Below are 71,388 nucleotides of genomic sequence, written 5' to 3' on the forward strand. Positions count from 1 at the left end.
ACATTGAGTTCAAAACAATGCTTAGCTTTGAGGAAGGAGAATCAGATGGGGAGGAATACAGGGAGAAACTCAGTTGTATCTTTAATATTTACTTTAAAGTAAAATAAAAAAACTGAAGCAAACAAGGCAATATGCTAATATTTGCTAAAGTTGACGTGGATATCATTAATGCTGCTCACCAAATGTTTCTAGATCTCTGTTTTTCAGGTCTCTGGTAGGATTTCACTCCCCATCCATTTTGAAATTAGGGGTGACTCAGAGACTTACTTTGGCCAATGAACTGGAGTGGAAGGGACTTAGTGTCTGGCTTTATGAGTTAGTTCACAAAAGCTTTGGTCATCACGACAGTGCAGGGACAAAGCTTCTCTCCTCCCCTCCCTGAGCAGCCATGCTATCCCCAGGTGATCCGAGGAGGACAAGTAGATGAGTGAGAAATGAATCTTGGTGGCTTTCCGCCTCTGAGATTTGGGGATGTTTGTTACCACAGAACAGCCAAGCTCATTCTGTCTGATACAACTAGGAAGTGGGTCCACAGGGGTCCTCTGTATTAGTCTGTGGTTTTATCCACATGTTAAAATATTACAAATACAATTTTAAAAGTTTTAAAAATGGACTGGATTTATTATATTTCTCAGTTCATGGCACATTATCTTTACTAGTCTGTGCAAGGCCCCTCTCATTTTTATCAGCTCTTATTTTCTTGATGAGTACTTTAGACTTGGGATGGAAGCAAAGTTGAACTACAGGAGCATCTTCATCAGAGGAATGAACGATGAGTTCCCACTCCCAGCATGAGTCCAGGTTTCCTCCAGCGCTGCCTGCCAGCCCTTAGCTTTTGGGAGCCAGAAACCGAATTAGAAAGTCTTAGCTCTTTTCCCAAGAAATGTAAACAAGGAATTGTGATAAGTGCAATGGCCCCAACTATTGCTGACTCTCTGTAGGGCTTTCAGAAAAACTGTTTCACCCTTTGCTCCCCAACTCTCTGGTGTGTCTGAAAGCAGTAGGCTTGTCCCCAGGGAGTCCCTTCCTTGCCCCTTGAGAGCCAGCACCTGCCCTCCATTCCCATGGACCAGCGACTGTTTTCCCAGGTTCAAGTCACCCTTGTAAGAAATGCTAATAAAACTATCCCACACCTCTTGGACTCCAGCTTCCTTTACTGGGCTGCTTGCAAACCCCTCAGGGAGTAAAAACCGCAGAAAGAGGTGGGGGGAGGGGCAGAGGGCTGGGAGAAGGAAGAGAAACTCTGTGCGCTTGCCAGTTCTGTTCCATAGTGTGCAGCGAAACACAAGCGGTGCCTGAAGTCACCGTGAAACGCGATGCCTTTGAGAAGTTCCGTGGAAAGAATGACATCATGACCAACCACTCCCCCCACCCCACCTTTTTTCCAGTGGGAGTGAGAAATAAATAGACTGACATATTTTCCAGTCAGGGAGCGATTCTGGAGAGCAAGTTTACCTTGGCACAGGCACTCAGGTGGGGCTGTGAGAAACCTTATCTGTGCTTGCCCAGTAAACAAGGAGCCTTCAATCTCCCTGGACCCTTGGCCACTGAGCAGGTGACCGCAGGAGGCAGGTGAGCAGGGTGAGCTGAGGGCTGGCCAGAGCCACTCCAGAGCCAGCCTTGCCCTGGAGCAGGTGCTGTTGGGTAAACATCAAGGAGATTTGATTGACAGACTCATTTGCCGGCTTGGTTGCCAAGAGAAATGCCATTAAGTCCACTGGATTCATAGGTAAAATTGACCGCATTAATTGGAGGATTCTCAAACTGTAATGTGCATATGGGGGTCTCTTTCAAATGCAGCTTCTGATTCAGAAGAGTGGGGTAGGGGAGAGAAATTGCATTTCTAATAAGCTGCCTTGTGATGACGACGTAGGTTAAGGACCACGCTGTGAGCTAGCAAAACCTTAACGTTCAGCTGACAGTGCCCGTTTTACACAGTTGGAATATTTAGCGCATAAGGGGCTCCGTCTGCCTCTGGGACACGAGGTGTTTTCTGTCATCTAGCTCTTTTACTCTTCACACCAACCCTGCAAGGTGGCCATTATTGTCCCTGCGCTCTCCTTTGGCAGGCAAGGAAGTTGAAACTAAGAGAGGTTAATTTGTGCTATATATGTGTCATTTCCAACAGATTTTATTACCACCTTTCCTTCCCTTCTCAGTGATCTGAAATAACCCAAAGACAAAGGATAACGGTTGGGCTGGGCATTGTCTGCTTGCGGCGGTTGGCCCTCTTGATACCCGAGGAAGAGTAATTCCTTTCGTACAGAACCATCAGGTCCAAGCACAGGAATTCAGGAATCCTAGAATCAACAGGACTTGACCTAATAAGTCCTGCTCTCAATAGCGATAGTTGCTCAGAAAAGTGGAAAAGTCTGGTTTCCAAACCCTTCGAGTGCTGATGTGTTCACCCCTAGGACTTGTCGTTTGAGGTTCTTAATTCCAGGAGGAGATGCCTTGATGAGTCAGCTTGGAAAGAATGCCTCCTGAGGGCCATTCAGGACTGCAGGAGGGAAAAAAATGCCCCAGCTTGTGGAAATACCAAAGTGAGGGTAATTATAACCAACTGACCCACCTGGAAATAAATAATTAAATGCGTCCAAGAACCAGGATATGCCCTTGCAAAACCCAGACAGCTTCCAAGTATGAACTTGCATCATGTCTGGATCTCAGGGAGCAAGGTGGCCTAACTCGCTGCTCTCGGCTGTACACAGTACACACGGCCAAGTGGGAAAAATGGAAGACTCTCCGCTGAGACCCATGGGAGACCTGAATTGTGGTGACCGTCAACAAGTTGGCTGCTCCCAGGCCCCATTAGCATTTGAACCTCATCCACATGGTTCCAAGGTACGACCATGCTTTGCACAGCAGGATGGGGAAGGTTCAGGCCCTCCTGGAGTCCCATCACAACTCCACCCCTGAAAGTCGTTATGCAGAACATACTCAGAGCGGCAAGTTGCAGGACAAATTGAAGGCCTGCCAAGAAGTCATCTGTAATAGGTTTTTTACATATTACACAGTCAAGAAAGTTTTTGACCGAGTTTATGGAAACCACCTAAAATAGAGCAAAGTTAAAAAAAAAAAAAAAAGAAGAAAGAATATGAGGAGGAGGGAAAATGAAAGGTAAAAGGGAACAAAGTTTGGTTTGGTATCTTCTCAAATACTATAGGGTCCATGCACTTGGACTAAGGTATCTTCAAATCACGCCCTGACTTCCTAACCTAAAAAACCGAAACAGCAAGAAAAGCACATATAGCACTCACTGTGCCTATGATGTAAAAAAAGGAAGCAGTTGCTTCTATCCCTGATGTGGAGGCTCCCCATGGGGTCTCATAGGGACAATCAGAAGACACGGTGGAATGTCATGAAGAGTGTCCTCAACACCAGCTCTATGGGAAACCTCGTAAGGTTATTTCATGGGGATGTTTCCTATAATGCTCCAAAGCATGCTGATAGATATGCCAATGCCTAGACCATCGAGAGAGATTATAGAAGACTCTAGAATGATCCTGCTGAGCTGGCTAAACCCCAGGATAAAAACCAGAGGCAAGGAACTGCTTTGGGAATCTGCCAATTTCTAAGGATACCCTTCGCACCCTGAGTCTCTGGGAATATGAATTTAATCTTCTCCTCAGTGCTTTGGGGAATGAATCCCTAGCACTTTCCACAAAACTGAAGACACTGAAAGGCAAGACAGAGGACACAACATGTAGCCCATTCACAGGCTGGGAGCAATGATCTTCCTGCCATGATACATTGAGCACAGAGCAATCTCCTCTCTTGGGACAAGCATTGGTGCAGGAGCCAGAGGACCAAGTGTTGGTCTTGAGTTCACTACTCACTGACTGTCAGAACTGAGAAAAGGCAACTAACCCCCCTTTCTGGGCCTTAGTTTTGTTGCCTGCATATCTGCAAAATGGAGACGATGAACTAGTCTCTACTCTGTCCCTTCCCTGAGGATTCTACGAGCTGCGGTCCTCGGCAATGCATGGCAAACCGAAGAGAGGAAATAAAGGATTGTCATGAACTTTGGGGTCTGTGATAGAAATAAAAAGATGTCACCAAGATCCCCTTTCTAGGGAGGACCTGCTGTCCAGCTGTGGTGAGTCTGGTCAGGAAACTACCTCCAGCTGTCAGCTCCATCAAGGTCGGCCTCTGTTGAAGAGAGCCACCTCTCCCAAGGTCATACCGTCCTCCAGGACAGCCCACAGTTAAGACAGAGAGAGGCAGGGGAACAAAAGTCCAGGCATTTTGTTGCAATGCAGGACACTCTGACAGGTAACTTTTGCTCCAAAGTTCCACATAGACTTGGCTGAGAATTGCTGACCCTGCTTCTCAATTAGACTTCTTTCTAGGCCCAAGCCTGCTCCTCCCCGTTCCGTTCATTGAGGTTGGTTCCAAACCTGCCTCTGCCTCTGCCTCTGAAGAACCCAACCTGCAGCAGGGCCCAGCAGCCCCAGCACAGAGACTCATCGGGCACATGCCCCCTGAACAGAAGCCTTAGCAATCGCGGACCCAAGAGCAGGAGAAGCCTCTAGCCCAGATGGTGTGACAGCACTTGGAGCCCCCGCTGCCACTCCACAGGCAGTCATCACATGGAAGCGCCAGCCGTCTAAGACAGACATGACCAGCTTCTTCCCACACCAGCCCCTGGCGTTTGCTTTCCCTGTGGATGGTGCCACTTTTCCAATCACCCAAGCTCACGAGCGGCAAGCCTTTTCCAGTTCCCTCTCCCTCCTGCTCCTGCATCCAAACACCTACTAAGTTCTGAAGCCTCCATCTCTGCATGGCCTCTCACCATCAACCGCACCTCCCAGCACACCACCTCCTTCTCAGGCCTTCACAGCAGCCCCCTTGCTGACCTCCCTCTCTCCTGTTCACCCCCTCCTTTCCTGCTATGAGGTTATCTCCGTGAGCACGGAGACGCCCCCCGCTGCGGTCGGTTGCTGCACAGAAGGAAGAGAATGCCAGCACGTTGGAATCACACCAGTCCCTCACACCTGTTTCCCCTGAAGTCACTGGGAGGTGTTCGTTGCTGCTTGTGACAAATACCCAAACACAAACAAAGGAGGTACAACAATGTAAATTGGACGAGAGGTTTCTGTTTCTGTTTGGATTGAGGTCAGGGTTACTTCCAGAAACCTCAGGGTTACTTCCAGAAACCAAAGTGTTTGTCCAACGGCCATGATGCCCCTGGCATGCAAGTGCATGTGCTTGTGTGGGCATGCGGAGGTCCCAAGAACAAAAGAGCCGGGTGACTTCCTGGCAGCTGATACCAGGGTATTTCTTAATGTTCCTTGTTGAACAAATAGCATTAAGATGCCTGTGTCCCCATATGTGGAAGGGCGGGCTGTGAGGGTGGCAGGCTGTGTGCCTGCCTGTGCGGCTGGTGTAACCACCCTGCATTGCCATGGGAATGCGGCCACTCACGCACCTGTGTGCTTCAGGCCCAGGTGTGGGCAAGTGCGAGACCTGTTGCAAATACTCCAAGAAATGCGCCGGAAAGAGGGAGCGAAGGGATATCAATCATTGTATTTGCCATGATTCTCTTCTAAGACAACTGGCTTGGCCTCTCTTCTCAGCAACAGAGTGAGATCACTGATGTGGCTTTCACTTTCCCTTCTTTACTGTTCATCTTCAAGCAGACCCAACAGAGTATAATTGGGTACTTACTGTGGCTTTCTGCTAAGGCAGACGGGCTCTTGCCACCGTGGCTCCCTTACTGAGCAACGAGCTGAGGGGAGGGAATATCAGGCCTGTTTTATAGACGAGTAAGCTCAGGCCAGACAACTGAAGAAACCTATTGGTTCTCTTATTAAGAATGTCAGGCAATATCATATCTGGTGTGGGATTCATCAATTTTTATATTTTCTTCTTCTTAAATGGAGACATGAGTAAGCATCCTGGAAGCTTCAGGGTCCTGGCAGGGAGGCAATGACATGCGAAGGACCCCGTGCATTTTTGTGAAGGGGACCCTGTCCAGTGGGGAACTGGGAGCAGAGTGTGTCAGGGCTTTCACTGGTGCGCTCTCCTACCACCCCGCAAATAAAAAAGAGCAGGTGGCTAGAAGTGGGGAACACCACCCCCCCTGCATGCATAACCTCTAGAAAGATTCGAGCCCACAGGGTCCTCTAGCTTTTTTCAACAGTGACATCAGAGGCATTAAAGAATGACATTAGGAAACAGCCTCCGGAGAATTGCCTCCCCTCTCCCTGGTTTCCTTGCTAAGAGGAGGCCTGGATGAGAAGGAATAAGACAGCCAGGTGCTAGCAGAGAGGGCAGTGGGGTGTGGAAGGCAAGGATCCCACAGTCGATCAGGCTTCAGAAGTCGGGGCAGGAGATGTGGGAAACCAGGTGCCCCACTGTCCTCAGTAGGTGGCAAGCAGTCATGTCACTGACTCTCCAAGCCCCAAATATGCCACACGTCAGTTCACGAGGCTTAGAAACCACTCATGGACGTCTCTGATGCCCGGAGGCCCCATTAAGCCTGTGAAAAGGAATTTGTCACCACTGTGACCTGTCATCTGCTGTGCTCAGGCTGGTGCAGGACTTGGCAGTGGGGGCAAGGCCACCTCTGCTGGTGCACACCTGGACTTCCTGGGCCGGCCTGGGCCTGGGCAAGGGCACTGGGTGCCCGGGGCCCACTTATAGAACTTCCCTTTGTTCTGAAGCTCTGCCCTTTCTTAGTAAGAAGAGAGGAAGAAAAAGATCTGCTGAGACCTCCCATTGGTCACTGGAGTTAATTTACTAAAATGCTGTTGTCATATTAGAACTGAGGTCAAAGATTCTAATCAGAGTCCCTCCGTAGGGCTGTGACCAATAGGGAAAGTCATTTTATATGTGTGTCCACCGATTGCACCCACCCCTGCCCCTCGAGGGGTTCACTTCCTTCTCCATCTTGCCCCGGCTTCACACATTAACCATTAACCTTTACCTCCTCGACCACAGAGATTTTACCCCACTTGCCCCGCCTGAAATGCCACTATTGGGCAGAGGCTTGGGAGGTATTGCGAGCATGTCATTCTTACAATAGTGTGAATTTATTTGTCAGATCAAGTTCGCTTGCCTGGCAGCTGCCTGAGATTAGGGAGCTGAAGGATGAACATTTTAATGGAAAAGAAAAGGATGGTTTTGGAGTTTGTGAAGCTGTTATGAAGGGAGCATGGGTTTTTGGTTTTGTTTTGTTTTGTTTTGTTTTAGATCAGTGGGTGCCTGGGGCAGATCAAAGAGAGGTGTGAAACAAGAGGGAAGAGAAAGGGGAAGTCTCAGGAGAAACATTTCACATAAACCCAATTTGACCTACTTAACACTTCTGCTTAAGGCCCCACCTAACTGCAGGCCAAATGCTAATATTCACTCCAATAATGTGGAGGGAAGGGAAACTGGCTTGGTTTGGCTAATAGAAGTGACATAAGTTTTTTCCTGCTAGAAATTCTGTGCACAGTGTTCCGCAGAGCGCAGGGCCCTTTCCTAACAAATAAGGATTTCATTTAGCACGCAGACTTGAAGTCATGGCGACTCCAGTCCTCAATCTAAGATCTAGAGTCTTCTGACCACACCTGGTTCCCAAGTGCATCCCTGGCACTTTCTCCACCCTGTGCCTTGGTTTATGGTGCTCTTGTTGTGTGGATGGCCCTTCTCTGGCTCCTACTCATCTTTTAAGGCCCGCTCAGTGGCATCCTTCCCCTTTAGCCTCTCCTGATACTATTCCTTTGTTCCACAACTATTTTTCGAGTGCCTACCCTGTGCCAGGCACTCTTCCAGGTGGTGAAAGTACAGCAGTGAAGAAAACAGACTCAATCCTTACTCTTCCAGAGCTTACAATCTGGCGGTCAGCACCCATCTCCCCAAAACAAGAGTAACCGTACCACCTCTCTGCCCACGTGCCCCTAATGCAGCAGTTATCATACAGCTGGCCTTACAGGGGGCTGTCCATTCTCCCCAGTGACAGACACCATGCAAGCAACTCCTGATTTCTTTAGAATAGCAACCCCAAAGCAGCAAATCTGGTAGGAAGGGCGGAGGCTTGAGGTCTTCCATGCGAACTGCATTTACATAGCAAGTAGGCTGTTTTCACTCAGCTTGATGATTATGTAGGGATCACTACAGCAGTTTAGGAAATTTGTCTTAAAGCTCTGCTGGCCTATCACTTAAACTGTGCACTTATTTGGCATGGTCTGGGGGTGATGGAGATGGGAGAGAGCTGAAGTTCTCCTAAATCGATTCCTTGGAAGCACCTCCATCTGGCACATACTAGGTGCTTAATACCTGTTGGTAGAATTGTTGAAAGGGCACAAAGGTGTAATATGGACCCAGCTATCTGATCCCAAGGCTGGGCACTGTGTGGGTGTGAAGCACACCTGGGACTCCAGCGAGCTGGTGGGAGCTCGGGTTACGGACCTGGCAGAGGCATTCAGAAGGAGCTGCTCCTCTGTGCGAAATTCACCGCTTGCTCCCCTAAGGAGGGGCAGTGGGTGTGCAACCAGCCCCTGGAGGAAACTAGCGACATCCTGTATATTTGAAAAGAAAACTGAAAGTGCTTTTCTTCACAAGAAACTATTGTAAGTGTTTTCCTCTTTTTGCATGCCCCCTCCCCCCTGTACAGTGGAGTTTCTCTGGTCCAGAGTTGTGGGTGAAATGGCATGGGGCGGGGGGGCGGGGGGGACAGAGAGGTATGAAGGAAATGCGGGGGGCTCCGTGGCCAGAGCTCTTTGTCTAATCTTCTAATCTGGGGAAGATATCAGCCTGCAGGAGCCCCCCCGAAGGAGCCCTCTGCTATATGATATGTGTCCTGGTGATAGTAACCTCTTTTCTGGCTGTTAAAGTGCATTCCTGTGTAGCTGTGGAGAGAGAGAAAGCATGCTAGAGTCAGAGCTAGGACAGGAATGTGAGTATTTCCTTAATTGGACACGAGAGCCTTGAACTGGTTCCAGTTCTAGTGTTTTCTTTTAAGAGCCTGGGCCCTAAAGATTCCATGGAGTTTTCTTTCTCTGAAAAATCCCTTTAGTTCAAAGGCCCCTTGATAGAAATAACGAAAAAGCGGGGGCTCCATCCCTTTGATATTTGGGAGGGCAAGAGTTCGTGAGCTGCCAGATCCCAGGGTTCTGGGTAGAAAGAAGGAGGCCCCTGCTGAGATGGCACATGGCGAGGGTACCCAGGCTCTATATTGGGCTGCAGCCCTGATGACAGGCTGCAAAGCACTTTCCTCTTGAGCATTTATAGAAGCAATTCCTCTCAGCCTTATTAGCACCCTGAGAGCTAAAAAGAGAGGTCTATTGCCTGCTTTATTGCTTTAGGAATCTGAGACACAGAGGTCACGCAACTTGCCTGAGGACTTCCTCTAGCCAAAGAAAGGCTAGAGGATTTTGTCTGGTGGGTCTGGGTTGCTTTGCGCAGCGGACCGCTAATTCCCTAACAGCCAAGGTGAGGAAGCACACCCACACTCTCTGGCCTCGCCCGTTCGTCATGTGTTCAGAACCCAGTGGACACTTGCGGGGAGGAGTCGGGGGGAGTGCTGGGACGCTGGCACCGCAGCAGTGCCCGGCAGACCTGGAAGTTCACTGCTTGCCTCTGTCCCCCCAAAGCTGGGAACTTCAGTCAAGGGCTCTAGGGGAAAATGGGCTGATCTGTGGTGGAAATGAGTGAAAAGCTAAAGCAGATGCAGTCAACTCTGCTGAACCCCCTCTTTTCCCCAAACACCTTAAAAACAAGCCATGTGTGTGCTCAGTGCTTTCCAGCTCACCAAGTGTTTTCATAACATTATCTCATTTCAGCCTCACATCAACCCACACACATTCTTGCCTTTCAGATTTCTGTGTACTCAAACAAGTTTCACCAAAAATTTGGCTAGAAACTCCCCTTCTCCATTTTTTTTTTTTTTTTTGTCTTAAACCTCAGGCCTTCGACTGATACCTTCAAGAAGCTCCCAGATTCCCCGGGGTGGAATATTTGTTTATTTTGAGAGCTGTGCCCCACTGAAGGGCACCAGTAGTCCTGGACTTTGCTATTGGAACCAACACTTTTGTATTTAGTTTATAGTTTAGCTATTAAACAAATAAAACCACAGAGGCCAGGATAAGTGTAGTATGGTGGGGAAAGCATAGGTGTTGGAACCAATAAACCCTAGAATCAAATACTGGTTCAGCCGTTTGAGAGCCACGTGGCCCTGCCCAAGTCACTTAGCCTCTCAGAGCCCCTCTTTCTTCATCTGTAGAACGGGGCGATGGTGACTATATCTTAAAGTTGTCGTGAGGCATAAATGTGCTAACAGATATAAGTGTATCTCAGCAAACAGTGAAATTCCTTAGAGCTAACCAAAGGACCATCTTCACCAGGCCTAAGCAAATTGAATGCAATACTGTCTTTTTGCAAATAAGAAGGGAGAAAAGGTGTGGCAATATGTTGCTAAATGAATTTAAATGAATGTACACAATGAATAATTAGCTACATGTCCTGTATACAGAGATACACAGGCACCTGAGGTAACTCTAATAAGATATGAAGCTCAGTACCTTTATTCTTTAAAAACATTTTTTTATTGATTTTTTTTTTTTTTTTTAGAGAGAGGAGGGGAGAGAGGGACAGAGAGAGAGAGAGAGAGAAAGAGAGATTGTCTTTCCACTTATTTATGATTGGCTGATTTCTGACTGGGAACCAAACCCACAACCCACAACCTTGGCTTTATCGGGACAACACTTTAACCAGTTGAGCTACCCTGCCAAGGCACCTTTATTCTTTTGTTAATCCCTACTTTAGGAGAGGGAGGAAAGGAGCTGGAAAACTGGATTTCTGTAATGTTAGAAAACAAAGCAGTTCTGATTATACTTAGATTTTTATTGGAACAGAATTGCAATTCAACCCTTTAGTTCCTAGGACAAAGGTGGGAGGTGGGAGGGAGTGCAGAGAGCTCTGACTGGGTATTTAGTTCACTAATCTGCACATAGCAGCTGCTCATTAAATATTGGTGGTGAACTGAGGTGGTTTAGAGTCCAGATCATGTTTTTGACTTCTACTGCTGACTTCTTGGCAAGGGCATTACAAGACCTAGGGTTGTAGTGGAAAGAACATTTGACCATCCGTCTGAAGGCCAGCGTTCAGGTTCCATCTACACCACTTAATAGCCTGGTGACCTTGGACCTGCCATTTAATCTCTTAGGTGTCTTCTCACCTGTAAAATGAGGAAACTGGAGTAGGTGATTTGGAAGGTCTCTTTCAGCTCTAGGTTTCTGGGGCTCTAAGTAACTTCATTCTCTTGTGTTTCTTTTTTCTTCATTTATTCAAAGGCAATGGGGAGAGAAACCTCAGGATACTAAGAAGAAATGATCAGTCTGTAGGACACATACCCCCGTGTCTTTAGTGATCTGAAGAAAATGCAGTAAGTCAGTACTATGTAACAGAGTAGCTGTGTGATCTTTTGCAAATCCCCCAATTTATATCAGCCTCAGTTTGCATATTGTAAACTGAGGGCTGTAAGCTGTGCTATGTTACTCTTCTGTTCTTTTGAAAGCTGAGTTTATGGAAACACTTTGAAAAACCACAGGGCACTATATGAAGTATTATGATTGAGGAATGGCATACTTGTTATAGTTGTATCCAAGTTCAGCCCCATACCTCCCATATTTTCAAATGAATGAATGTGCCACTGTAGTCCCAGAAGGGAAACAGAAAGTACAGATTTGGGGTCACAACTCAAGGCTTACTTACTACTTCAACTCATTGATGGAGGTGAAATTTAGTTAAAATGGGTATTAATGCAACATTTCCCTTAGAGTAGGCCCCAAGTAAGTACCTCAATGTTCTCCAATGTAGGTATTTTTCCAGAGGCCAGATATCTGCTGGTGGAGGTCTTATTTTCCACCATCTGCTCCAAAATAAGGCCATTTTGACACTTTAGGGATATGTGGTGGGGGTGGGGGGGAGGCGGTAAGGGTGGGAGAGTCGCTTTCTGAGTTTTGAAAGTTTCACAAAGCAATAATCACAAATATATAAAACGGTGCTGTTCGTATGTAAAAGTGGTAAGGCAAGTCCTTTCATCCAGGTCTTGCCAGGGATTGCTACTGGGGAGAAATGGCAGGTTGGTCCTGCTTACCTAAGACCTAGCTCAGGGCCCCAAAAGTCCCAGCCTACAAACCAGCTCTCCAAGTATTGGCTTTTCCTTTGGTTAAGTAAATGACAATGTCACACCCAGCCTTTGAGAAACTTCCCCACCCTATGCAAAAGGCATAAACATGCAGCCCCCTAACAGTAACCCCACACCTGGAGCATCCCCCACCAGCTCCTGTCTGTAGAAGCATTGCCCACCATCAGGACCAGAATGGAGGTGGTACTTGGCAGCACAAGTCAATGTCTGATTTATCTTGTTAGGCAGGGATGGAGAGAAGAAGCTCCTGAATTTCGCTGTTTGGAGGGAGCAACTGGGGGCTTGTCTTGAAGCTGCATTTTCCTAGAAAGTACACTGTTTTTACTCAGGTGGTATAGCTGAATGATCAAAAATAGCAAAATTGTTTTTGATTATATTTATCAATTCTTGTTAATATACACAGTCAATAATCATTATCAATTCTTATCAATTCTTTTTATTTGGGTTGCCTTGAGAGAGCTGATGAAAATTATGAGGGCCTCTTCCACCCTCCCCATTGATCCTATCATCCTGTACTTGAGATAGGATTATGTATTTCCCCTTCTAAGCACATATAAATGGATTTCAATACATTCACTACCTTTCAAAGAGCTGACTGACTTTAAAGCACATTTAATTCCGCCAAGTTTTTTATACGCCCCCCTCCTCCTACGCATACATCCTCTATCCCCAGTAAAATGGTTCATAGGGCTTTTTTACAGGTGTTTCTGGAGTAGAGGTGTGAAGCAATACACTCCAGCCACAGAGGGGCAGACTCCCATCCTGGCTCTGGGGGCTGCTTAGGCTGACCGCCTGGACAGACTACGGGAGTTGCAATTCCTGGGCAGTGTATAGGGGGTTCCGCTGAAGCTCTTTGTTTCTTCTCCTTGGATCGTATCCAAGGAAACCAAGGTTGCTGGGCTGTGCTTGAGCGGCGCCCACCCGCACCCCTGCCCCGCGCCGCCGGGTTGTGTGTGTGAGTGAGTGTGTGTGTGTCCAATGGAAGAACCCTAAGGCGACACCGTTTCCTTTCTTACACAGACAAAACTCTCCATGGACCTCCTGGCGTAGCAAACTAGCCCCTAGCAGGCTAAGGCGACCCCCGCGGGTTCTCGGTCCCTCCAGCTCCTCGTCCCCTCCCATCTTCCCAACGTCTCTTTTAAGCGGTGCTCTAATATCCACGCAGCTTGCAAGGGATAGGAGGGGACGCGCCTGGGGCGCAGTGATCGAGGTGCCGCGGGCGAGGATGCCAGGGAGAGGCCTAGTTTCGGGGATGAACGTTGAAGCAGGGTCCCCAGGTGTGGGCTGGGGACGGCGACTGGGTGCAAAGGAGAACGCTGCCTCCAGGCAGCCAGGGTCGGGGGGATGCTGCTCTCCGCCGGCGCAGCGCAGACGCAAAGCTGTCCAGTCCAGAAAGGGTCCAGCGCCTTCCTCAGGCCCACGGTCCTCTGCCCCCCAGTCCCCAGGGGTGCTTGCTGGGAGGGGTCGCCAACGCCGGCCACTTTGTAAGCGCTAAGCAGCGTTGACATTGAACTCCAGCCCCGATGTGTGAGCGCGCGCGCGTGCCCACCTGCGTGTCTGCGTGTGTGAGTCGTGGGCAGGGGGCCGGGCTGGAAGCTGCAGCAAACCACGGCCCTCAAGTAGCAGAGCCGAGCGCGCCCCCGAGCTGCAGCTCGCAGAATCTGCGAGCGCTGAAGCCATTCATGATTTTAGTGACGTTATTCCAGGAGTGGGCGACGGGGGGCGGGGCCTCCCGGGGCCGAGCCCCGCCCCCGCCCTTATAAATAGGGCTTCCCGGGCTCTTTGTGGGGCCGCGAGCTCTGTGGAGATCCCAGAGCTCCGTCTGCTTTGCCGACGCAGCTGACTTTGGGGCTGTCTCCGGAAGGCGGACCGGCGAACGCCCAGTGCCGGTATTCGACCGCTTGCTCCCTGCCTGCCGAGCCTGTCTGCGCCCGTGACATCCTTACTCGGGGCGCAGTGACCGTTTTTAAATCCCAAGGGCGTGGGTCAGCCTCCCCTAGGACTTCATGTCTGTATATTTCCCCATTCACTGGTGAGTATCCTGCGCCCTCAGCGGGCATCTGTCTTGCGGCTGTGGCTGCGAGGCCCGGGCGCCTGTTCGTGACGGCTCGGGTGCAAAGAAAGCAGGCGGCGCGGGTGCCGGGCACTAACCCACCTCCAAAGCCCGTGCAAGAGTCAACGTCAAGGTTGCAAAGATGGGGGTGGGGGAAGGTGGTGCTGAGAACATCCAGACAAAGGAAGTGAACTGAAAGACCTCACTTAAAGGACGTCTGGGAAGGTGTAATATATGGTGATGATGGTGTGAGGGGAGAATCAGAGGTCACACTTGAACCCCGCTAATAAAACTCCCTGTGCGGAGGGCTGCAGGAGGCGCGAGCCCCGCCTGGCGCTGGGGGCTGCTGCTTTCCTCGGGCCCCTCCCCTTTTTCTTTTTGTTTGCTTGCAAGTCTGGGCGTTGAGGCCGGCGGCAGCGGGGCTGAGCTGGTGCAGGGACGGCATTTGCAGAGCCGAGAGGGGTTGCGGGCAATGCTCTCCCACACATAGCCTGTCCGAAGCCACAAGCAGCAGCCAAGCGCACGTTGCACCTTCCCGATGCCTTCCCTTTCCATAAGCCCTTAAAAACCAACGTGCTTTTGTGGGGGCCTGGGCTGGGGAGGAGCCGCCCTCGCGGGCCCCAGCTAGAAGGAGTCTGGGCCGGGCATGGGGTGGCGAGGGTTTACAGCCGACTAGGGATCAGGACTGGGAAGGATGCGCTTTGGCACCCCTCCGGTTGCGGAGCGAGGCCCCAGGCCGCTGAGACTTGATCGCCGGCTGCTGCTTCCTTCCTGCTCTGTAAAGGAGGAGGAGCGGCCGGGGTGGGGTGGGGGGTTAGCGCTGGAGGCTCCGGAGCGCGCTCTCAGGTGCGGGCGCGGAGAGCCCGGCCGGCCCCGCAGGCTCTAGCTTGGCGCGGTCCTGCTTAGCCCAGGCACCGGAAAGTTCATGCTTCTCGCTTCAACTTCCCGGGTCCACGCGAGCAGCGAGCGCCCCTACACCAGGCGAAGAGCCAGGCGAGAGCCCTGTGCGCGCTCGCTCTTCTGGTCCAATACTTTGGGGGTTGGGGTGAGGGGTTTGGCGGCAGCCTTTCCATGGACCCAGGAGGTAACTTGCCTTTGGAGCCCCAGCTCCTGACTTGAAACTTGCTCCAAAACCCAGCATCTTCTCTTAGGCCCTCCTCCTTTGGGGCCAACCTTTCCCACCACCTTCGCGGTGTGTGAGCAGCCAGGTGCCATACGGGTGAGACTGAAGGCGGGTTCCTGGAGGCTTTGTGCCGCTGGTCACTCAAAACTTGCCAAGGCTCTAACCCCTTAGACCCCATCGGGGTTATTATCCCCTGAGAAATTAAGAATTGGGGTTATTTTGTAGTTGATTAGTGCTTCATAGTTTGCAATACTCACCCCATCCCTCAGATTATCCCTTTAGTGTAACTGCGAGATATGCCTTATTAGCATCATGGTAGCAACAAATAAGGCACCTGTGGCCCAGAGAAGTTATGACTTGTTGGAGATCACACAGCTCTTGAGTGGCAGAAATAGGACCATAAACTATTCCTTCTGTTTCCAAATTCAGTGCCATTTCTATTCTATAGTAACCATAAAATGAAAAAGAGTTTGGTACTCCTGTTTTTTTAGTCATAGTCTCTCTAAACCTATTCAACTTTTTAATTATTTAAAACCATGTGTAAAGGCCTGAAAATATTGGGTGTTGTGACTTCGGTATGTACCACTCGGCCTCATGCTGTCGGGACTCTGTATGTGCCCATGGTTTATGTGAGGATAATGGAACGTTTGTATCCTGCTTACAGAGTACAAAGCACTTTCACATGTCTGCCATTGGTGGGCCAGCTTGGCCCCTCTGGAAATTTCCTTTGCAATCAGAGTCCGGGCATCCTTAAGGCTTTTAATCCAGGGGATGTTTTTCAAGCTGTGAGTTTGCAGCTGCTGTGGCTGGGACTAGAAAAGGGGGTTGGATGGCAGATGTGAAGCTTGCAGAAAGCTGACCCCTTGGGGCTTTAAATGGGGCATTTTGCAAAAAGAAACACCACAGAGACAGAGAAAAATTTAGGAAGGCAGTATTATTAGACTTGGTTTCCCTGAGGTTGACCTGTTGTTATTATGTAATAATAATATGCTGTTCCCCTGGAGAAGGGTTGAATTGTTTTTAATAGACAGGTGGACTCAGCTACCTACCGTTTTGTTTTGTTTTCTAGTTCTGCCACTTAAAAGAAAATCCAGAGTCCGTCTGTGCCAGTGGGGAATAGTACAGGAGAGGAGGGGAGAGGAGGTTTGCCAGAGCAGCTTTCAGATAATGGGCTTTGTTGCTCGAGCCTGAGAGCCCCGATGCTCTGCACTGGAAGGCACTTCCTTAGGGTGTGAGTTTGTTTTTCTGCGAGTTCTGTTTTGAACACCTCTCATCCTGCCTCCAGACAATCCCCTGATCTAACAGCAGAGTGCACCAAGAGTAGGAATGTGCAAGTGTGTGTGTTTGTTGACTTTGGGTCTGGGTCTCTTGGCAGCCCTAACTATCTGAGATCAGCCGAGATGACTGAGGTGATGATGAGCACCCCATCCATGGAGGAGATTGGCCTCAACCCCCGAAAGGATGGCCTTTCCTATCAGGTGAGTTGCGTTCAATATTGGGTTCCTTCTAGCTCTTCAGAGACCAGTGGCTTTTGCTGGGTCTGGTGGCAGACTTGATTCTGCATCCCAGTGCCACTTATAAGAGCTGTGTGACCTTGGGAAAGTCCTCCAATGGCAGTAAGCCTCAGTTTCTTCATCTTTAAAAGGAGCAATAATATACTTTACCTCATAAGAACTGTGAGGATTCAACATGACAAGAGGTAAGGCTTTCATAGTCCCTGGGACACAGTAAGGGTTCAGTAAAGATGAGCCGATGCTATTGGTCAGTCATCCTGGTGGCTATGGGCTCTCCCATTCCTGGTAGCTAGGGAGGAAATAATTTGTATAGTCAGTTCAGAGAGAACTTCCCCTCCCAGCCATGCCTTGGGCAGTGGGAACATAGCTATGAGGGGCCACTAATGGGTAAGGGTGAGCTGGTGGAGGAATAGCTGTGTCAAATGCTGCTTTCTTCCTCAGGTTGATGGTTGACCAACCGATGCTAACAGAGTTAATGTTCAAACTACTTAGAGTTGAGGAGAGCTTTCCCCAAAGAGAGGCTATCTCAGGGCGCCGCTGCTGGAGTCTAGCTTAGAAATTATCCTGTGTGGTGGATTAAAAATACATAAAGGACCAAAAAAGTGACCTAAGTAAGACCTTTGGATTCTCAGCACAGTGATCTTTCTGGTCTGCCACGTTGCTCCTCCACGGCCCCCAGACGGCTTCAGAACACCTTCAGTTCCCTGTGGGGCAGAACTCCAAGGAGAGTACCTAGGTTGTTACATTTGGGAGAGGAAGGAGTCTATTTTTAAGGGAAGACCTTGGGGTTAGGGGAATTGTGTAGGGTACCGGGCCTGGGGAAGAAAACTGGGGGTGTGATGGGCCCATTCAGCAGATATTAACTGAATGTCCGCTGTGGGCCACACACTGTACAGGTGATCCTCATTCACTCTCGACCATAGCTCTGAACAGGGAATTCCAGCTCTGTCCCGTGGATGAGGAAACAGGCTCAGACTGAGTAGGTGACTTGGGTCTCGAACTCCAAAGCCTTGCTCTTCTGAAGGATCATGTGTCTGTACCTTGGGTTGGTTCTTGGCTAGAATCCAGTTTTGCTCTGGCTAGTCGTTCCTTAGACCAATTCCAGGGCATTTGTTTTGTAAAGGAAGAAACAAATGGAAACCAGGTGGGTGCCATGGAGGGAGGTGATCAAAAACTGCCTAAATGAAAGCTCAGCTTGGGTAAAGTAGATTGGCAGGTGACAGCAGAGTCACCCACAGACATGGTTGGAGATTCAAGAAGGCCCCTTTGTTTTGTGTCACTGTGGTCGACTCTCTTCTGCTGGCTGGAAATAAATATTCAGGTGACCTGAGGGGGCATGGGGGGAGAAGGGGATACCCTTTCCTGGTAGTTTTATACCCTCCACGCCCAGAGTGGGTCTGAGCGAGACAATTCAAGGCCACATAGCTGGTGGGAGGGCAGAAGTTTCCTGGCTCACCAGCTCGGGTGTTTTCAAATACCAGTTTCCAAGCCACTGAATCAGACTGAATCTCTTTGTGGTTACAGGTGAGGTTTTCTTTCAGTTCTGAGTTTTAGATTTCCATCACAGAACCTTTCCAAACACAGTGGTCAGTATGTGTTGTGTGCACTTTTTATATTCTCCTTTTGACTATGTCCCAGGATAAAGAGCCAAGTCCTTCAGGGCACTTTTCTCAACCTTCTAAGTCCTTCAGGCCATTCTGCTGGGTCTGAGGGAGAGGGCAGGTGACGTTGAAGGACAGGGCTGTCACACTGGGTGAGGAAGGCTGAGTTGGGGCCACAACGGCAGGAGGAAAATCAAATCACCTCTGGACTCCTGAAATGTCTTGGTGCTGCCTGAGGAATGGACCCTCAAATCTTCTCTGTGGTGCTGGACTGGGAGGGCCACCACCCAGTTCTCACAGCCCCTCAGGAAACTTGTCCCTGCTGCCTGGGTGGGGACTACTTTCTAGTTTCAAAATACCTGGAACTTCTAAGTCTGTCACAAGATTTCAAAAGGTCTTCTGGTTGCCTGATGAAGAGAAAGGAGAGAGGTGGTAATCTTGAACCAGGCAGCATTTATTGGCTACTTGATCTGTGTAACGTGCTGTGCTGGGCGCTTGCACAGAGGGTTCAGGGCTCACGTGGGAAGCCAGCAGGTACATAACAAATGGAACTCAGGCATTCTGGTGGAGCAATGCAGACCCCACGGTCAGTCCAGGTGTGGGTGGCAATGAAAAGGCTTGGATTGAGGTCAGACTGGGGCTGGTCTTAAGTGAAGATTAGGACTTTGAGAAGACAGCTCTGCCTCTAATAACTTTGTTTCATCTCCAGATACCCCTTGGCTTGCCCCGGTTGATATCAGGTGCGAGCTCTGCAGAGAGCTGGCTTGACAGTTGCCGTATGATGGATATGCTCTGAACCCCGCTCAAAGCTAGTGCCTTCAAATTAAACACATTCCCACCAGAGCTCTGGGGATTGGCTGGGACTGCACTTGGCCGCAGCCTGTCCGCTGTGCATGCTCAGGCTGGGCTCAGATCTGGGGGCGGAAGATCTCAGAGCTCTGTTCTTGGCATTCTGCCTGAGGGTAATAATAGTATGTGGCTTTTCACTGAGACCTGCTTTTCCAAGGAACTGAAAGTGGGAAGGAGACATCAATCCCGACTTGGCAGATGAAATAGACTCTCAGGCTTGTGATTTGACCTTGAATCAAGGTCATAAAATAAATAGGCATATTAGGCTTTGTCAGTTACTCTCCCACCTTCCAGCCTTACCGAGAACGCAGCTTTTCTGATTTCTCTGCCCCAGATATGACCTCTTTCAACACCTGTGGCGTATTGTGCTTTGAAATCATGCTGCACTGCGTTTTGAGGATATATGGGTCCGCCTTACCTTCTTGCTGCCCACGTCTCTGAGGGCAGGAGATGACTTCTTACCCTCTTGGTGCCCATAAGCCTTTCCCAACCCAAGGTGCCTGCTGGCTCAGGGCCTTCACAGAGCAGGTGCTAAGAGGCTGGTGATTTCAGTGACATCCAGTCTCCTGCTTCTAAAGCTGGCCACCTTCATTTCTGCTTCAAGATCTGTAAAGGGCCTTATCAGTCTCATGCCTGTCATGGCTTCACACAGATGCCTTTTTATCGCCCGAAAGATTCAGGCAAGCCCTACCTCTCGTGCTTAGGAAGTTAGTGCTATTTTGTGAGCGTGTATAAAAAAGTTGACAGAGCCGATGCCTTGTTTTGTCTTAACATTTATTTAGAGAGTTAGTGCAATATGAGAAATTCATATCTGCATACTCACTTGGCATGAATTTTAACACCCACTGGGTGGGTGAGTAAATGGTTACTAGAAAGTCTGAGTACATTTCAGGCTGGCTGTGGGTGGCAGCCAGCTCACCCGGGCTGAGTGGGAGGGTCTCATTGAAGACATTTATGTCCCTGATGGCTGCAGCTCCCTCCCCACACTGCATCTGTGGGCCTCCTGCTGTCCCTCCCTGGGACAGAATGTCTGCCATGCAAGGCTGTCTTCCCTTTCCTAATCCAAGGAGCCAGGTCTGAGGCTGCCTTGCAGGCCCTCCCTTGGCTCTGTGGGCTGTGTGCGTGGGGCACTTTGGAATGCCTCTCTGACTGGGTCTCCTTCCCTGCTGCCCCTAGTTGGCCTGGGTCCCGAGTAGGGAAGGCTCCCGGGCATTTGCTTGAGGCCACTGATGCTGCCACAGCCCAAGTTCCCCAGCGCAGCATGCTGAGGCTTCTGCAGTTTTACTGCCCTTGCTACGCCCTGGACTGAGATATGGCTCCTCAGTTTGCCCCTAAAACTGTCCCTTCTAAAGCATCCGAACCAAGAGCTGATAACTTCGTCTTTCTCCAGGTTTTTTAAAATTCCTCTCTGATCAGTACACACATCCCTTACCGCTGCCCTTTGGATTCCTTCCACTGTTCTTGGTCACATGCTCCTGTCATCTGATGTCCATCCCCCAGTCAGACGGGCAGCTGGCTCTCCTTCTCAGGGAAGCAGGGGTTGGGGGTGCGTGCTGTAAACCAGAAGGAGCAGGGTCTTCACGGGCCACCATGCCACTGTGCCCTGTGCCTTCCCTTTGATCCACAGAGCTCAGAGCTTCCCTGCGTCTTCCCCTGCATTTCCCAAAACAGGAGGGAGGGATAGCCTGTATTTTATATGTAGGGAGGAGGGACATCAGCAGTGACCCCTTCCTGCCACAACGCTGTCATTTGTTTCCAGCAGCCCCGAGAGCCTCAGTTCTAGCTCTGCATTAGGGCAGATCTAAAGCACTGTGCTGGCTGAGAACTAGCGTCTCCCTGGACAGAATTTCCCAACCTCTTCTATCTCCCTGGCCCAATAATCGCTGACTCCTTTCTCTCCCCTTCCTCACTCTTTATCAGAAGCAGCGACTCCTCTCTCAAAGCACAGGCTTCGTTTTAATCACTCAAGTCAGGCGGCAGTTCAGAAACACCGTCTTCCCTCACATCTACGCCGAGCCTTCCTTTTTGAAGACCCCCTGAGCCTGGCTTTCCCTGAGCCGTTCCCTCCTCTGTAAATATATGCATTGAAGTGTGTAATGGGTTGAGCTTCTCTGAGTTAAGCCCCCAGAGAGCTTCCTGGTTTGCGTCCCTGCTCACGAGGTTGTTCTGGGCATAACTCATCAACCACCTTTGTCTCTTCTTCCTTGTGCCCCTCGTCCCATTGGTTACCCCCAGCTGTGGTACCCCACATGTCTGCTGAGCAGCCGCGTGGAAGTCCCATGGTCACCAGGAAATCATCTTTCACAACATCAGACTTAAAAGGCCCCAGTTGTCCCTGGAGAGATATAAAGCTAAAATTCCAAAACACTTGGCAGGAGACGCCCAGCCATGGACACAACATGTTACTGGAATCACAGCGAGTTTTCTTTCTCCTGTCCCTCCCCCACCCTACCCTGCCTTCTCCTTGGTACAAATCATAGTTACGTGATGCAGAACAGGCAGTTAGGGCCACACGAGTTAGAAGCACAAGGAGTCTGTTTCTTTGAGTGGCATTGGGCCTGTGTCTGCAGTCTGCCTCTTTTTGAGTCAATATATACTCTGTTCAGATCAAGTCCACTTTGTGTGAGGGATCCAGCACCTTCCTTCCTAGGACCAAATCCTAGACACAAACATTGTGTTCTCTGTTTTGGAATGCCCCTGGGTTAGGGCCTGCAGAGGGCTGGAATTATTCCCATGGGGGAATCCCCCCCGCACGCACGCCGTGGTCACAACAGGGAGTCTGTAGCCCGTCCAGGGAGAGAACAAGCTTTCTTCACTTTTCCTAGCCAACACGTTGCACACTAGAACCATACAACCGGCCTTCCCTCAAAGGGCCTGTGTTAGGCCTGACGCCTCTCAAGTGCTGGTGTGTTCATCACTTCTAGAGCTGGGTCTGCATCTTAGACTGCGCTTTGTGCCCACAGTGCTGGACACCATGTCCTGCAATAGTTGCTTACCGAGTGCTGAGTGATTGGTTGGACCCTGCCGCCCCCCCTATCCGTACTGCGAATGATCCCTCTACCTTGGCTGTACCATGGCATAGATTTTTGCAGGATCAGCATTTTCTCAGCTCAGTCTCCCAAGTTGGGTAGAAAGGAGGATTGTACCATTAGGGAAAGGGATGAGTTTGGGTGGCGAATCTTGTGACTGGAGCCAAGAGCTATTCCTGGGTGTCTAGTGAATGTCCTGAAATGATCTTTCAGGCCCAAGTCCTAAAATTATCCTTGGAGGGTATGAAGATGGGTCCTCATTCACCGGAGCTCAGAGCCAATGGGGCTTCACTCCTTCTAGTCTCCTAATTGCTGTGCCACCTCTGCTGCCGGTCACTTCGCCACCTGCCCTTCCCTTGTCCGTGAGCCCCTCTCAGGAGGATTTCTTGATCAGTTAATCGAAGACTGTGTCTGCTGCTTTACTTGTCAGCTTATCGCACAGACCTGTCTTATAAAATTAAAATTAGCCAAAGTTTCTCCAGGCTGTTGTCCAGCTAGCAATCAGATCTCAAGGGATGTTGAAGAGCTCCCTCGGTCCCCTCCCTGTGAGAATTAATTGCCTCGCACTGTCAGAAGCTCCTTTTTGGTAAACTGTATGGAAGAGGCGCCCAAGCATTTAGCTGAAGCAGCATAGACAGCTTGCTTCTCGACAAGGGATTTTATTGGAGTCAATGGGAAGGAAGTTTCTGAATTTCTCCAAGTAGAATTGGCCTGAGCAAGGAAGGCATTCACAAACCTCAGTCCAGAGATGGTTGATCTCTAAGTCTCACTTTCCCCAAATTTGAATCTGAAGATGGTTTCCAGGCAGAATTAAGAGAATACCTTGAATTTAATAGTGGTTCCCAGGTGGAAATAATAGTATACCTCCTGTCTTTTTTTGGAAAGTGGAAATACTTGCTTTGCTTATCCTGGATTTGAAGAGCATCTTTGGCTTCCCCAAGGCTCTGTGTGTGTGTGTGTGTGTGTGTGTGTTATAATGGCAATATTTATTCCTTTTAGAAATTTAAGAAAATATAGAAAAGTATTTTTAAAAATACTCATATTCTTATTACCGAACTATTTTGGTCTGTTTATTTCCAGTATACTGCTATGCATTTATATACTTTTAAATTGAGATAATACTGTGTATGCTCTAGTGAATCTTTTTTTCACTTACTATAATATTATGACTATATTCCTGTCATTTGTTTTTCTTTGTAAAATGGCATTTTATTTTGTTATGTACCACTTCTTATTGCTTAATATTTAGGTTGTGGCATGTTTTGTACTTATAAAGAGCACTGCTCTGCACCTCATTTAAGACAAGTCTCTGTACAGGTCCTATTCATTTCCTTGGAATAAACTCCTGGAACTGGAGTTACTGATTCAAAGAGATTAAACATTATTAAACCTCTTGATTATATATTACCTTAAAAACAGAAAACAAATTAAAGAGTATATCAAAATCTAAGTTTCCAGCAATTGAAAGCTCTAGCAAATAGAACTCAGGGGTGTAAAATCCATAGAGATGGAATAATAGAGGAGCTTTGTGGATTGAGTCTGAAAGGTGTTTGGTTATTTTTAAATGGTTAGGAGATGTTGTACATCTCCCTCTAGTTTTTTAATTGCTTATTTTGAGCAGAGATGATAGTAATTGATGATGTTTAGGCAATTAGCCAGTGTTGCAAAATAGCTGGTGAACACAGTGGGTATGTTGACAAAATTACACACATGTATTTGTATACAAATATACATATTGCCCTACTTATCTTCTTTCTTCTATTAATGACATTGGGGCACATTGCAACCTTAAGAAAAACCAGTGAAGTCACCTCAGCCTGGAGACCCATGATGGTTGAACAGATGGACATTTAGTCCCCTCAGCCATCTTGGTATTTCTGGTGTTCCAGGTCTGGCTCATGGGATGGCCATGGTTTAGAAATATTGCTTCCCTGAAATCAAGGATGGACTGAGCTCTTAGAAGTACATCGGAACATAATGGAAGTCTTGGGCCCAGTGCACAAGGGCCTTCTGTCCAACAACTCTGCAAGGCTCCAGGCGCTTTGCAACAAGTAAACAGCCTGGCCAGTGTTCCAGGAGGGTCCACATACTCCTGATGGTTTAAAAAGTTAATTTAGGTGTCACATAGACAAACTTTTAAAATGTTAGTGTATTTTTATGGGTACTGCCTAGAATGAATAATAGTGGTTTTCTATTTATGTAGTGATAGTCTTATTTTTCAGAAAATATTTTTTAAACATGTGAGTACAGTCAAAATAGAATTGAACCATCACGTGTGCAGGGACGTGAAGGAATAATGACTTCCTGAGGCCAACATCACTGTTGTTACCATGAAGGAATTTTTTTCTGTTAAGAGTTAAATGTATCCTCTTACATGGAAGCATTCTTAAAGATTAGCTAGTACTAAATTATGATTTCTGTATTACTTTGGTCATTTGCTCCCTTGGATATAACATTTGAAGGTCAGGATCCTTCCTGGCTGTGTTCCTTGGCATTCTAATAATTGGAGGTTTTCACGCCAAATTACTTTTTAATACATAAAATGGCCTATGTATCTATTACTTCATGTTTTAACGAAGTGTTAAAACGTGAGGACAGCTGCCCTGGGGTTCACAGAAACTTTCCAAGGGATATGACAGCAGAGATCATTTTCGGAAAATCAATTTCCACATCTCCAGCTTCCTTTGTTGCTTTTCTAAAATTGCATTTCCTGAAGACAGGCTTCATCAGTTTTCTTTTCCTATCTTTCCTATCACAATTGTCCTCCTCCCCTTATAAGAAAAAGACCTGCTTCTTACCCTCCTGAATACTTTAAGATGCTTTTCCCCAGGATACAGAAACCTGGTAGCATGAAACAAATGAATCATTCAAAATGTTACTGTCTAGGAAACTCCATAAATCCAACCTATCTATCACATTAAGACTCCAATCTCAAAAAATGTACCTTTGTGTTTGATAATTATTTGTGGTACGTTTATTGATCAGTTGTACTCTAATAGCTGCAATAAGCCAAATCAGATTTTTTTTTTATTAATAAGCCTTAGGGTCAATTTGCATACATAAATACATCTTTTTATTGCACAGAAGTATGAAAAGCTAATGACTTAAAACCTCCAAACATAAAAATATATTAAGAAAAATCCTATAGGGAAGTATACTAGAAATCCACTGTCAAGTGAAGAAAGGAATAAGATTTGACTTAGGAGCTTGTTTTTGAATTTTTTTATATGTGATTGTTGTTACCAAATTGTTGTGGTATTGATCAGCCACTGAGTGTATCTAAAAGAGTGCCATAAAAGTTTTATTTTCAAATGTTATGCTTTATAATGTATCAGAAGTTTTAGGTGTCAGTTTAAAAATGTGTGAAAGGAGACACAGTTTTTCAAAAGTCTTTTAGGGAACAGACAGACAAAATTTTGGACATATACACTGTCCTTGGAATCAACACTGTGGCACTAGAGTGTCCCCGTGTGGGAGGGCACCTTTGCGTTGGGGCCAGGCTGCTGGCTGAGGCGGGAGTGCCCTCTGCAATCACCCAGTGCTGGGCCACGGAGGGGCTCCAGTGACAGGCAGCTCACAGGCTCTCAGCACAGCGGGATGGTGGACTACGAAGCTGGGTGGCCGGTTTCTAATCTTGGCCTTGCCACCCTCTCTGTCAGTTCAGGCAACTCTCATCACCACATTGGGCCTTGATTTGCCATCTTTAAGGGAGAGTCGATTGTATGGTTTCTGTTGGAACGTTGTGTGGGGACAGGAAATCCGCCAGGTTGCTCCTGGATCAGCCTCAGCGTTAAAAACTCTGCACCCATCCTTGTTAGCCCTTCAGATATCGAAGGCAGCTTTTATGCTCCTCTTCAATCTTTCAAGTCGATGTGTCTCCCTCTCTTTCTCCCTCCCTTCCCCTCTCTCTACTAAATAAATACATAAAATCTTTAAAAAATAAAATAAAATAAAATAGAATATATTGACCTTCAGCCTTGACTTACATGGTCATCATCCTGAGGGTGTTGGGTTTTTTTAGGCCAGAGGGTCTCACGCTTTTTGATCTTAGTCCCTTTTACATTCTTAAAAATGATTTAGGACCCCCAGAGAGATATGTTTATGTGGACCTGTATTTTCTGATTATATTTCTTGTGATTTATATCTTTTTATATTGTATTTATTAATTCCTTCAAAAATAATAAAACACCATTACATGTTAATATAACTAACAGTTTATAATACAAAGAAATCTATTTTCCAAAACCAGAAAAGTTCAGTGAGAAGAAGGTATTGTTTTACATTTTTGCAAATCTCTTTGGTATCTGTCTTACTAGAGACAGCTAGATTGTCAGATCTGCTTCTGCCCTCAATCTGTTGTGGTCTGTGTTGGTTAGAGTAAATAAAGAGTCTGGCCAGGGCAGATATGTTGTTAGAAAAGGAAGAAATGTTTTTTAATAGCCTTTTAATATGTTTTTCTTTGCTATTTCACCTAAACTCTAAAAGTGATGGTTTCTTAAAGTTTAGTGGCCTTGTGGAATCTGAAACCTTATCAATGAACTTCCTGTACACGTACATTAAAATCATTAGTCTGTTTTGCACTTTGAATAAATCTTTTAGTCATGCTTGGTTTTATAATACAGTGCATTGATCAAGTGGAAAATATAGGCTCACTGATTTATGCAGATCTTCCAAATGTTAACACATTTCATTTCATAATGTCAAAAAATCATATTGGTTAATATCTCTACTAGCTTTATCAGAAATTTGTCAAGTATTAGGAAACTGCCAAGTTTATAGTAGCTGATACAAATTTTCCAAAATTCTGATTTTTGCCTGAAAGCTCAATTTTTATCACTGGTAACAAATATCATCAGTCATTTTCTTTGAAGTGAGAGGCTCATTTTATTCATTTTTGAGAGCATGTGTGTTTAATAACCAAGTCTAAATACCCATAGTTTGTTAGTAATTTTTTATTTTAGGTAAGAATGCTGTTCTGTGGAAAGGTGGCTAGTTCAATCTGCAACTCAATCACATCAGTGCTTTTTCTTCCTTCCAGACAATCACTGGGCTTTGATGTGCAGCAAAAGTGTTTTATGCTGACTCTCCACTTCATTACATAGAATATTAAAACAACATGTACTTAAGAGTCAATATTTAATAAAACCGCTGCGCATTGCAAGCATTAATTTTTTTAAATTGTGAGCATGAGGTGGTAAAGAATACAATGTCCACAGGTACAGTTTGTATCACTGCATTCATTAATTCTTGCTAAGGTGCCAGTAATATCACCCATCATTATTTTTTATACCACTAGTTCAAGTATCAACATAGGGAAAGAGGCAAATAACATCTTAGTATTATTAAGAAAATATTTAGCTCCATGGACACTCCCTCTTTGGAAGAACCTTGGGAATTGAGCTTTGAGAACCACTGTTCTAGACTGGACAGAATATGTCTAATCAGAGGAAGCAGACCCTTCACCTTCCTGTTAGTGCAGACGGCCTCCTTGAGATGAGTGGACCACTAGGAACATAGCTGTGTTTGCTTCAGTTTTTTGAGCATCATTACTGCAGCTACGACCAACTAAGATCTCTAGGTCTCTTTCACAGGACCTGCTGTCAAGCAAGACTTCCTGTTTGGGAGGGAAAAATGTTTTTAACTTACAGACACATAAACCAGCTGATGATCTCACTCTGGGACAAGGTGAATTGGAGGTGGAGATGTTTCACGGGTCATGGGAAGGTTAAAATGGAGCTGTAGACTGGGCAACATCAGCCTAAGGTGGACACGTGGAGCCAGGAAGCTGCCTGGGTCTGGAGAAAACGCTAGAATGATTCCAAGTCCAGGCAGGCACTGGGAAGATGAGGTTAGACAGGTCAGGTGAACCTGAGTGGGGTGATGAGAATCAAGAGAGAGAATAAGGGCCAAAGCAGGCTGACTGGCCTGGTCGTGTGCTGCAGGGGTAGGTGGTGGTGACTGAGGCGGAGCAAAGGCCGTGGGGCAGGGCTGTAAGGACGCCTAGACTTAAAAGAGTTGTTTCCATACGGGGGTAGGTTTGGAAGCCACATGGTGGGGGTGAGGAAGGAACCCCAGACAACAATGAGGAGGCTGTAGAACCAGGCAAAATCTTCAAGATTTTTGTCTCCAAAACAAAGAATGAGGGAATGGTTGGGAACAGCAGCTCTGTCAGCCCGGGCTTTCTGAGAGAGGAGGTGTGGTTGTGGGACATTTGGTAGCACCAGTGGGGGAAGACAGAAAAGGAATCTCTCCTCCCCAAAGGCCCAGAGGTGACTCGGAGCTTTGTCTTCTTTCCAAAGGGCAATGAGATATAGTTGAAAGCGTGCGGGTATTTTAAACGATCTGCATCCGATAACTGCAGTCTTTTCTCACTGCCCTGGGAAACGTGGAGGAACATTCTTTAATATTCCAGAAGGCCAGTCAACTCAAGGGGCCCTTAGTTATCAGTAGCAATTAGTGCTAATTAATTGGAATTTGAAACTCTTTACTTGCAGGATGGGTGTGTGTTTGAGAGATGTTTATGAAAGAAGGTGTTTATCCAGAGGATTTCCTTTTCTTCTAAAGTCAAGGCTAGAGGCTTAAGCATCTTTCATCCAAAGGAAGGCGATCCAACAGTTATTACAAAGCCTCCAATCTCTGCTCACATCTCCTTCCTATAGGATTAGAAACAACAGAAAAGGGTAGGAGAGGGTGAGGTGGATATTCCGTAGCCCCAGTCTGTCCGGAGAAGACTTGAGCGAGGTGAGTCTCAAGGATGGAAAATGAGGTGACTCACATCTGAATGAAGACTGGAGAATGTTCTGCCCTCCCGGAATCCAGTCAGTAGTCACTCTGCCCCTTTGCTGGAATTCTTTCTGTTCTTACCAGCCGTATTTGCCTTTGAAAAGCCAGTAAAATGTAAATAAAAATAATAATGATGATAAAATAGCAGGGGTTAAGTATTTTGAAGACTATACTCGTTGCCTTCACCTGTTGTCAGGGGGGTGGAAAGTAGGGTGTACTCTTCATTTGAATCAGTTGCTGCTCATTCATTCAGCCCTTGGAGAGCAGGATGCTGGTAGAGATGTGCCCATTGTTACAAACCAGCTCCTCCTAGGAAGGAATAAACACACAAGGCCAATCCATTGTTGTTCTCGAGGAAAAATAAGAAACCCAGACTTTGGGAAGTTGAGGGGCAGGAGGGGTCTGACTTACCTCTGCAGTAAGCCGAGGGGGAGGTGCATAATGGGAAGACCTCTAGCTCTAGGGGTTTCCACTGAAAGACAAGGATCTGAGCAAGGTAGTGGCTTCCATTCTAGCTGGTAACTCTTGCCCTAGAAAAACAGAGGCACTGGGGTGGAAACAATGAAGTCAAACCATGTCTCCAAAGAACCTGGCCTAGAATTTGTGAGCACTAGCCCAGGAGTGCCGCCAACTTGCTCCTGTCTGAAGACATAGCTGTTGCCTTTCCAGTCCCTCACTCTAAATGGTCTTCGGAAACCCCAGCTTTGCCTAGTAAGAACCATCATTAGGAACATGTTCACGCATATTTGTGTTTCATTCTCTCCAAAGCCCTGTAAGGTGGGAATTAGCATTAAAATTTTTTCCTTTTAATTATATTTTATTGATTATGCTATTACAGTGTCCCAATTTTCCCCCCTTACCCCACTTCACCCAGGATCCGCCCACTCCTCAGGCAATCCCCACACCATTGTTCATGTCCATGGGTCATCCGTATAAGTTCTTTGGCTACTCCATTTCCTATACTGTACTGTACATCCCCATGGCTATTCTGTAACTACCCATTTGTACTACTTAATCCCTTCACTTCTTCACTCATTCCTTCACACCCCCTCCCATCTGGCAACCACCAAAATGTTCTCCATATCCATGATTCTATCTGTTCTTCTTGTTTGCTCAGTTTGTTTTTTAGATTTAATTGTTGATAGATATGTATTTATTGCCATTTTATTGTTCATAGTTTTGGTCTTTTCTTTTTTTTTTAATAAGTTCCTTTAACATTTCTTATAATAATGGTTTGGTGATGATGAACTCCTTTGTTTTTTTGTTGTCTGGGAAGCTCTTCATCTGCCCTTCGATTCTAAATGATAGCTTTGCTGGGTATTCATGATTTGAATATTTCTTGCCAATCCTTTGTAGCCTGCAAAGTTTCTTTTGAGAAATCAGCTGACCGTGTTATGGGAACTCCCCTGTAGGTAACTAACTGCTTTTCTCTTGCTGCTTTTAAGGTTCTCTCTTTATCTTTAGCCTTTGGCATTTTAATTAAGATGTGCCTTGGTCTGGGCCTCTTTGTATCCATCTTGTTTGGGACTCTCTGTGCTTCTTGGACTTGCACATCTATTTCCTTTACCAAATTAGGGAAGTTTTCTTTCATTATTTTTCAAATAGATTTACAATTTCTTGCTCTTTCTCTTCTCCTTCTGGCACGCTTATGATGTGAATGTTGGAACACTTGAAATTGTCCCAGAGGCTGCTTACACTATCCTGTTTTTTTTTTGGATTCTTTTTTCTTCTTGTTATTATGATTGCTTGTTTTTTGCTTCCTTATGTTCCAAATTGTTGATTTAATTCTTGGCTTCACCACTCTACTGTTGTTTTCATGTCAGTTGTTCTTTATTTCAACTAGTGTATCCTTTGTTTCTAACTGGATCTTTTTCATGGTGTTGAGGTCCTCACTAAATTCTTTGAGCATCCTTATAACCAGTGTTTTGATCTCTGCATCTGATAGATTGCTTATCTCCATTTTGTTTAGGTCTTTTTCTAGAGTTTTGATCTGTTCTTTTATTTGTACCATGTTTCTTTGTCTCTTCATTTTTGGAGCCTAAAGTGGGAATTAGAATTAATCCCAATTTATAGCCAAAGGGTGGGTCATGGGCCTCTCCTTCTTTGAGCCTGTCAGGCACTGTGGTGGTGCTCAAATTGCAGCATCATGGAGGTCTTTTAACAACACTGTAAAGTGGAAATTCCCTCCGCATTATACTCAGGAAGCGATTGTGGCGCAGAGAAGTTAAAATGACTTGACCATGGTCATGGAGACAAGATGACATGGGGCCAGGTCAAAGCCAGATCTTTCAGTCTCCTGTGCGAGTGGCCATTTTTCATAGTGGGTTGGGGGTTGACTTTTTTCCTGCCTCTCGAACCAGAGAGGGAAGGGACTTACTGTGTGGTTTCATACACAGAAGCAGATCACTCTCAGTTCCTTGGGAAGTTACCTGGTTATTCATCTCAGACCCTCTGCTCTGCCTCCCCTGTCCACGCCGCCCCTGCATGCCTGTGTTCCGCCCCAGCAAAGAGGAGCAGGATGTTCAAGCTCCCAGAGTCTCAGCTTGCAGAGCTGGTAATTAGCCCTTTGTGTCCAGTTAACCACCTTTCATCTCCTCTACCTGCTGGTGTCCGCTTTCCCCATTAGCATCTCCCAGCTCTTTGCTGAGCCCTCTGCCCTCTTTGTGGCGAGCTCAGGTTGTTTGTCAGGGATGATGGCTGAGGGATGCAAGGGCGCTCGGGGGAGGGCTGGTCCAGCCAGAATCACTCACATTTTCCACCCTAGGTGCCAGCCATCTCTCTCCTCTCCCTACCCCAGCGACAGCCAGGTTTAGGTCACCTGGCTTAGAGGCAGACAGCTGATAGCTAGGCCCCCAAATTTCAGGCCTTTGGAGCCCTGGTATTGCCTTTCAGTTCCCCTCCATGGCTGAAATGGGAGCTGACTGACTGGCAACTTTTATACTTAAGCAAAAAGCCTGCTGACTATTTCCTCATCTCCAGGGGCTCCCCGTCTGCTCTGAGGCTGCTTGTGCTGCTCCATCAGCCAAACATCCTGAGTTTTCCTGGACAGTCCTGCTTTCACTGTGCTCATATTTACACATTTATGCGTGTGCTGTCCAACACGGTAGCCACAGGGAGCTATTTACATTTATATTTTAATATATGCTGTACTTTTATATTAATCCAAATTAAAGAAAATTTAAAATTTTAGCCTTATTTCAAGTGCTCAGTAGCCACATGTGGCTAGTAGCTAACGTTGGGCAGCATAGATAGGAAACATTTGCATTAGCGCAGAAAGTTCTATTAGATAGCTCTGATCCATACAGCCAGAAATTCTGGTATATTGGCATCTACACCACATCTCACAGACTGTTTCTTCCTCCTAGAAGGTCCTAAAGTTCCCTTGTCATTTCTAGTGAACCTATTTGAGTTCCCAAAACGTCGGGTCCTGTTGGCATTTGAGGTCACCTGACAAAGGATGCCTAAAGACGTGTCTCCTATGAAATTCACCATTACCAAGTTTGAATGCCTGCTATTTCTGCACAGTGGGACACATGGGACCCAGGATGTTCTTGACGTGTGTGATCTTCAAAACATCACTTCATTTGCAAAAGAGAGAACTTGGTGTCTATTAGTTTTAACCAAGCCATCAGCCCTGACAGCCGAATGTGACAGCTGGATGTGGAATCCAGTACTGGCAGAGGGAGGAAGGGGCAGCGCCGAGAGAATCACAGCTGGGGACGGGTGCTTCAGGATCTGCCCTGCTGGGGGTGAGGGTGCAAAATGCCTATCAGAGCCTCCCCAGCGTCCTTTCTGGATCTCCTAGAAGTGAGCCTTTGCTGCAGAATGAAGAGAAAGGATTTCTTATTTTCTCTTTTTTTTTTTTTTGTCTTTCCCTCATCCAGAGAGAAGGGGCACTTTGGGGTAAGAGGTTTAACCAGAAGCAGTTTCTTTTTGGAACAGGGGCAGTTCCTTATTCCCTGCCAGTTCCTGCAGGCAAACAAGCATGCCGGGCTGGCCTGCCGCTTCAGCCCTACCTGTCATGTGCTTGGCAAGGCTGACTTGAGTTCTTTTTTCCACTGCCTTCCCCACCCCATCAAATAGCAGTTGCAACCTCTCATTTTTCTGCTGCCTAGATGATTAAAAAGCATGACTTAGTGGAAAAATCTTGACCTCCTTAGGGTCAGCCTCTTAAGCAGCTGTTGTAGATAAGATTGTGCTGGCAAGACACTCAGCAATACTTTGCAAGCCTTTCTGTCTGTATGTAAGGAAATGAGAAGCTGTTTGCTTCTGGGTGCCTTTTGTTTGTCTTTGGAGACAGCTACAATTTTCAGAGGCACAAATTGGTATTATCTGATAATAAAATAAAATCTCTGATGGAAGGGTTAGATTATTATAGTGATTTTTAAAAATGTAATTAACAGATTGTGTAAAAAAAAATTTGTTTTTTGTTTTTGTTTCGGAAGACGCCTGCTTGAACAATTCAGGGAGGGAGCAAAGTTCTCTGGCAACTAAGCAGTATCAGAAGTTCAATGCTCAGACTTCCCCCAAGGACTTAAAAGACTTAATTGTGCAGCTCCTGGTATGAAAGGCATTGTTTAGAGTTATTTTAATGACTGTGTTAGTATTGCTCCCTCTTGACTGCAGATTGAACACTTACCGTAGTCCCGTTGAAACTGTTCCAGAAAGGACATTCCAATTTGAATTTAGCATATGTCCTCAAGGCATTTTATTATATTTGTATTTGCCAAGAACTTGTATCCATCTAGTGAGATAAGAAGGTCACTTTGCTTCTCAAAAGGAGAAATGGAGGAAAGGCTGATTGAGAGGAATTGGTTGTGGTTTGAGGTCAAGGACATAGTGAGAATCTGGGGTCTGTGGCTTGACACAGTGTGTTATCAAATGAACATCTTACTTGAAGTCCTTTAGGTCTGGGTTTGGGTCCAGTTCCCAGCTCCGTGGCCTTGAGGAAGTCCCTTGCCCTCTCTGTGCTTCCGTTTCCTCATCTGTACACTAGGGATCACACTACGACGTGCTTCACAGGACTGTTGTGAAGATAGAGATTCTGATCACCAAATACGCCTGGCCCATCTTCCATCATCATTATCACAATTTTAACAACCCCCGCCCCCAATGCCAATTTTGGTTAAAGACTATTCCCAGCTTAAAACAAAATGCCCTGCTCTCCACCCTTATGGTTGTTCTGCTCCCACTGTTGGCCTCGCTGCTTCTCGTGCCTTTTGCTCTGGTTTAGCCTGGGTGATCATAGTTAGAATCTGGTTGTCACTGCTCTCACCGGGGAGCCACAGGGTAGGCGCAGCCCTGGCCTTGAGGTCCGAGGGTGGAGGCAGGGGCACGGTCTATCCTGGGCCAGGTGTCCATCTCCTTTTGATGTGACACAGCTCTGTCTCAGGTCCTGAAGGTTTAGAACAACTGCCTGGCCTGGGAAACTCAGCGTCTGGACCTGGCTGCCCAGAGGGTCATCTTGGGACCTCCCGCAGCCGATTGGGTAGTTAAAACCTAGAGTCTTGCCCAGCCTTACTGGTCAGTGTTCTGTCTGTGAAATGGACATGCTCACCCAGTGGCATCCATTCATTTCACTTTCTAAAAATCGTCTGAAAACAGATGATCTGGGATTAAATCCTGGCTCTTCCACGTGACCCTCAGAGCCTGAGGGTTTCACTGCTCCTGGGGTTGGTAAGGCCTAAAGGGGGTGATTTCTAAAGAGCTTTGTAGACTGTAGCATGCTTCCACTCATTGGGACTCCACTTGCTCACTCCTCGAGCCTATGCTTGGAAGGGCACCTCGTGTTGTCACCCATAGGGAGGGGCTTCAGCTCCACGTGAGAAGCGAGGAGGGGTCCAAAGAGGCCACCTTACCCTCTCCCGGCTCAGCACAGTCCAGGAGCAGAACTGCAGTGTTGGCCACGTCAGGAATAGAAAGCCCACAGTGGGATCAACCTGCCCCATGCTCTCTTTCAACCCCACTCCTCTAGCCCCCTCCCCTGCCTTGTTTTCCTCCTGGCTGCCATTAGGTACTTTTTATAAGGCTTGTTAAGTCTTTAATGATGCCTGGTTGTGCGGCTGGCTTAAGGCTTAATCCCCAGCAATAGGGCTTTATTGGATAAATGGTTAATAATCACTTGTCTGCAGGGATTGGGGAGGTTTCATTGAGGCCCGTGATTCCTGGGAGCCCCACTTGACCTGTGACATGGTCAGTGACTTGACTGGGACAACGCTACTTGGAGTTGGGGTGCAGTAAGATGGGGTACCCTCATAGCACTGCGGAAGTTGGGAAGGCCTGAGATTATAGGGGAGCACTTCTACCTCTGGGGAGCAGAGGACACCTGTGTGTTGCCGTGGGCTTGTCTAGATCTGAGCCAAGCATGGGCAGGATCTCTTCAAATGTGTGTCTCCAGCCGCTCCTGGTTTTGCCTTCCTGTCTTTTGCCATTAATAGGCTGTGTGACCTCAAGCAAATCTCTGGGCCTCAGTTTCCTCATCTATCAAATAGAGATGTTGGAAAAGTTGGCCTTGAAGGTGCCATGTGATTCTGTGAGCCCCAGCGTCCCAGACAGAGGCTCCTCTCCAGCTCTGGGATGTGTCACCGAGGGCCGTGAATGGCAAGGACCAGCAGCCCATCGGATGAAATGCTTAATCTGCTGGGCGAAGAATTGGGTCAGCTGTAGTCACAGGGCAGTGTACACGAAGGGAATGAGAGGCTGTTGATTTTATAGCTTGGTTTGGGGTTTCTCCCCTCTCTGGGCAGGACACACAGTAGGAGTTGTTTTATTTTTATTTTTCAAGCCTCATTGATGGGGCTCAGGAGAGAGAAGTAAATTCTTTCACGTGTGGAGCTGTCAAGGAGTCAGGAGTTGTCCACAGGTGACAGAGGAGCCTGGGGCTCTATTCCCAGCTTGCCTGTGACTGGGGGCCTCACCCTCAACCCTGATGTGGCCTTGACAGTTGCAACAAGATCCAGACCCATAAATTGGTGGAGTGCAGGGGCATGGGAGTCAAACAGACGTGGGTCTGAATCTCCTTCCGTCCCTCATGTCCAGGCTGCATGGTTCAGGCCTCTGCCTTCTCCAAGCCTGAGATGCTTTAAGATAGTGTCAGCAGCACCTCTTTAAGTCTGAGCATGTTAGTTTAGCATTATATATGTAAAGCCCCTGGTAGCTGGCTCGTACTAGGTGCTAATCCTGGGAGGAATTTAACCTGTGGGACCTGTCATATGCTTTGGGCTGCTGGGTAAAACTCTGGCTATAAACAGACATGTGACTGGGGATGACATGATTTTGAATTCTTTTATCAGAAATAAAATGAAAACTGCAAACAGGGCTACCCTCCACCCCCCACCCCATGAGACTCACGGGTGCTGCCCTGAAAACTTTAGCTTCAGGCTGAGGTTGGTTTCCTGTGTTTCCCCAGAATTTGATTCATGGCTCCTGCCTCACAGTCTTCTCCCCTCCCCCCGGTATCCCAGGTGTGGCAAACAGCAAGTGCTCAGTCCTGCACGTGTATGTGAAATGAAGGGATGGAATTTCTCCTTTTAGATCTGCGCATGACCAGGTGCTCGCTCTGCTTTTATTTCAGATCTTCCCCGACCCATCAGACTTCGACCGCTGCTGCAAACTGAAGGACCGCCTGCCTTCCATAGTGGTGGAGCCCACAGAGGGGGAGGTGGAGAGCGGGGAGCTGCGGTGGCCCCCCGAGGAGTTCTTGGTCCAGGAGGATGAGCAAGACAACTGTGAAGAGACAGCGAAAGAGGACAAGGAGCAGTAGAGTCCCCACTGACGCCCCCCGGGTCACACCAGACAGCATCTGTACCTGAACTTGTGTTCTTTCCTATTGTGATGGAAGAAGAGAGTGAGCCACAGTCGTTCTGAAACGTCAGGCGATGGCTTCTGTTTTGCACCTGCGCATCACTGAGTTGGTCTTCTTTTCTTTTCTTTTCTTTTCTTTTTTTGAACTGTGTCGAGCAGTGGAGCCCTCTGCGACACTCTGCAAGGCCTTCTGAGAAAGGAAACTGCTTTGAGCAGGGGTGGGGGGAGCGGGAGTCTTTGAGATCATTATCTGAACTCAAGCAGCTAGAGGCACTGGTGAGATTCCAGTGGGCTTTGGGGGTGGGGGATGTGCACAGCGAACAAGGAACACTTGGGGTAAGAAAACAAACGCGAGACGAAAGAGAAAATACACATTTTAAAGAAAACATTGAGCAGAGACAGGCAGCCAGGAAGCACTACTCAGTGAGCATTTGCTCCGGCTGCTGGGGCGTCAGACAACAAAGTCTTCATCTCTCTCTCAGCTTCACCCACCGCCAGGCTTTGCTTTTATTTCAGGTGTGTTTGCTCTTACCAGGGAGGGCAGGTAAAGGAGCGAAAGTGTAACCTGGCTGCCTGCAAAGCCAGCTAGAGGTGGTGCTCGGGGAAGGACCCGCCGTTCGGGCTGTGGCAGGCTCACATACCTGCAGTAATCTGGAGTATTTTTTTAAGAGGCAGTGCTTTTGAGCTCTCTCCCCTGTTGATCCTTTTTGCCCCCCACCCCTTCAGCCCTTTTGGGAGCAGTGAGACTACTTCCTACTCTTGTTGGAGGACCGATGGGGACACTTGGGCATGAAGGTCCTCCGCAGCTGCCTCCCGCAGACTCTCAGTCTGAGCAGAGGCGCAGAGCAGGCGGGCTTTCTCAGGCTGGCCGTCCCTCCTCCCACCACGGCCCTGCCCAGCCCTGGGCCACAGCCATCAGGCAAAGGTGGCTCCCAGCCCTGCAGTGGGTTCCCGCCAGCCTGGTCAGCTGCAGAACCCTCTCCCACGCGGGCTCTTGGCCTGTTTTTCTGGTGGGAGCTGAGTGGAGAGCTAGAGGCTTTTTCTGTTTCTCATCGGGGAGGTGAGTTTAGTGCAGATCTGGAGGGCGGGCAAAGCCTGGGAATTAGTGGATGGGGGTGAGGAGGCTCTTGTGCAGCAGCCTGGGGGGTCGAGATTGGAAACTAAGGGTGTCATGAGATCCCTGGCTTCTCCCCGAGTGTCCTGGGTGCAGGTGGGAGGACGGCATGGTGAGGGAGCATGGAACGGTGGTCCCCCTCACTCCCCACCTCCCACCTGTCCACGGCAAGGGCACAGTTACTCAAGAGCATGAGCCTTGGACTTAGAGCTTCTCCTAGTTCAGAACCACCAGGGGCAGCAGGATACGGGACAAACCTCACACCATCTCTGTCTCAGAGCAGACTGAGCTGCCAAGAGGTGGGCTCAAGAGCAACCCTGGGGCTGGACTCTGCCCACTGAGGCACCCCTGTGTCCCCTCCGGTGTCCAGTGAGTCCAGGTGGACCCTGGTTTCAGACTTGTGTATTGAATACCTCAAGGGTAGTGTGGCTCTGGGAAATGTTGAGCAAGAGGATCAGGGTCAGGGTGTGCTATGGATACATCAGCAGGATTTGGTTCTGGGCAGCTGACGCTCTCCCATCACCCGCTCCCCGCACCCCCGCTCTCTTCCGCGGTGTCGTCTGCTTGTGTTCCACACACCGATGGCAATAACTTCTTCCAGCTCCTCGAGGAAGTGGGAGAGGCCCGCAGCCTGCCCCGCGGGGCGGTCTCCCTCTCCTAGGGTTTCGGCTGCAGAGAGCCTTTCCTCCGACTCTCACCCTCTCACGGCAGCATTCCTCCTCTGTGCCTCCCTTGTGGATGGGGTCTTGCCTTTAACTCCTGCGTTCCTGTGTCCCCCTCTCATGTGCTCCCCGTATCATCTGTCTGTGTGATGGCAACGTGCTTGTAAACTGCCTAACAGATCTGCTTTGTGTATATGTGTGTTGATGGGGGTGGTTTATTTTGCTGGTCGCTAGACCCTTTGTACAACCATTTGGAGTCTGAGCAGGCCAGAGGCTGACAGCTTGTCAGGACCCCCAGCGGTGAGCCTGTTGGGGGGACCCAGCCGCTCTTGGACAAGTGGCTGAGCTCCTGTCTGGCCTCCTCTTTTTTTTTTTTTTTTTAAGTATCTTGTGTGTATTTCTAACTGATCATATTGGAAAATAAACTTAGTATTTCAGTAGAAATGCCTGTTGTAAGATGAACCTCTTGTAACTTCTATCTGTTCTTTTTTGAGGCTCAGGGAGAAACTAGCTTTTTTTCCCCCCCCAAACTACTTTTTGTCACTGTGACAGTTGTAAATAAAGTTTGAAAATGCTTTCCACTCTGGTCTGGTTTCCTTCTTTCTTCCTGCTCAGCTGGAACAGAGAGAGCACAAGAGAAACCAAGGTGCAACTCTCGTAAGAGGCTGGGTAGGGGGGATTCCCATATGAGGTTCCGTCCATATCACCTACTGGCCCTTCTGGGGTTAAACTTTCCTTTTTTTTTAATCACGTGGCTGAATGAAAGCAGCCGGTTTTTCTGTGCCAGTGGTTCTCAACTCTGGATGTACATCAGAATCACCAAGAAGTCTTTAAAAATCATATGAATACCTGGGTCCTATATCCTAAGACTTGGCTTTCAATAGGCCAGGGTGAGGTTGAAGCATTAGTATTTTTTAGAATCGCCTGGGGAGATTTTAACACACAGCTGTGGTTTAAAGCCACCATTCTAAGGGAGGGGAATATCCAAGATACAGTGTAAGTTTGTTCACAAAAACTAGGGGTGAGTGGAAGGGTGTGTACGCAGCTAAAGAAAGCTCAAGCACTCATTAAGGCCCTTTACTGAGGGAGTGCTACCGCTTATCAGGCGCGGGAAGAGACTGCTGTAAACCACGGAGCCGGAGCCGGAGCCGTGGCCCCAGCCCTCGGGGCACTGTTAGTGTAAAACTCAATGACAAATGTGAAGGCAAGGCAGGAAGAAGGACAAACAGAGTCAGGAAGGGCATCTGAGGAGTGACAAGGAGCAGGAGACGAGGATGATGATGGGCATGGAGGAAGTGCTTCTAGCAGAGAGGAGGCTTGGAATGAGCCTGGCTGGCTGGGGTGGGGAGGAGGAAATAGCACGAGCAGGGTTGCTTAGCTTGGATGAAGAGTTTGGGTTTTATTCTAAGTGCAGGGCATAGAAGGTGTAATTTACATTTTTATTCAATCTGGCTGAATGGAAATGGAGCTGGAGCAGACACAATGGAAGTCCTGGAGCCAGGAAGGAGGCTTCAGGAAGGTCAGAGAGACAGAAGGTAGTGCTTTGTGAAAGAAGTTTTTGGACATTTTTCTAACCCAAGGCTGGATTGTCCTATTTCCCTCCAACAGCCTGAGGATGGAGTTTATTAGAACATTACCTCCTTGAATATATCGTCGTCGTCGGCAGCCGTCCATCTCGAGAGACGATGGTGTAGCTTCTTAAGAGTCTATCTGCACAGCCGAGAATGGCTGTGCAGTCCGACTCGGGAGTGACACGGTATCTGTCTCCTCCCGTGTTGAATTGACATCTTGCGATGACGCTGGAGTGTCCTCTCCAGTGAAGCTGAAGCTACAGAGCCTGGGCAGGGTGATATGGAGGGTCTGCTGTTGCCCATGCAGCAGACCCCCCCTCTCTTCGCAGCTGAAGGGTCCAAGGGAAAGACGGAGTCAATACAGCTTGGTTTCAGGTGCGCCGCAGGAGTTGCCGGTGTTGACTACAACGTCAAACCGCCTTAGGGACTCCGGCTCCGGATTTTCTGTCGGGGTTTACTCCCTTAGCCTTTCCCCTGAAGAGGTATGCCGCAAGGCAGCGGAGGTTTTTTGGAGTCAGAGTTTTCCTTCTCTGATGTGCCCTGACTGGAAGATCCAACCAGCGACACTTAGCTCACAGGCCGACGCTCAATCCACTGAGCCAAACCAGCCAGGAATCTCCTTGAATATAGCTCCTCATAAAACTGTCCTTATTTCCTTCCAGATGAAATTGTCTATGTACAAAATCCCATGAAATCTCAAAAAAAAAAAAAAAAAAAAAAAAAAAGCACTACTAGAACTGATGTGAATTAGGCATGGCTGCAGGATCTAAGATCAATATACAAAAATTGTATTTCCACATATAATAATAAATAATTGGAAGTTGAAATTTAAAATATCACTTAAATTACATAAAAAACTGGGGCTATATTGACAAAAGGTGTGTGAAATCTCTTCAATGAATACTACAAAACACTGCTTGGAGAAATTAAATAAGACATATATAAACAGAGAGGTATACCATGTTCATAGATCTGAAAATGCAATGTTAAGAGGTCATTTTATCCAAATTGACCTGTAGACTTAACATACTCAAAATCCCAGTAAGACTTTGTGTACAAATTGATAATCTGATTCTGAAATCCATATGAAAATGCAAAGAACCTAGACTAATTCAAAATAATTTTGAAAAAGAACATAATCTGAAAAAGATCAAATAACTTAATTTCAAAGCTACAGTAATCAAAACAATGTCATATTGGCATCTATATTGACAAGTAGATCCATGGAACACAATGGAGAGCCCAAAATAAATGCACATATTTATGGCCAATTGATTTTGACAAAGGCTACCCAGTAAAGAATGGGTAGTCTTCTGAACAAATGGTGCTGGAACAATTGGATAGTGATCTGTTAAGTAATCCCTGGGGATGGAAACATGAGTCTTTACTCTGTCTCTCATTGTTTTCATGAAATTTTCTAAATGGAGTAATTATTCATTTAGAAATAAATTCCCGGCCCTGGCTGCTGTGGCTCCATGGATTGAGCATTGGCCTGTGAACCAAGTGTCGCTGGTTCGATTCCCAGTCAGGGCACATGACTAGGTTGCACGCCAGGTCCCCAGTTGGGGGCAAGTGAGAGGCAACTGCACACTGATGTTTCTCTCCCTCTCTTTCTCCTTTCCCCTCTCTCTAAAAACAGATAAATAAAATAAAAATGACAGCAAATTTACAGTATTTAAAAAAAAATCTTTGCAAGAAATAAATTCCCTTTTCATGGTTGGAAAGGAGGAGCATTGGGTGGCAACGGGTGAACTTTGCTTTGTTTTTCAGGCTGACTTGCATTCAAGTCCTGCTCTGCACCTCCATATGTCATTTGGAGCCAGTTTCTTTCTTAAAATATTTTATTTATTTATTTTTAGAGAGAGGGGAAGGGAGGGAGAAAGAGAGGGAGAGAAACATCAATGTGTGGTTGCTTCTTGTGTGACCCCAACTGGAGACCTGACCTGCAACCCAGGCATGTGCCCTGACTGGGAATCAAACCAGCAACCCTTTGGTTCACAGGCTGGTGTTCAATCCACTGAGCCACACCAGCCATGACTAGAGCCAATTTCTTAATGTCCAGGATTCTCAATGTTCTTTATGAAACAGAGATAAGGCTAGTACTACCTGCACAGGTGTGTGAAGACAGAGCACTCAGGAGGTGCTCCACAAATCAGGGTTTTTTTTCTTTTTTTGCCTTGAAGATCTCATGTCTATGGAACTAGCTCCTGCCTTCTCTTCCCTGCTTCTTGCTCTGGGACTTTTGTGCCCACCAGAGTCAAGGAGAGCTTCAAAATGAAGACACCGCCCTACTTGCAAACACCACTCCCTTAGTCTTCACCTTTTGTTCATCACAATGGGTATTTGGGGGGCAGAAAGCAGGGAGAAAAAAGGAACTTTGATGCCTTCTACCCACCAAAATATTGAGGTGGGAAGTAGGAGACACCTCCCATCAAGATGGACCTGATGCCTGGCTCCTTTTATAGAATAGGCAACCCTTGGACAGAGACCTCTTTGAAGTGATAGTTGAGCTTTGTGTATACTGGGGAGAGATTTCAAGCAGGGTGACACCCAGTGCAAAGGCTCTGTGGTAGAAATGAACTTGACCTTTCTCAGGAATATCTGAATCTGGCATGGCTGAAGTACAGAGAAAGAGGAGTAGCTGCGGTTAGATACCAGAGAGAATCACTGTTGCTCATTGTGAGAAGCCTGCTGGGGAAGGGAGCAGGCTCACCAGGCATCCCAGCCCCTGGAAGTCTGCTGGCCAGTCCATTCAAAGTTATCTGACTCCTGACAAATGGCAGTCCGTATTGATGGACCCGAGACACTATCACATCCCGAAGGGGCTTCTGGATCCTCAAAGAAGGATTAAATCAGGTAGAAGTCAGTTTGTACATCTGTCCTCCAGTTACTGAAGGGAGGTTGTGGCTAAGAGAATGGGCTCTGAGATCATACACCTGGATCTACCTCTTACTAACTATGTGTAAGTTACTTGGGAAAGTTATTGTTTTCTGCGCCTCACTTTTCTCATCCGTAAAATGAGTACCTATCTCATAGAGTTGTGATGAAGTTTAAGGTCATTATTACAAGTAACTTGCTTAGAACTGTACCAGGCACATAGGAAGTGCCCAAGAAACATTAGCCTTTATGATAGGCCGAATAATGCCTCCCACTCCCAAAGATGTACATAACCTAATCTCAGGAACCTATGAATGTGTTATGTTATATGACAAGTGGAGATTAAAGTTGCAGGTGGAATTAAGCTTGTTAATCAGCTGACCTTGATTTGGGGAGAACCTGGATTATCCAGGTGAGTCCAACCTAATCACAATTGTCTTTACAATGAAAGGGGGAGGCAGAAGATTGTCAGAGTCAGAAAGACTTGAAGATGAAAAGCTGCTGGCTTTGAAGATGGAAGAAGGAGGTCCTGGCCAACTACCGCTAGAAGCTGGAAAAAGCAAGGAAATGAGTCTCTTTAAAGCTCCCAGAAACACCTTGATTTTAGCCAAGTGACACCCATTTCTGACTTCTGACTTCAAGAATGGTAAGATTATAAATTTGTGTTGTATGGTAATTTGTTACAGACACAATAGGAGATGAATACAGCCATTGTTATCATTACTATAACTATGATGATGATGACACAGACTTTTCCTGCGTGGCTTCAGAGAGCTGGGTGGCTATGAATGGGGGTAAGGGGGTCCCAGGCAGGGCAAGGCCACTTTCCAGCAGCTGGGGCCCATCCTTTCCTAAGGCTCAGTGCCTTCTCTGGGGGTCACCAGGCAGAGATAGCTGTCAAACGGAGGGGGCACCACTGCACTGGTACCGGATAAATTGGAGGCTATAAAACCCTTATTCTGGAATTTTGAAAATTAGTAATAAATGTATGATATATTTATCAGTATAATCTATGAATCAGAATATTCCTCATAATTCTGTCTTCTCTCTATTTACCTTGATAGAAGATCCTACTCTGAAATGTGATTCATTTGCAATACTTCCCTTGCCACTCCCCCACCCCCAATGTGAATTCCCTCTTTTCAAATATTAGTTACCATTAATGGAGCATTGGGCTATATATAGGTTTACCTTCATTTCTTCTAATTCTCACAACACTTTTTTTGCAAAGTGTGGGTTTTCACATATAGAATTTTTGGAGTTTTTTTTTTTTTTTTTTTTTTTTTTTGCACAACCTACATTTAGCAATGATGGAAATCATACAAAATGGTGAAATTTGGGGACTTCATCTTTCAAATCCCATCACAGTAGGAATCAATTATTTGCATTTTTGTTTTTTTCCAGTCATTGTCCCTCTTACTTACCAGAATGTACTCAATGAATATCATTTTTTCTCATAAAGTAGGCATTTTAAAAGTTATTTCACAGATGAGGAAGCTGAGGTAAGAGGACTTCAAAATATAACAACTTTGGAACCAGAAAGAGCCAGGTTGGAATCGGTGGTGTGCTAATAAATGTGTAAGAGCTGCCTTTCCAAAGAGGCCAAAAAAACAAAAACAAAAAAACAAAACCCAAAACAAACAAAAAAACCACAACAGTGCCCTGATTTGTAGCATTTGCCAATTTCCATGGTGTAAATGCTCCCACCACGGCAGCTTTTGTGGGTAAGCTATCCAGTCTGTTTGCACTTCAACTTCCTTTTCTGCGAAATGGATGTAACTCCAAAGCAAGTGCCATGCCTACTTCGGAGTCCTCTCTAAACTCGAGAGTTCTTCTCTAGTTCAGAAAAGAGAAATACCCCACAAAGAAATGTCTGCTACAATATTTTTCAAACTGAATCGTGAATCCTGATTGGGCTGTGAAATTGATTTATTTGTGGATTGCAGCTAGACTTTTTCTTTTTTTAAAGAAAGAAAACAAATAGAAAAGACTAAATAGAACAGAAAAAAAATCTGAGTGCAGCATACATATTGTATGTATGGATGTGTGTAATAATTCATGAAAAAAAATTTTTTTTTGTTGTTTTTTTTTGCTATAGGTCAAAGTCAAAACAGTTTGAGAGCCACTGACTTAGTGAACCTAACTTTCTAGAAAGCGGTTCTTCTACCTCACAGAGTTGTGGGGTGAGAGAGAGGCAACTAGCATTTTCTTCTCTGCAGAGGAAATGGGGCTGAGGTACCTCAGGGCAGAGCCTGGGTGGCCAGTGCATATATGTGTCTGGTAGGGAGGTGGGTGAGGACAAGCCAGGCAAGGCCACAGTGCCCGTGGTCTTCCTGAGGGCCAGACTCGGGCCCCAGGCCACCCTTGGATTGGCCTCATGAGCACTGGAGGAGGGAGGTAACACTGCATGAGGGAGGAGGAGGAAGCTGCACAGGAAATCCTGGCTGCAAGCTCACGGCTGCTGGAACCCACCACAGCAGCTACCAGACAACCAACAATAGCGCCGTTAGATAAAAATAACCCATGGGGTCTGTAGCTCTGCCATGCAGGGGCAGTGGCATGCTGTCTAGAGGGCCGAGATGTCACCAGGCTACAGGACAGAGTTTGGGAGTGTGTGAAAATTTGGACGGGACGAAAATTACATCTACAATTTCCTTAAGCACTGAGTGAAACTTAGCATTCCCTGCTATTAGGAACATGGAACAAAGCATAACAAAGTGTCAGCAGCACCTGGGATTGTCACCAGGAGCAATCACACGGATTGTCATTCTCCCGCTGTGCTTGTGGCAGGTATCATGAATTACTGTCTGTAGTCGTGGCTACCTCAGCGTCACACGTGCTGGACCGAGTTAGGTAAGGCATTAATAAAGGGGGATACTTATGACTTTATCACAAATGGGTTTTTCAAAAAATATTTTGATAGCTATATCATAGCTTAACTGATTTTCTTTGCACATCTTCATTTTATTGTATTCAATTAACACATTATTCTACGAAGAGGATTAAAACTCCTTCAAGTTGCCAAAAGGATCCAAAGCACAAAAAGATTAAGAGCCTCCCGAGGCGCTGTGCTGGGGCCTGAGCAGAGCTGGAGAGGGGTGTGCAAAAGCAAGGAAGCCTTGCCCATACCCCCAGGAAAACCTGTTAGCAAACAAACAACTGCAGGGCTAACCTGGTGGGTGCTGGGAAGGCAGAGGTTATACAGACAGGAGGCACACATGGAGAGTACCTGGGAAGGCCACAGAGCAGTTAGCCAGTACCTCATTTCAGACTCTAGCTGGTTCGCAGCCTCCTCTGGCCTAAGAGGACAGAGCCCATCTACCTAACCCATCCTGGGTGCCTCCTGAACACCTCAGAGCGTTGAGTGGGGTGACTTCTTTCTGAGCCTGCTCCACCAGCCTCAGCCCTGGCCTGGGAATCAACCCCACTGCCTCTGCCTGAGACGTTTCCCAGAACTTTAGGTGCTAAAACCAGGAGTATGTTGATTGATCACCCTACCTGGACACCCTTCTCCCCCAACTTTTACCTAGGAGCAATTCAGCTGCCTGGAATTTGGGTCAACTTATTCCCACAAGCATCTTTTCTGTCTCTTTGTCCATCTCTGTCTGGACTTTTTTCTTTGGGTCTCTCCCTGGCTCTCACGCTCTCCCCTTGGACCCTACTTCCCAAGCTAGCCAAAGTCCCCAGCTCCTGGCTGTCAAGTGACTGAAATTTTCATTTCCCTGGGTGCCTGTAAAGCACTACTTGCTCTTTGTTTTTAATTGAGGCATAATTTACATAAAGTGCTCAATTTCCATGTGAATAGCTCAGTGAAGGTTTATACACGCATAGAACCACCACCCAGGTCTAGATATAGGAGGTTATCACCACCCCAGAAGGCCTCCAAGTGTGGCTGCACCCTCAATTACTCCTCCAAAGAGTGATCACTATTGTGACCGCTGCCCCTTCATGTAGATGGGATCCTGCCCTCTGTACCACGTAGGAGCACACCTGCCCTGCCCTGCCCTGCTGGAAGCTGCTGATGCTCCCAGTGTGGACAGCCTGGATGGGGGAAGCCGATTCAGCAGGATCATGAAATAGGGCTGGACCGAGGATGTAGCGGAAACAGACCTCATGCCTGGAAGGAATACATAGCCTTATTTTCAGGTGAGGACCTCAGGACTCTGGGACTCACCAGAGAGGGACAGTTCAGTTCCTTGCTTCTTTATTTGACCAGCAGTCACTGGGCTCAGAAAAACAGCCCATTCAGGGAGGCAGAATTGGGATTAGAAACCACAATCATAGGGCAGCATCCTCGCTTCTTTGGACAAAAGCCAGAGCTGACTCCTGCTGGCCTGGAGGTCTTTGCCTGGGGAAAGGCTGGGCAGGCAGCCTCTGTTTCCAGTGCTTCTCCCCAGCCCAGGCGCGGGGATGCAGGGCTACGGTTCTCAACGTTTGCTGTGCATCCGAATCACTGGGCAGCGTAAAAAAATTCTCAACACTCAGGCCTTACCAGCCCAGACTGGTGAAATCAATGTCGCTGAGAATAAGACTCAGGCACCAGGATTTTAAAAAACTTCTCAGGCGCTTCCAATATTCTCAGCCAAGTTTTCCAGCAGAAGCACTTCTCTAACTTTATATGTGATTCTTTTGGGGCCCTTGTTACAACTGCAGATCTTATTCCAGCAGATGCAGAGTGGGGCCTGCTATCCTGCATTTCTAACAAGATTTGGGGGAGGCCAGTGCTGCCCCTGAAGTCCAGGGAACAGAGCTTGAGGAGTGGACACCTAGAGGACCATTCTGTCCCATTCTTTCTGCCTCCCAATTCTTCTTCATATGGATATATCTTGCAATGATTCATTTTTTCAGTTTGGCCCTTATATATAAGGCTCACCCACCCAAATAATTATATATTTACCAACCTTTCCCAGGAAAGGGTACAATGATTTACCACATGATTTCTATGTGCCAGATACTGATGTGAACAACCTTGAGGACAGAGAAGTAAAGAGGTTAAAAATAGGACAGACAACATTGAGTAGAGACATAGAGAGCAGAAATAGAATATTTAATCCCATCCATTGGGGCTTCTAAGAGGGATGAGAAAGAAAATACAGGGATATGATATTCAACAGGAAAATGGATGAGAGTTTGTTATAAATGATTAAAAGCAACATTCTACAGATTTGAGAAGGCTGCTAAATCTCCCCCAAAAGATGAACACACACCTAGACACAACAAATTAAAACATAGAAAGCCTAAGATGAAAAGGAAATCCTAAAACAGCCAGAAAGCAAAAGACCATGAACTTCAGTGGAATTATTAAACTGATTTCTGAATGCCCCCTCCCAAAAAAAGCAATTCGGGTATGATGGACCCATTTTAATAATGAGAAACAGTAGCTCAGAGGCCCACAGTGCTGTTGGCAGTTTTAACTCCCTGCACCAAAGAACTCTTTACTAAATCTACCTGAAAAGAGACCAGACCATTAACAAAATCTCCTGGAAAACAAGACCCAATAGGATGAGGAAAAGCAAACACAACTGCCACTCCTGTGACTCCTAGAAAAAGGGATGGGTCACCACCGTGAGCTGGGACCTGAGAACTGGCAGCCACAGCAGAAAGTAGAAGGGACTCTTTGATGCTATACAGGCTCACAAGCACCAGGCAAAAGCCAGCCTGCAGGGCCCTAAACTTCCCTCCTGTCCCGTTTAAGAATCGTGAGTATTAAGCTTTTGGATCCAATTAAAAATTGACCATGGAGGTCCTAGGATTTCTTGCTTGGCCCAATCAAGCCTTCACCAAAACTCCCCAAATGCTCCTTGCATCCTCACCACTGTTGCTGCCCACCCCAGCCCGGCCCCGCTGCCCCAGCCCAAGGTAATGGCAGGGCTTCTCACCAGGAGGTTTAGAGAGAGCCATCCAGCTAGAATGCTCTAAAATAGCCTCCCAACACACCCCAGTTCCAGCTCGCCCCTCTGTCCTTTACCCAACACCAAAAGGTAAGTTGGGGTGATGGGATCCTGGCTTAAGGGTCCCCCAACAGTCCTGCCACCAAAGAGAATTCCTCTACAGAGGTTTGGGTTATGCATCCTGGAATTATGATAGCAATTTAAGGAGCCACCCTACTGTCCTTTTGCCTAGGCAGGACAGACGACAGTGACAGCAATGAAAGCCAGCAGGATTCCCCAAGTGGTTTTGCTCATTGTCATTTCTTAGCAGCTCTGCTTACCAGTGACCAATGATGATTAGCAAGTTCTCTTTGGAAGCCTCTGTCTTTCTGATTGGTGAGAGGGAGCTATGTAGCTACTTCATGAACTCTCTGGGAGGTGTGACCAGATTGCCACAGCTGGGCACACGGGACCATCATGGGCCAACAAGGCCAGCTGTCAGATGGGGGGCAGCCTTGTGTAGTGGCAAGAGAATGGATTTTAGAGTTAGACCTGGGTTCAAATCCCAATTCCCCCAGCACGCCCTAGCTGGCCCTGTGACTTAATTCTCTGGGTTTTTATTTCCTTGTCATTAATGTGAAGAAAGACAATAACTAAGTAGAGTAATTATTGTAAAGATCAGGTATACATAACGTCTGACATCTAGTATGGGTCATGGTTAAAAAATTCTCCACTGCTGTGAGGGTTACATTAAATGGCGCATGGGGAAGGGGTCAGTCAGCTGAGCTCCTGGCTCACAGAAAGTGTTCACAAATGTTCTCTGTCTTCTGCCTTTCTTGATGGCCATCTGTTTGATGCAGAACAAGCCATTTCTCTGCTCTTCCTTCATCCCAGGTAAGAAAGGAGTGTGGGGTGGAGCTGGAGGTCAGGCCTGAGGTCACAGGCTTCCATGCCCACTCTAAGGCCCCCCTTCCTGGAGAGCCTGCTGTCACCATTTGCAGCCTGCACATTTGCTAAAATTCCTGGGACCAAGAAACTTCCAGCCTCAGGCGTGGGGTGGTTATCTTAAGTGTTGGGGTGGGAGAGAGAAGAAGGTTGGTCTGTGGCCTGTTTCACGATGGCCCCAGCTCACAAACTGCCATGGATAATCACTGTTTATCAACTCAACTCGCTGGAAAAAATGACTACGATTACATTTTACACACCAACAAAAAGGAAAAATAAAAGCCCCATTGGAATGTCTGAGTCACTCTTCAGAGCCTCTAAATTACCCATTCGTTCCTTGTGGCCCTTCTCCTTACGGCCTCCCTTCCTGTGCAGGAGGGAAGTGCAGGGCGCTGTAAGCTGGCTTTTGCCTGCTGCTTGCTGGCCTGGCCAGAAGTCCCTGCAGGTCACCTAAAAGCTGTTTGGAGGCTTAAAATAGATGGCAAGGAGTCATTAAAGGGATCAGTGGGGCGCAGAGGGCCATTCTTTGACCTGCTCAGCTCTCTGAGCTGATGGGTGACTTGGGTGTGTCATTTTACACACAGGTACAAAAGCTAGGAGGAATCACGTCAACAGGAGATTTGCTGTCACTTGGGGCCAGCGTTTGTGCCAAGAAGTGAACCTTTCTTGTTTAAAAACCAGTTGCTTCACGTAGGAGAACAGGGTGGGAAGTTTGAGAAGTGTCCTCTTCCCCACCCCAAGCATTGTACCTCTTCTGCCTCCAGGTGTGCACAGCCTAACACAGCATTGGAAGCAATCCATACGCCCCCTAAAATCTTGGTATAAGTTAAACACTGATCTCTACAATCACATTTTAAATTCACAGAAACAGTGGTAGTAGGAGCATCTGGGGGGGTCACATACCCCTTTGAGAATCTAATGGACACTATAGTATAGAGTCTCTCCTCATAAATATTACATATTGCTTACAAAGGGAATTTACAACTGCCCCTGAGAAGCAGGGTTTCCGTGGAACCCAAAATAAACTGGACAGACTTATTATCTGAAACTCCCCCTGCAGTGAATTTGTTGTGAACTGTCTGTCCTTCTGTCCTGAGAATCCCCCTCCCACTTCTGTGTTTATTTTCTAAGACTTCGTCTTGGCAAATAGGGTTTGCTTGTGTTGTAGAAAGAGAAGCAGCTCTGATCATGACACCTATGGGTCCCTGTCCCGGGTCATAACGCCCCCAGATCTCTCCTTTCAGCTCATTCAGATACCAGGACATTCTTTCCAAACCGGGAAATTAGATCAGGGCAACCTCAGCACAAAGTGCCTACTGTCAGGGACTGGTGGGTAGGCTGGCCTCTCATGGGTCATTCCTTGTGTCACCAACACCAGGACTGTCTCTCAGCCAAGCCCATAATACCTGGTCCCCCAAAGGAATGGTATTGAAGGACGAGGCAAGACAGATTCCAGGATGAAAGTGCTCACTATGATACTAGGTGCTTCCAGAATCTTGGCTATTGCCCATTCATTCTTGGGCTTGGTCATTAAATCTGTGGGCTGCAGTGGGCGGTGAACAACAGGTCTGGGCTGGAGAAGGCTGTTTACAAAGCAGTTTTATGCCCGCCTGTCTGTCTGTGAACTTTGGACCGCGTGTCTACCGCAGCAATACAGTAATTATCAATAATAATAATGATTTCTTACATTTGTATGACATTTTACCCTGTGTAGAGTGCTTATGCATATATTTCTGTTGTGGTAAAACATACACAAAACGTATCATTTTAACTATGGTTAAGTGTCCAATTGTAATATTGTGCAAGCATCATCACTACTCATTTCCAGAACTTTTGCACCATTCCAGTCATGAACTCTGAACTACTGTATCTCAGTGAATGAGCTTATTCTAGGTGCTTCATGTAAGTGGAATCATATAACATTTGTCCTTTTGTGTATGCTTTATTTTATTTAGCAAAAGTGTGTTCAGATTCATCTATGTTGCAGAATTTAATTCCTTTTTATGGTTGAATAATATTCCATTGTATGTATATAGTACTGCATTTGGTCTATGCATCAGTTGAGGAACATCTGGGTTGTTTCCAGCGTTTGGCTATTGTGAATAATAATGTTATGGACACTGGTATGCAAATATCTGTTTGAGTTCCTGCTTTCAATTGCTCTGGTTATTTCCTTAGAGTGGAATTTCTGGATCATATGGTGATTTTATTACATTCTCCTGTTTATATTGCAATAAACCACTTTTAGTTGATTATAACCACTTAAACATGACGATGCTGAGGCTCAGAGAAGCGAAGACAATGAAATCACTCAGGGGAGTTTGCTAACTTAGGGACTGTAAGTATTCCTGAGCCCAGGGATGGGTCTAGGGTGAGGCAAGCGAGACAGCTGGGATGCAAAATGTAGCACTTATTCTCAGGTTCATGGGACCCCTCCCCAGGGCCAACTTAGCCATTAGACACAGTAAGCACAGTACTGGGGCTCAGGACAATTTGGGGGGCTATGAAAATGTTTTAATTTATTTTAAAATCAGAAGAACAAAATGAATACAATCTGGCTGGGGTTTTATTTGTCTTTATATCAATTCAGTTTAGAAATATAAATTTTAATGTGTATTTTTTAAGGAGGAACGGATCTACAAGGGCAAAAGTTGCCTAGGGCCCCAAGGTCAGCAGAGCTCCTGCTCAGACAGTGAGCATCTTATTGAGAGCTCAGGATTTAAGGAGGCTTTCATTTTCAGGTTCCTGCAATGACGGGTCCTGCACTATCACTAACCCCAGAGTGGGCGCCTCCTTAATTTTTTTATCCTTAGCACCTGGTTTGCCTCAATCCAGGCCTTGCCCTGCCTGAAGTCTTGACCTGACTCCTCCCTGCAGTCTGGGCAACAGTTCCTCATTTGGTAGCAAGCTTTGTGTTACTAAGGGAAGGAGTGGGGCTGAGGAAAGCCAGCGTTAGTCATAAAAAGGCTAGGTGTTTGCCCATGGGGTGTCACTGAAGGGGCCATAGTGAACCCCACCCCATGACAGCCCTCACTAAAAACATTTACACCACCTATTCCATTTCATGGAGTTTGTCACATCTCTACTTATCCTTATTTTACCTAGAAAGTCTCTATTTGTATTCTTTCCCAAACCATTAGCTAATTTGGTCAACACGTAAGGACCAGAAAACAAACGATTTCCTCTCTAAAACTCTACCTTTGGGTTCATAATCTTCCTTATTTTTTCATTTGGGGAACCCCACTCACCCCTACTTCACTAGGCAGTCATTTACATTTACTTCTCCAGGAAAAGGGCATTTGGGAAGATGAGATATTTTACTTATTCATTAGTTCATTCAGCAAATCTTCACTAAACACCTACTGTATGCTTAAGCACTGGGGATACAAAAGTGAACAAAATAGTAGAAAATCCATGCCTTTGTGGACTTTACATTTTAGAAGGAGATGGACGGTAAAATAAAGAAATAACAAAATGCCTAGTGGAACTGATAATGATATGTAATGGAGAAAAATGAAGCAGGGGGTAAAGAGGGCTGAATGGGGCTGGGCTTGCTGTGAGCATTTTAGCAAAGACCTGGAGAGTGTGAGCAAAGAAGCCATGGGGTTTCTGGGAAGTGCATTCCAGAAAGTGAAAACTGCAAGTGCAAAGGCCCTGAGGCCAGGACTGTGCCTGGCCAGCTGAATCACTCTTATGTCCCTGGGGGCCTGATTCTTCTGTATAGCATCAAACAGTCTCTTCTACTTCCTGCTGAAGCTGTCAGTTCTCAGGTCCCAGCTCATGGTGACCCACCCCCTATCCCTATTCTAGGAGTCACAAGGGTGGCAGTTGTGTTTGCTCTTCTTCAGCCTATTGGGTCCTGTTTTCCAGGAGATTTTGTTAATGGTCTGGTCTGTTTTCCGGCAGAGCTGGGATGTGGCCTCTAGTGCCATGGGGTGGCCCCACTTGCACTCCCCTCACGTGTACATACAGGAGCAGAGAAAACAGTTGGTGATGATATGGTGAAGCAGATGTGCAGAAAGAAGGAGGAAGGAAGGCCTGACACAGAGACAGATTGACATAGGCAGAGAGACAGACCAGAGAGACTAACACAAAGATAGACTGGGGGATGGGGTGTCAGGAGAGAGACTGCCATTGGGGTTCCAACAGCTTCAGGTTCCTGTCCCTCCTTGGAGAGGCCCTGCTGGGTTCCTACCCTTGAATTTCACCAGCTGTGTCTTTGTAATTACTCCCACCTGTCCCTTTGTTCTCCTAAGTGAGCTTCAGAGCCCAACTTCTGGGATTCTTCTTGCTGCCCCCTTTTCAGACTAGAAGGCACTCTCTCCTTTGGCCATCCCTGGAGGAGCGGGACCTCCCAAGTCTGTGCCCTGCTGACTTAGGCACCATGGTGAAACAGTGCCCCAAGTTCACCCTCCAGCTTGCCCATGTTACCAGCCATGTAACCTTGAACAAGTCATTGAATTCCTTGAGCCTCTCTTTTCACTTCTAACTTAGAGGTGGAGGCTGTAACCAACCCCCTGCCCTGCCTGCCTCTCCATGCTGCTGTGAAATTACTTTACAGCCTATGCAGACGTGTTCTCCAGTCATCAAATGCTATATAAATGCAAGTAGTCATGACCGTGCTCCAGACTGTTTCTCCCAGCCTCCAACCACAAGCTCAAGATGTAGCTGGCTTCGCTGGCCCAGTGCCCTGTCACTCCGCTCTGCGGCTCAGCCTCCACCTCAGTTCCACCCAGCCTGGGTTCCACCCAGCAGCTCTCTCCTTCCTGTTTCCTCCTCTTACCTTTTGAGTTTTCCTATTGACTTGGTTACTCTGAATCAGCCCACCCTTCAACGGCTTCTCAAAAATTTACATTTTTTTCGCTAAAGCTCCTTTGCTCTATAAAAGTCTCCACCTTCCCTGAATGACTGGGCCCATTTACAACCCCACCAGCCTCTTGGGAGGCTCCCCAACCCCTGGGCACAGTCATGTTACAAAGACAAAAACAGCTAGCCCCTCACATTGGGGAGATTTCTCCCTGTGTTTAAGATACCCAAGACCCCAGCTCAGCTCCTCATCAGGGACGGGCCCTTGGGCCACAACCAGGAAGGCTGGCTGGGAAACCCGTAACATTGCTCAGCTGTCTCTTAAATACATTTTTTTCCTGCCAATAGCTACTCTCAATCTCCAATATAAGTCGTTGTCCTCTCTCAAGACTACTGCCATGACCTCTGACTCTTCCACGGAAACCTCTTTACTTTTCCTAACCAAGCCATTGCCCATCCTGCCCAGAGGAAGCCTTTTAAAAACTGATTGCCACCCTCTGGCCTATAATTGCCCAGACTCCAAGGAGTCTGAGGGATGAAACTCCAATCCCTGGCAACCTGACCAAAGCCCTTCCTCGTCCTTATCTCCTACAATGCATCCTCCAAATAAACATTCTTCAGACCTCATATTTTTAACCTTCAGGAACACTGAGATATTGACTGCTTTGGGTTTCAAGACTCTCCCCAGGCTCTTGTTTATAGATCTGTTTCCAACTCCTCTCCCTTCCAATGCGGGAGCACCTCAGGTGTGGTCCTAGGCCCTCTTCTCTCCTCCCACCCCACACACTTCCCTTTGCTAGGCAACCCCAGCCATGTCTCAAACACTGACTCTATGTCCATGACTCTCAAATTGGCACCCCTTGCCCAGACTTCTCTGAGCTTCAGGCCTACGTGTTCAACTGCCTGCTGTCCATTTAGATGGCTTGTAGGTGCCTTACAATCAACATGCCCAAACTTGAGCTCATATCATGAACCCCACAACTGATATTCTCCAATGTTTTATTTCTCAGTGAATTTCTTAAACCAAAAATCTGGCAGTCCTTCTCACTTACTACCATCCATCTGCTTCCTGAAAGGACCCATCACTTCCCTCCATTTCCATCACCATTAGGCCAAGCTACCATCTTCTATCATCTGGAGTAAAGCAATATCTTTTTTGTTCTTCTATTTTAAGGCAATATCCTTCTAACTCAAGGGTCCTCAACCCCAGATATAGATTAAAGTCACCTTCAGAACTTTTAAAAATCACTAATGCCCAAGCTTCATTCCCCAAGTGATAAAAATCTCTGGAATTACGCCCCTATCATCCTTATTAAAAACTCCCCAGTTAATTCTCACTGGGAGACTCACTGATCTAACTGGTCTCCCCATGTCTCTTACTGCTCCTTTCCATTTCCTGAATGGCAGCCTAGGGGTCTTTTTCCTAATGCAACTCTTGTTACTTCACTCTCCTTGCCTTTAGGATAAAGATCAAAGCCCCCTGGTCCTATACCATCTCACTCCGCCTGTCTCCTGCATGCCTGGGTGCCCTCTCTATTCTGGAATGCATTCAGATACCCTGGACCCTGCCCTCATTCTGCTTGAGGACCATCACAAAGGCTCTTTCCTATTCCTGGAATGCTTTGCCTTAACTGGCTCTTCCTCAGGGAGGCCATTCTTGGTTCCCAGATCAAATGAGCCCCCCTCTCACCCCACACCTGCTCTTGTAGCTTCCCCTTCCCCTTCATAGGCTTGGCACAATTGTAAATATAGTTATGTGTGATTATAGTTATGTGCGCATCTACCAAGCCTGCGTACTCAGCACTCTCCTCTATGGCAGCAAGACGTGGACCACCTACGCAAGGCACGAAAGGAAACTCAACAGCTTCCACATGAGGTGCCTGCGACGCGTCCTGCATGTCGCCTGGCAGGATAAGGTCCCCAACACCGAGGTGCTGAAGCGAGCCAACATGAGCAGTTTGCATGCAGTTCTTAGTGAGAGACGCCTCAGGTGGCTCGGCCATGTCAAAAGAATGGATGCAGGCCGTATCCCCAAAGACCACCTCTACAGCGAGCTAGCAGAAGGCCAGAGGATGACATGGCGCCCAAAACTGCGGTTCAAAGACATCTGCAAAAAGGACATGACACAATGCTCCATCAATCTCAACACATGGGAAATTCAAGCAGACGACCGCCTAGCCTGGAGGCTCGCGGTCAGGCAAGGTACGTCACGCGCAGAGGCTGCGCGCAACGAGGAGGCGGTCCAGAAAAGATCGAGGCGGAAGCAGCGTCAGCAGCAGCAACAACAGCCATCTGCCTTCACCTGTAACAAGTGCGGCAGGGATTGTCACTCCCGAGTCGGACTGCACAGCCATTCTCGGCGGTGCAGATAGACTCTCAAGAAGCTACGCCATCTCGTCTCTGGAGACGGACGGCTGCCGATGATGATGGATTTTTGTTTGTTTAATTGCATTTTTCCACTAGAATGAGAGAAGAAGGCTTATGTCTGCTTTGTTATTTCTGCATCCTGGTACCAAACCCAATAACCTGGAACCCAATAGGTTTTTAATAGAATTTTACAGAATAATAATAAACAAACACATATCCCTTCATAGCCACCGACTTGGTACATTTTCCCATCTGCCTGGAATGCATCAACCCTGTCCAGAGCCTCTGCACTTTTACTCCTAGAAAACTCCTACTTATCTTTCACGGCATAGTTAAAAAAGCCCAGCTCCACAATTCCTGCCTGGTTCCCTCAGGCAGAAATGAGTTTCCTCCTTCCCTGTAAGCTGATAGTCTTTTCCTTCTTGCGGTATTTTAGTTACTCGCTTATTGACCTTCTTCCTGCTGCAGCTGGACTCCACAGTCATGTTCCTTTCTTCCAGTGTTGATAATTTCATTTGCTGGGTGATGAAACAAATAAATGAGTGAATGTGGGCACATTAATTAACTGTAACATCAAAGTCATGAGTGTACATATGAACTTCCCCATAACATATGTGCTAAACTTGGATCACAGTGAAGTTCTTGTGCTGTGGCCCCTCTGGCCAGAGCTTTGGGAATTTCCTCTGGTGCTTCTCTAGACAGGCCTGGAGCAAGTCTTTGGTGCAGGCTAGCTACTGGGTGGGCTTCTAGAGTGGGACAGGCCATGGGATTCTTTGCTCCTGGGGGGTGGGAAGGGGAGGTGCAGTCCCAGCCCCCCTCCTCCCCCATGACTGGTGAGCTGGTTTCCTGGGGGAGCCTGATTCTGCTTTAGGCCCCAACTTTGAACCACTGAATTGTTCAAAGCCAGCAGGCCTTAGTTCCCGACGGAGGGTGGTAGGTAGAGACCAAGGCCAGGGCGGAGTGAGGTGAGGGTCTTCATCAAGGATGAGGAAATGAAGAGATGCTTCATAGCCAGGCTCCTAAAATGGGAGTTCCTGATACTTTCCAGCAGCTGATCCCTCCTGCCCAAGGCACCCGTCCTGAGGAAGAGCCTCTGCACCCTCAGAACTACCATGCCATATGCGGGCAGCTGTGTGGGAGGCTCACCGTGTTGGTTCACGTCTGCTGACCAAGTGGAGAGAAGCAGAAGCGGCACTTGGCAGGGCCAGGGGAAGTCATCTGGGGAAACGCAGCTGAGTTCCCCCACCCCCACCCAGCACAGCCCCACCCTGCCTGTCCTCAGGCCCACTTTCTCTTCCCTTGACCAACTCCACAGCCTGAATTACACGGATGATGTGGGGTAGGGAAAAGCCTTTGGAAAAGGACCACTTGCCATGTGTTAGGAACAGTGCCGGAGAGCGGGCAAGAAACAGCTTTTCCAGGTCAGAGCAAGGTTGACATTGTGGATGATAATGGTAATAGCAGAACCTAATGATTATGAACATTTCCAAAGTACCAGGCCCAGCACTTTACACAGATTGTCCTATTTAAGAACCTACGTGTTTTCTGCTGGATATGGGGCAAGAGTGTACGAGCCACCTCTTGTGGGACACCTGGACCCTCTGTGCCTCACCGTCTCCGGGTCCCTGGGCTACTGATTGTGCCCCAGCAGCTTCTCAGAAGCAGTCCTGGCTGACTTCCAGGGGGCACAATCTTGCAATCCCCTCCCCTCACATACATGGTATACCTCTCCTTCCTACCTTCAGGCCTTTGTGTTTCCTCTAAAGTGTGAGAAGCCATTAATACGCCTCTGGGCACAACTCCAAAGGGTAAGGTTGGGAAGACCTTTGACCAATGGGGACAGGAGACAGTGGAACCAGTCTCTCCCTTTCCTCCTCTCTGAATGGGCTGTCCTGAGACTGAGATCTTCATACAGCTCTTGGAAGATGGCCCCATAATATAAAACAATCGGTTTATTCAATGTAACTGGGGGCCGGCTCAGTAGTAAACCGCATATTGATTCTTCTGGCTTCCTGCCTTGCCCCCCTCCTTTTCATTTGCTCTTGCTTCCCCAAAACTCACCCCCTAATAAAGCATATTAGCATATTAGTGTATGCCTCCAACTCTGCTTTCTGGGGTACCCAGCCTAAGGCAGGATAGTGGGGACACAGATATGAACACACATTACTTATGCTAAGGAAAAAATAAAAATTGGCAGAGAATTACAGGCTGAACATGGTGGTTTTTGTTCTGTGATAAGTGAGAGCTGTGACTTGCAGGAAGATAATGCTCATGGGTGCGTGGGGGGCAGAAATGAGAAAATGGAGACCAAAACAGAGAGTCTGGCTAGTGGCTATGCCACTAGCCTGGGAAGAGCTGAGCTGCTTAGGCAACTTTGGGGTATGTACTTGTCAGGTGGACTGTGGGCGATTGCTCTATCGCTGGAAGAAACAGCAGGAGAGGGAAAGAAATGAGGCCCCAAGCCCTGGCTGGTGTGGCTCAATGGATTGAGCGTCGGCCTGCGAACCAAGTGTCGCTGGTTCGATTCTCTGTCAGGGCACATGACTAGGTTGCATGTCAGGTCCCCTGTTGGGGACCACACAGTGATGGTTCTCTCTCTCTCTTTCTCCTTTCCCCTCTCTTTATAAATAAATAAACAAATAAATAAATAAATAAGATTGTTTTTAAAGACATTTATAAAAAAAAAGAAATGAGGCTCCAGCTGTGGAGCCTCACCTATCCTTGACCTACATATCTCTGCCATCTGGTTATGCTGGGGAGTGTCCCTGATCCTCTCGGGCCTCACTATCATTTACCTATAAGTGACGTCCATGATTTGTCAGATGTAGGGAGTTATGGGCCAGCATCTCTGATGCGAGACCCTGATATCCAGTTCTGGGAAAACATTACCTAAAATGACTACACACTTCACAAGCGCTGCTCTGAGTCCTGAGCTCTTTGCTTCCTTCGGTACCCCCCCCCCCCCCCCCCCCAGGGACAAGACAGTCTTAGCCCTTTGTTCCTCCACAAAGCGGGGGCTTTCCCAGCAGACCACATGTTAGTGTGGGCCTGGTAGAGCTTCCTTGGGCCAGCCCTGTCCTGGTGGCCTTGACTTCATCCCTCAGGTGTCTGGCTGTTCTGCTTCCCACCTGGCTGACCCTATCATGTGCTCACGAGCAAACATCACGGACGCTCCCTTCCCAATCATGAATGTTCCCATTGACACAAAGGCAGCAGCCATGGCAGGAAGTTCCAGCAGTCTCACTTTGCGCACACAGCCAAGTTTTGGTGGAGGAAGGGCCAATTCGGTGTGAATAAAGGAGGCCAAATTGCACTCTACGGACCTGAGCTCACAGTCCCGACCTGAAGAAAATCTCTACCCTCTGGAAATCCCAGCACTCCCAACTTGGAGCATCCATCACCCTACAGCACAAAAAGGGGCTCATTCCTAGGAAATATTAGCAGCACCGTCATGACTCAAGGAGGCCCTGTGCTGTGTGTGGTCAGCTCCCACGTCTACCCCAGCGTGGGAGCCACGCTGACCTGGTACCTCTTTCACTCACTCCACCCGCAGCTCTCCCTGTGGTCACTTTCCTAGCAGTCAGCCCTGCCCGAACATGAAGAACAAACCATCTTTCACCCAGGTGCCGTCTCTCCTCCACTTGCCCCGATGGCTGCCTTCGCAAGGCTAGGTCACCATGACTGTTGGGGACAGCTGATGCCCCGCTCTACAGCAGTTCATAGAGGAAAGAGGTTCAGCCTCCCCAGGAAGGGGAGGGGTGGGGGGAACACCGCTGTCATCTTGCTCTGTTCGTGCTGTCTCAACCCCTGCAGTTTGGGGCTGCCTTTATTTCTATACGTCATGAGGCTGCTTAAAACTGTCCTGCAACTCACAGATGCTCTGATTTCTTTCTTCAGTCACAGTGCCTATTGTTCTGCCCATCCATGTGTTTTTCATCTTAGACATTGTAGTTTTTTTTATCCCTAGAAGTTTGATTTGGGCCTTTTTTTTTTTAAGCATCTTTCATGTTTCTCCTAATTCTCATGCTTTCCTCTGTCTTCTTGAACATAGTTATAACTTTTTGAAAAATGTCTTGGTCTGTTATTTTTTATTATCTGTGTCATTTCTGTCTCTCTACCTACTGATTGGTTTTTCTCATTATGGATTTTATTTTCCTGGTACTTTGATGCCTGATGGTTTTTTATTGGATGCCAGATAATGTGAATTTTACATGGCGGAATGCTGATTTTTTTTCCCTTTAAAAAGTTTTGAGCTTTATTCTGAGCCTCAGTGAAGTTACCTGAAGCAGTCTGATGTTCTGAGACTTGCTTTGAAGCTTTTTAGGTGGGGCCAAAATTATCTTTAGTCTAGGGCCAATTTTTCCCACTGCTGGGGCAGGCGATGATTTGTAAGCAAGAGAGGGACATGATAGGATTGGCAGCCTGAAGAAGATAGAAGGGAAAGCATAGGGAGGGCAGAGAGAGAATCAAGCAGAAAGCACTGCTTTTCCAGACAAGGGAATAAAGACTGGCGCTCCGGCAGCAGTTAATACAGGGGCTAGAAACAAGCATTAGGGTTGGAATCCACGGTGCTTCATGTAAGCAGAGTAAGAGGGAAAAGAGTGAGTCTGAAATGACCCAAGGTGTCCCATTTGGGCTTCTGGTGGGTTCAGAGGAAATGAGAGCCACATGAAGCCATTAGTGGGGTTACCAGAGGCCAGGAGTTTGAAGTCATCCTTTCTTGAGTCTGTCAGAACCAGAGGGCCATTTCCAGGAAGGAGGCAGTGCAAGGACCCCTCGACCTAGCACTTCCCCTCTGGGTATTTATCTGCTGGGCTTTTTCCTCTGCTGACTCAGAAGGACGTCAGTATTCACATCAAGATCCCCAGCATGGCTGTCTTCTTCTGCCTATGATGTCACAGACTTTCTCCCGTTCAAGGAAAAGATTTCTCTGTGTAAGCGGGCCATCTGTGCCCTGCAGAGCTCCGCAAATTAGAGTCTTCTATAGCACTGCACTTTTAAAATGGGATGTGATGCCTCAGATTAACATTAATATCTCTGGTACTGTGATTCTATTAGTCCAGGATTAGGTCTGTCTCCAGTGAAAAACTGTTAGTGAAGAATTTCATTCATAAAATGTTGAAATGGCTCCCTGGTTCTCACTGGGCTTCCCAGAGAAATTTCCTCAAGGCCCACTGTGTCTATGTTTAGTTCCAATCTGTGATCCATCCTCTATCCATTTTCAGAAGAAAATGTTCCTGCATAAACTATATACCACACATATCATTTCTCCTTTTCTTTGATGTAGCAGCATGTTTTCTGGCAGGAGATCTAAGAACATTAACCAAGTGCACTGTTAGAACCGTAACTTGCGGGATGAAAATGTACTTTGTCCACACTATGGTAAAGAAAGAGTTAATTTTTTTAAAAAGTAGAGCTAGTGACTTCCTCTCTCTCCTACCTTCCCAGGCTGTGAATTTGACCTAGAGTAAACAGAGTCTCTAATTAGCTTGTCTAAGTAACAAAGTGCCTTCTACCTTCTGAACTTGGGCTGCCTGAAAGGGCCCTTGTTTCCCCCCATGATAATAAATATTTGGGACCCAAACCTGACAGTTAAAGAAAACGGAAATTATAAATGTAAATATCACAGTTTATACATTTTGCAAATTGTTGGGGCATTCTCTCATTTCCTCTATCTCCTGTATGTTTCACACACACACGTGTACACCCAAATAAGCCAGCTACTGGTAAAGTCACATTCAGGGCTCATTTGTAGTTCTTATTTAAAGCCACTGAAAAACAAAACAAAACAAAAAAAACCCAAAACATTCACTGAAAGTAACAGAGATCCACCTCAATATTAAACCCCCTCAATTGTAAAGTGAAAAAATCTAAAGCACAGTGTTAAATTATTTGCACAATGAATGTCATCCAAATTATCTGAAAAGATGCAGGCCCTAACTGCCTTTCAAAGCTAGGAAAATGCTAACTATGGTCTCTGTCTCCTGGCACCAAACAGGCAGCTCTTAAAGGATCCCAAATACTAAAACATGCCCAGGCTGTATTTCTTAAGCACTGATGCTGAAATTTCCAAAATAACAAACCCCAAAACATTTGGTTTCCAGAAGTGCCTGGATATGTTCAAGCCTGATTCTGTACAAGTCTAGAGAAAAAGAACAGAAGAATTTAGAAGGAGCAATGTGGGGGGGGGGGCGGTAGGGAGGGGTGGGTAGGGAGGGGGGAGAGGGGTAATTGGGGAGGATAAGTGGGCACTGAAGTAGAACACAATTCAAATGATGGGGTGAAAATAGAAACAGTCTCCTAAAGGTTAGGAAGAGACAATATATTAGTAAAAGATAATTCTCAGAAAAAAAGTAAAATCATGCCTCATATACAGACGTAAAATTGTACATATTCAAGAATTTATTTTCCTCATGATAGGAACCGGGCAGATGTTCAAAGGAAAAGTCAAAAACACACAAATTTATATGGAATAAAGGAAATCTGAGATGAACTGGAGATAAATGGAGACAAAACTTGTTTTAGGAAGTCAATTAAATCTCTATCAGGACAGAATTTACATACCTGTCGGTTTTTGCAATTTACAGAACATTGCAAAATAGCTCAAAGACAAGGACTGGATCACCCGAAATGGTGTGCTATAGACAGTCATAGTTTCCCACTAAAGCAAAAAAATGGTTTCTGCAATATTCATAAAAGTTTGTTAAGCAGAAGTTGTTTCTTCAGCGGTGGGGGGACCTCTCTTTCCAGAGAAAGTGATGTCATGAAGCAGTAAATCCATAAAGGGATGGGTAGAGGCATCGGTGGTGGCTTCTAAGGCAAGCATTCATTCAAAACAGTAGACACAACCTAGTACTTGTATGATTTTTATTAAATTTGGTCACTTCACACATACACACATTCTAGCACTAATGTGGAATCAAACTATGAAAACTACTGGAGACCTCCTTGATCTAGTCTCAGTTCCACATTTCACAGATGAGAAACCTGAGGCCCTAGGCTGTGATAGGCTCAAGGTCACTGAGCTTCTTAGTGGCTATGAGCTTGGTTCTTAAAGTTGTGAGCATAGTGGCCATGGCTAGGTGGCCACAGAGGATCCAACCCCCTCCTCCCACCCCTGCACCACCACCACTGTGTATGTATGCAAAGTTGATATGCATCATCAAAGTACATTTTTCTAGGGATGAGTCTAGAATGGTCATCATAAAGGTGACCCTGGCTTTACATTATACTCAGCAGTGCACAGAATACACATCTAAATCTAGTTATAACAAGCATAATTGACATGTGGCTACCTTCATAGAATTTTCAAAAGGCTTTTTTTAGAGAAAACATTTTAATAGCCCACGTCTCTTCAATTAAGAAAAGAGAGAGACTAAGACATTTGAACAATGCATTCCTTTCCCCCTTAACAAGTGAAAGCATTCCAAATAATTTCATTGTTTCTTCTAAAGTTAACTGTTTCAGCATTGAATTGAAAGGCTGGCAGAAGTCTTCAGTTGTGTGAATGTGAAGAACAGGAATATGATTTAATACTTCAGTTCCTTGTGTGAGTTCTCTTCCCACCCCTCCCCATCCCTTGCCCTATCCCTTCCCATAGCAGAAATGGCACAGGGGGCCTTTATGGGAGGGGGAAGGGAGTGAGAAGAAAGCACTCCTTCCCTGTAGCACACTAGCAGGGGGACGTCAACATGATCAGACTGAAGGTTTTCTTTTAGGATTCCAGCACCTACCTAGTGTTTGTTTCCTCCTTGGATCCAGAGCTGGCGATGCAGACCCTGCTGTAGGAATGAAGTCAGTGAGTAGAAGAAATTGACAAGGGGCCAACTGAGAATGAATTGCAGATGTTGTGGTCAAGAACAATGACTTTGTCATTTATTTAATATATGCATTCAATGACCATCAGGTCATCCCAAAGCTCCTGTGAGGTGGTCCCTCTAGCCTGGCCTTTAAAACAAGGGCTAATCAACAAATCGCTGGCAACTCCTCTCAGAAAGAAGTGGGTCAGAGAGCCAGGGCAACTGGGAACCCAAGCAGGGGTGAGTGGACATTCCTGGGGCAAGGTGGCAAGGACAACAGGGTGGCTGCCATGGATGTCCTACGTGCTCTTCTTCTAGAGGACACTCTGTACCCCACTTCAAGGTCACTATCTGCTTTAGGAGGGAGCTTTGCATTCAAACATGCATGTTGGGTCCTCTTGGAGCCTCTGGCATGAGTGCTTAGAGGATGCTATTATCAATTGAGACAGTGGGGACAGGAGAAAGGGCATTGAAGTTTGAGGGAAGAAGATACTGAGAGGAAACTTGGACAGGATGAACCCGCGGAGTCTGAGGGACTCCCTGGTAGGTGGGACAGAAGAGTCTGGAATTCAGGGGAGCAGGCAGGCAATGGGAGTCATCCACGCCAGGTAGGCATGGGTCATGGTTGCCTCTCAGCGGCTGTGAGGAGCTGATTGCCCCTGCAGCCCGCCTCCACTGTGGTTCACACGCATTGAATGAAGGGCAACTGACTGCAGTTAGAAAGGGGATACAAAGGTCCTGTGCCCACCATGAGGGGCTTGCTGCGGTCGATCCTTACTTCCTGTGGAGCGCTGGTCCATGTGGCTGAGTGGGATGTTCTGATTCACCCAGCGAAAGATTGCAGTGTTTGCGAGGCTGTTGTTCAGTAGCTGGATTTTCTGTCCATATTAGGCTGGGAGTAAGAGTGTCCTTCCGGGCTGTGTAAACCACCAGTGGGTGATCCGATCTGTCTGCACCTGCCACATCATTCACTGATGACTTCAATCAGCTATGGCAGCCAAGAGAAAACAGGGAATGTGTGGGTAAGACATTGAATCACCACATATATCTGCCCTCTAAAGACACAAAAATGCCCACTCTGTGCATCCTGAGTAATTCTGTGCCAGGTTCCCAGAGAAACATCCTCCCCAGCCTCCTCCTTCCCCCTTTTTTTTCTTTCTCTGCACAGCCCTGCCTACCCACTCTCCATGGACTGAGCCTGCGCTCAGCCATAAGGGCCCAGTCATCCACTTCCAGCGCTGGGAATTTAAAGAAAGGGGACTGAGTTCCATGAAGTAGTGAGACCCCTAACTATGGAGCTAGAAGACCTGGGTTCAGATCCTAGGTCGGGTTCTGATGAGTTGCATGGTGTCGCTCATTTTTCTGACCCCGCGTGTCCTCATCCATAAAATGGAAAGTGATGGAAATGATACTATGAACCCCTAATGGTCTTTTGACAACTAAATGAGATGGGGTATTTTATAAGTCGAGCATATATGGAGAGCTGAGTGTTTACATTTTATCAGGCACTCTTCTGAGCACTTAAACACCTTTACTCACTCGCTCTTTACAATACCCCGCAACAATCTTAAGGTACAATTACCCTTATAGGTGAAGAAACTGAGATACAATGAAGTAACCTAAATTGCCCAAGGTCCCAGAGCTAGAACGTGGCAGGACAGAATTTTCAACCACTCAAAAGTGAGTGGCTTAAAAACCCACATGCTTAGTATTTATATTATGGTGGTTCTCCAAGTGTGATCTTCAGGCCCCTCACTCAGGAAGCAGCAGCAACAACATCTAGGGACTTCATAGGAATGCAGATTCTCAGAACCCACCCTAGGGCTACAGACTCCGAAATTCCAGGGGTGGGAAGCAGCACACTGGTCTGGCAAGCCCCACCAAGCGATTCTGATGCTCAGTCAAGCTTGAGAGCCTCTGGTCTACACTGTTCCTTCTACCTCCTTAGCAGACAACGGAACAAATGTATACTAGGCACTTAGTGTATTATTGCCATTTAAAGCTTACAAAAAGAATCTTTCAAGTCTGGCTTCTCATCCCCATTCTATAGACGAGGAAACCCAGACCTGGGGAGAGGCCGTGTTTTGCCCAGTCCATACCGCCAGTAATTCCTGATTCTGAAGTCATGCTCCCCACTGCTCCCAACTCAGGACGCTCCTCACAGCTGGCTTGTCATGTCACCCCCACCCCCACCCCCACTTCCTGCCCCTCTGCCTCACTCCAGTTTCCCAGCCCGGCCTCTGAACCTCAACTTGCAGGCCCAGCACCATTATTCCGGGCTGTGGGTGTAGTCCTGGCTCTAGACCCTGATCCACCAGCCCCAAGCCGGCTTTATGGGAGTTTTCCTGTGACCTTCTGCTTGAGGGCTAGCAGCAGGGATGTCCCCAGGTTCCCATGACCAAGGTCCCACCTCACACCCAGCTCCTGATGCAGGGACCCTGTATGGTTTCCTCTTGATTTGGATAATCTGATGAGTTCTCCAGTCCCTTAGTGCCTTGAGCTTATATCTTTTGGGGTCAGTAACTCTGGGGTGCGAACAGCTGTCCCTTAGCCCCAGCCCCAGCAGAGTCTCCACTTCCTTTTCTTGACCTTACTGCCCCTGCTAGTCTAGGCTTCTGGTCCCCAGTTTCCATAGTCCTTCACAGTCAACACTTACTGCCCGCTTCTCAAACCCCTGACACTGACTCTTACGTATTCTGTGCCTCACTGAGAAAATTAGGTGCCTGAACCCTCGCCCCTGAGACCATCTTCACACCAAACTCCTCTTTCCCTTCTAGAAGGATCTTTGCCCAAGAGGGTGCTGCTATTCCGTAGGCCCAGGCAGAGGCTTCATCTACTTGAAAATAGATAGGACCACCTCCCCTGCCTCTGTGAGCCCCCTCCCACCCTGCAGGGCCTGGAGAAGCCTTTGCCCACATGCCCCTGACCCTGGTCCTCACTCCCAGGGGGACTTCCTAGCAGGGGCTCCCACAGAGGACCCCCTGGCCTGATGACTCACATGTTCTCCGTGGGCCTAGAGTCAAGATCATGTCCACATGCAAGGAAGAAAGGGTCTCCAAAATGTGTGTTGAGGACGCTGTCAGGTGGACTCAGAATGAGACTTGCTGGGACATCTGTCCATCCTCTCTCAGTTACACCACAGTCCCGATTGGAGCTGTGCTGTACGTCTTAATGCCAGGTAGTGCCAACCTCCAACTTCATTCTTCTTTTTCAAAATGGCTTTGGCTTTACCACTCCCTTATGCCTCCAGAGACTCCTGCTGTAACTTTGGGGATATTGTGTTCAATCTATAGATCAATTTATGGAGAATTCATATCTTAACTGTGGTGCGCATTCCAATCTATAAACATGCTCCCTTGAGGAGGCTGAAGGATGCCAAGGCCCAGCCTGGGTACGAGGAATTTCCTAGCCCAACTCTGGCTATAACACCTGAGTGATCTTGGAAAAACCACTTCCCCTCTCTGGCCCTCCATTTCCTCAGCTGTAAAATGGAAAGGTTGGGTTAGATAAATCGCAAGCTCAGACATTCTGTGATTCCCAGTGTAACCTTGATCTGACCTGCCGGGAACATAAGTGATGTTATTGGGTCTTCTCTCAGGCCCTACCTGATGAGATGGCCCAACAGCCACTGCAACAGAAAAGTCAGCTCTGAAGCGAAGAGTTCATGTGGGACCCATGCTGAGCGAAGAGCCCAGAGGCTTTGCCAGCTCAGTGCCCTTTATCATGCCCAGGTACCACAGGCCAAGTAAGGAGTCTCCCAATGGCAGCCCTGGCAATCTGGTGACTCTGGAGGACACTGCTGTTCCTGGTTTATCCGGGTTCCCTAGGGGACCCCAATGCTGCTGGTGGATCTTGGTGTTAATAAAGGGTCCTGGTAGCTCCTGACAACCCTCGTGAATTCCTGTGCCCCTCAAAACCTGACGTCCCTGGAGGTCCACAGTATTTTTTGAATACCCCAGAGCCTCTGGTAGACCTTGGTGTTTCTAATGGATCCCAGGGTCCCTGGTAAAACCAAGTTTCTCTGGTGTAGCCTGGTGTCCCTGTGGACCCAAGTGTTTCTGAAAGACCCCTATGTCCTTGGTGGATTTTACATCTCTGTGGATCCCAACCTGTCTGTGACAGAGAAGCAGATATAGGCCACTGTTTTCCCCAGCCCAAGGAAGCAGTGTGGAGAATAGACCTTTTTCAGGAATGCAGGAGAGAAGAGGTTCCCACCCTCCTCCTCATGGCCAGGCGAGAGGGAGAAAAGCCAGGTGGCCCAGCAGGGCTATTTATAGCATTCAAACATTGGAGGCAACCCAAATGCCCAGCAATCAGGGGATACTTAAACAAAGCATGAGACATTGGGACCCTGGAATCCAGTGTAGCCATTAACAATGACAGGTATGTGGATTATGCATCGAAGTGTGCAATAGATAAAATAATGTCAAAGAAAAATTGTGAGAATCAAATAGCACTTGCATACCATTATAGGAATGCTAGCATGTTTAAAAATTACATTGAAAAGATTTGGAAAGCATTGGTAGTAATGCAAACAGTCTGTGGTTGATAATAGAAGTATAATTGAGCAGCAGCTTAGCTGAGGATCTGTGTGCTAAGTGCTTTGCGAGATTCAGAGTGGACTGAGGCTTGTCTCAGGAGGATCTCACAGCATAGTGGAGGATCCATCACCAAACATAAGACTGAAGCAAATTCTGATCAGAGGCTGCTTGCACTGTGTTCTGCCTTAGGACTCCGAGTTGGAGTATTAGGAACCTGGTACGGGGGTGGCGTGGGGGTGGGAGGACTTTGACAAAACAGCCCTCCCAGGCATCCCGGGGAGGCACATGATAAAAGAAAGCTGTGGGTCAGCTAGAAGTCCACCACAGCGATGGCCCAGGCTCCAGCCCAGGCTCAGTGGCCTTGGGCCCCTGAGCCCCTGGGGCCATATCAAAGGCCTCAGGATCAGGGACTCCAGGCTAAGCCCCCTTCAACTGTGCCTCTGGAGTTCCCAGACGCCTCCTGGGGCAGATGGGCCTCCAGCTCTTTGCCCTCTGGACTCCTAACCGGCCATCTTTGGAACTCGGGGCAGCAGCAGCAGAGAGTCACTGCCCCTCAGTGGGTCTGCTGTCCTGAGAGCAAGGGCAAGCCAGAGAGACTCCTTCTTCAGTGAGCAGCAGTGGGCCAGGCTGGCTGGGCAGGGCCCTGGATTCTGACTCAGGCTCTCGTGGCCTGCTGGTGGTCTCAGGCAAGTCACTTAATGCCCCAGCCCTTGGTTTGCACAGCCCTACGAGGAGGAATTGCGAAGTGCTTTGGAAAGAACTCTGGCTTTCCCTAAACCCCAGCTTTTGTAAAGCCTGTTTACTGATGAGGGACAGAAGCTCAGGAACCTCAGTGACTAACCCTGGGTCACAGAGCTGGGCACTTCTGAAGGCTTGGTGGCTAAGTCCAGTGTCCACCCTCAGAGCAGCCTCAGCCTGACTCTGGGACCAGGAAAGGGAGTGGCCTTGGACTCTACAGAGTGACCAGTGCTATAGCCGGCAGGCATCCTGTTGAACTCAGGCCTCTCTTGATTCTAGAGGGCTCAGTGGGTCTTTTGGGCGGGACGCTGAGGAACCACGCTCTCTGTGTCATAAATGCATCACCCGCTTGTTGATTGTTAATTAGTTAATTACTGTGGAAGAGGCAGAACCAGAGCAGAAATGCCAACTCTAGGCTGGAAGCAGCTCTTAAACTCTGAGTAATTCTCATTACCTCTGATACCTGCTCTACTTTGCTGGGAGCATGGAAGTGGGTGGGGTTCCCAGAAGGCCCCCCGATTCCCCAGGCAGTGGAGTACTGGCCAGTGTCCAGACTGAGGAGTCAGGAGAAAGGGCTGAATGGCCCCACGGTGCCAGCCCCCACCCCACGAGAACCGGAGGGGGGCTGGTTTGGGTGATGCCTAACTAGGTTCGGCGGTTTTAGACAACCATCCTTGCTCACCCTGGGCTCAAGGAAGACCCCGCCTGCTTCCAGCTTCTCCCCGGAGGAAAGTGCTACCCAGGCTTCTGGGATACTTCCTAACTGAACCTTCAGAGGCAAAAGATTCCATCTTTAAGCTTCTTTGAGTGACTAGCACAGCAGTTGGTGGTCACAAAGAAGCTGTGAGACTGAGTAAGAACTTGATAACTTCAGGTACCTAGGAAATAGTTTTCTTAAAGGTAGGAATGATCCCATTAATGTTCCTGAGATATGTCAGCCAATGCCCACACCCACGTCCCCACATCACAGAGGAGCTGAAGATCTTCTTTCCCCACCCCCTCCCAGCCACTGCCTCCTCTATGACCTTCCCACTGCTAGGACAGGGAGCCATATCATCTATCATCCAACCCTGGCAGCACTGAAGACTGAAGAAGACGGTACATATGATTCATCATTCCTTCGGGCAACAGGCATACACCATGACTGTCCCTGGCAGACTGGCCACCTTGCGATAGGAGCATCTGAACTGCTTTCTATGGCACATAG

The 71,388-nt window shown here is 47.4% G+C and overlaps 1 protein-coding gene across 1 annotated transcript; it reads left to right on the plus strand.

The window, feature by feature from the left end:
• The first annotated feature begins 13,917 nt into the window (after nucleotides 1–13,917).
• Nucleotides 13,918–37,125, plus strand: LBH (LBH regulator of Wnt signaling pathway). The gene is made up of 3 exons (XM_090281095.1): nucleotides 13,918–14,168; nucleotides 16,688–16,790; nucleotides 36,662–37,125. The coding sequence occupies exons 1-3, from the start codon at nucleotides 14,143–14,145 to the stop codon at nucleotides 36,848–36,850; spliced, it is 318 nt and encodes a 105-aa protein (XP_090137221.1). The 5' UTR covers nucleotides 13,918–14,142; the 3' UTR covers nucleotides 36,851–37,125.
• Nucleotides 37,126–71,388: the final 34,263 nt, after the last annotated feature.

Source organism: Furipterus horrens, unplaced genomic scaffold (assembly GCF_987537825.1).
Source record: "Furipterus horrens unplaced genomic scaffold, mFurHor1.1.pri manual_scaffold_6, whole genome shotgun sequence".
Classification (NCBI taxonomy): Eukaryota; Metazoa; Chordata; class Mammalia; order Chiroptera; family Furipteridae; genus Furipterus; species Furipterus horrens.

Bases quoted from the DNA above. Each gene is read 5' to 3' on its own strand.
- LBH (XM_090281095.1), top strand. From the start codon at position 14,143: ATGTCTGTATATTTCCCCATTCACTG. The intron at 14,169-16,687 runs GTGAGTATCCTG...GTCTCTTGGCAG, and splicing joins GTATATTTCCCCATTCACTG to CCCTAACTATCTGAGATCAG. The intron at 16,791-36,661 runs GTGAGTTGCGTT...CTTTTATTTCAG, and splicing joins AGGATGGCCTTTCCTATCAG to ATCTTCCCCGACCCATCAGA.